The sequence below is a fragment of the Nuphar pumila genome, chromosome 9 (genome assembly GCF_984573655.1).
Source record: "Nuphar pumila chromosome 9, dmNupPumi1.hap1.1, whole genome shotgun sequence".
NCBI classification, from domain to species: Eukaryota; Viridiplantae; Streptophyta; class Magnoliopsida; order Nymphaeales; family Nymphaeaceae; genus Nuphar; species Nuphar pumila.
Genome location: NC_143257.1, coordinates 8,959,767 through 9,031,855, shown reverse-complemented (window position 1 = coordinate 9,031,855; position 72,089 = coordinate 8,959,767). Strand labels below are relative to the sequence as shown.

General features: G+C 36.7%; 1 protein-coding gene across 1 annotated transcript; it reads left to right on the top strand.

The window, feature by feature from the left end:
- Positions 1–31,765: 31,765 nt before the first annotated feature.
- On the top strand, positions 31,766–63,514 carry LOC149828386 (P-loop containing nucleoside triphosphate hydrolases superfamily protein). Its single transcript, XM_090017040.1, has 23 exons — positions 31,766–31,824; positions 31,956–32,085; positions 32,977–33,138; positions 33,298–33,638; positions 33,728–33,866; positions 34,070–34,167; positions 34,247–34,403; positions 35,426–35,495; positions 35,650–35,726; positions 60,118–60,171; positions 60,276–60,356; positions 60,451–60,562; positions 60,649–60,735; positions 60,839–61,014; positions 61,096–61,257; positions 61,339–61,446; positions 61,577–61,735; positions 61,816–61,899; positions 61,969–62,174; positions 62,290–62,391; positions 62,847–62,908; positions 63,023–63,174; positions 63,269–63,514. The coding sequence occupies exons 1-23, from the start codon at positions 31,766–31,768 to the stop codon at positions 63,512–63,514; spliced, it is 3,024 nt and encodes a 1,007-aa protein (XP_089873166.1).
- Positions 63,515–72,089: the final 8,575 nt, after the last annotated feature.

Below are 72,089 nucleotides of genomic sequence, written 5' to 3'. Positions count from 1 at the left end.
ATAGCGAGTAAACAACGCATGGTGGTGAGTTTGGCCACTGGTGCAAGCGTCTCATGATAATCAAATCATTCCACTTGGATATAGCCTTTGGCGACTAAACGGGCCTTATAGCGCTTGATTAATCCATCAGATACGTTGCTTGACCTTATAAACCCATTTGCATCCAATGGGTCTTTTTCTCAGTGAGAGGAACACTATGGTTCAAGTATTATTTGCTTCTAAAGCTTGGATCTCCTTAGCCATAACTTCTTGTCAATGTGGATACTTAGTGGCTTCACTATAATTATTATGTTCAACATTATTAAAAACAGATGAAAGAAAAGCCTTGTGGAAAGAAGAAAATTTAGAGAGAGCAATGAAGTTTTGGATGGGATATGATTGACTCAAAGAGGCGTGATCAAGAGAGCATGATGAAGCTCGCTTGGGTACCATGGTCGAAGAGAAAATATAATCAAGCAGGTATGAAGGACGGGTATGGGTTCTCGTGGAGCATCGAGTAATGGATGTTGGTTGATTTTCTGGATTTGGATCCAGATCTGGTTCTTGGGGGGGGGGGGGGTAACATTTGGTTCATGGTATGAATCTGGAGATGCGGGCTCATCAATGTTTTTTGTGATCGACAAATCTAGATCTAGATCTAAAGTATTCTTAGTGAATGTATCCTCAATAGGATTAGGTATGACGAGTGTCATATTGGAAATCTAATGTTGAGGTTTTGTGATTAAAGAAAATTCATTTTCATAAAATAAAACATCTCAACTAAAAAAATTATGAGTTTCAAATCATAAAGATAATATCTGCGTTGATTACATGGATATTCGATAAAAATGCACTTTCGAGATCTTAAAGAAAACTTGTCTCGGATTGGAACTAGATATAGAGCATAGCATAAACATCCAAATACTCACAAGTGGTTTTGAAAAGAACTTCATGTGGAGATTTATTTTGCAAAATGGGAGTGAAAATGAGATTGATCAAGTGTGTGGCAGCAAGGATGCAGGATTAGCTTGGAAACACACAACACGTGCAACCTTAAAGAGGTGTCGAAGTTTGTGTTCTACCCATCCATTTTGTTGAGATGTTCTCATGCAAGACCATTGATGATTAATCCCATTTTGATAGAAAAAAACTGCATATTATGAGATAAAAGTTCATCATTGTTGTCAATACTAATACTTCACACTTGGCTTTTATATTGAGTTTTGAAAATGGTGCAGAATTTTATAAAAAAAAAAAAAGTAAGTTTCTGACTTATATCTAAAAAATTTTCCAAGTGTAGTAAGAATAATCATCCAAAATAGTGAGAAAGAAATGTGTGCCCGTGTGAGATTGAGTTTTGTAGGGACCCCATATGTCACAATGCACAAGAGAGAAAAACTTCAGCACTCCTATTGAAACTTATTTGAAATGGAAGTCAAGTTTGCTTAGCTTGATGACGCACCTCACACAAACAATTAAAACAATTAGATAATTTACCAATTTCTTTAGATAAAGAAACAATGTGATCATAGGATAGATGGTTCATTCGCATGTACCAAACTTAGGTGTTTGGTGATTGAGTTGCATGAAGTGCACGGTTGGGATGAAAAAGAGGATCATAATGATAAAGTTCGTTGCGAAGCTTTCTCTCCCTAATTAGCCTCTTTGTTAAATGGTTCTGAAAAATACAAAATATGAGAAAAAACAAAGCAACACAATCTAGAGATTCAGTTAGCTTTTCTGCTGATAATAGATTATAATGGAAGTGGGGAATATGAAGTACATTGGTGAGAATCAAATTAGGCGATAAACGAGTTTTTTGAAAATGGAATACCCATATAGTATGACCATTTGGTAGCTTAATGAGTTTTTTCTTTGGAAATGGTTGAATATCAAACAAAGAACTCAAATGAGGAGTCTATGTGGTCTGACGCCCTTGTATCTATAATCCAAGGAAGAGTAGATGAAGAAGAATGAGAATATGATGTATTACCTGCAAGATTAATAGAAGCCAACTTAGAATATGGATTAAGTCATTCAACTATTTGTATAAGTTGACCCTCACTTAGTTGCGACAAGAACGATGCTAATTTGAGTTGATTGTTGTTGGTTCATGGCTACATTGGCTGATTTGCTTATGTCTCCCATATCGCTAACATTGGTTGCTTTATTGCCCACTTTTTTAGTGCCACTTTGACTCTTAGGATGGTCGACTGGATAGCCAACTAAGATATAGCAGTGAGCTTTAATATGGCCAAGCATACCGCAATGGTCGCATTGGGGCCATCTTTGACCTCTGCCCATGCCTCAATTATCATTTAAGCGACCAGCGTGTTGTCCATTACCCTTTGCGATCAACACAACTGAGTCAAAAATATCATTCCCAGATGACATCAAGAAGTGCTAAGTTTCTTCTTAACTCACCAAAGATTAAACTTGAGTTATATTCGACAATGGTTTCATGGCCAAGATATTGCTTTGAATCTCAGAAAGAGATTCATTAAGGCCCATTAGGAACTCAAATATATTTTCCTTCTGTTGGCATTCATTATATTCTTTGAATGTATCACATATACAAGTTGGAGGTATGGAATATGAACCCAATTCCTCTTAATATGATTTTAAGGTATTAAAATATGTGGCCAAGGGAGACTGATCTTGGCACAGATCATATATCAATTTTTTTAGTTGGTAGGTGCGAGTGTAGTTACCTCGAGAAAACCTTTCTGCTAAGTCTTTTCATGCTTCACTTGCAAGATTCACATAAATGATACTATTTGCAATATCCTTCGAGACGGCGTTGAGGATCCAAGAAAGCACCATATCATTGCATCGATGCCATAGTCGATAGTCACTCAAGGTGGCTTCTAGTTGTGGCAGCAAGTCATCCATGAAGACCGGCTTGTTCTTTGCATTTAGTGTCATTCTTATTGCCCATTTTCAATTAAAATAATTATCACCCGTGAGTAATGTTGAAACAATAACAACGTTGAGATTATCGGAATAATGAAGATGATATGGTGATGAAGGAGAAGACACATTTCTTTAATTGTTGGGATCCTTAGAGTTGCTAATAGTTTATGATGCCATGATCGATCAGGAGCGATCTTATATGATAATAGGTAGATTAGTGAAAAAGATTATTATTGATGGGTCGATGGATAGTGACCAGCTTTGATACCATATAGAAAGAGATATTCCAGGAAGATTTGATATATTTCATTGATTCATATGAAGGGTACATATATACTCTGAATATTGACATCCCTTGATTATAGGGATATAAAAACAAAAAGGAAAAATTGTTACAAAATTTGTTATAGACAACTAATATACAACAAAAAAAATACTAGAATTTCCAAATGACCACCATGAGATCACGCATGATCGATCATGCATGATTTCATATGTGAACTTGTGCGTCATTCTCATCTCTTTGACACTAGTGATCACATTTTGGATCATATTTTTTTGATGTAATTGATTCATGAAATTTTGGTATGTTGTGGACAATTTATTTTTGAAGCCCTTAAAAAACCAATTTATGTATTCTATAAACATGAACAAAATTTTGTTTCCAAGTAAATAAACAATGTATATCACATGTATAAGATTAGATCTATGAAAATTTAAAAAAAAAGTAAAATTTTTGGTACATTGTGGATCGCATGCCTTAATCCATATATTCATGGATATTTTTAGAAATCCATGGCATTCAAATACACCCATAGGGTGATAATCCAAAAAATGATGGTTTTGAGAACCTCGTATCTAAAAAACCTAGATTTTTAGTGTTAGAAAATGCACTCAAGATCCAAACCCAAAGTTGAAAGAATCTAATCCAAAATCTCAAGATTTAGAGTCTTAAGCCAAGGACAATGGAGCCAAATGTTAGAAGATAATAACTACACGGCTATGCACAACCTTTACCAAAATTACCTCTGATTTGCTTACCTAATTGTGAGCCCTAATTTATGGAAATCAAGTCGTTATTATTGATTAGGATCTTCATATTTTAGTAAATTCCCTTCATTTATATTTATTCAATGGAAGTCTTCACCAAACAATAGTTGAGAGTGACGAGGAAATCATGGATGCAGGTGTTCAACACCAAACCACGTTAAAACCTATTTTTTGTCTTTTCCTTTTATGGTTTTATAATGGTATCAGAGCAAATTTGATCCATTATGGCTTTGTTGTTCCTATTCTTTGAGCAAGAGACATATCTCTTATTAACATCAATCGCCCTATGCATATTAGAGTGTTGTTATCTTCTCTATTACAATAGTTGGCATCTGTACTGCAGTGACATCCACCTATGTTTTTGGTCATTTGCTATAGTGACATCCATCTATGTTTTTGGTCATCTGCTATAATTTTTCTTGGATCTAAGTTTGTTTTCATAACTACAATCATTAGTGATCCTTCCTATCTCTCTCTATATCAAAGTTTGTAGAAAGGCATTATTGTTGTAGATTTTCTACTTTATGGCCATCCTAGAATCATCTTCTCCATCCAATGTGCAGCTAAGTACTTTTATTCTCATGCCTTATGTTCTGCACCCACGAATCTTTAGTATTTTCTCAACACAAAATTGACAGCAAATAACTTTTCATTGTCGAAGTCTCAAATTACTCATATGTTAGTGTCATATGATTTATATGAGTTCATAGATGTCTCTAAGTACTATCCATCACCAATATAGTTTATCCTCTTATGGGAAAACACAAGAAATAAACCTTGATTATTTAACTTGGATAAGGCAAGACTAGCACTCGATCATTTCCGCATTAACTGAGCTTATTTATGCTCACATTGTTGGCCTCAAAACATCATATGAATTATGGACCACATTTAAGAAAAAGTAAATGGCTCATTCGAGATACCACATTATGCAGTTGGAGGAATGATTACAGAGTCCCAAGAAGGACACTCACATGATCGATGGATGTTTACAAAGGGGCATGTTCTATGAGAGATGCCTGCTAAATATTCAATATTCAAAACCACCATAGCCACTTGTAAAAAACGTGTAACTCTTAAGTTACACAGGGTTACTGTTGGACATTTTAGATAGCCTTGCATAGCTTTTGATAAAATCCATGGATATTAAAATATGATCATGATTATATATGTTTATGAATTAGTGTTCTGGTATTGCGTGCAACTATGACTTATGCAAGATCTTATTATGGTTTTACAAGTTTTGGTTGCAGAATGAGCTCATCTAGAAACTTATATAAGTTGTATTAATTTGGATAGGAGAAAAAACTCCCACCTTAGAACTTTGAATACACTACCTTTGATATCTTACAAATGAGGTTAGGAATATAAGACTGAGTGAGTTGAGGTGATGTAGTATATCTTATTTATTTTCTTTAGTAGGGTCTCTTGAAGATAAAGCCTTCAAGAGATAGACCTACTCATAATGCCAATATGAGAAAATCACTAGAGAATCAGGCAAAGATCGTGGAGCATGCAGCATACATGCTTGCAGTAGACCCAACATCATCTCTCTATCAGTTAAGCAATTTGATATATGAGGGGGAGGTAGCCCTATTGAGAGAATGGTTAATAATCACATTCATTAGTAGCCTTCAAGATATGATTGATTGTGTGAACTTTGGTTTTAGACAATCAATGTATCCTATATTGGTACCATATATCTATGTATTAGATAAGCAAAGTTTTTCTTATGCTTGTAATGGTAACTAGCATGTGCACATTATATTAAAGTTATACCTCTAGTATGTCTTTCAATATAGTCTTAAAAAAGCATACTAGTAAATATTGAGTCAAAGTCATGATTTGTCAAATAAGTTTTTTGTAAATCTTGTCTTTTAGACATATTTGTAATTATTGTGTTTGTTAAATTTGGTTTTGGTATCGCTAAAATCTCTACAACTTTTAGAGTCTTATTTTAATTAGAAATATTACTTAATGAAGGATTGCTTTGTCAATTAAGAAAGTATAGTTAGAGGTTGGCATCAACCGACACATTTTCTTAATAGGAGACTTGAGTCTCCATACTCTATAAATAAAGGATCTCACTCTAGCAAGGAGAAAGGGAGAAATTCTTTTGGGTAGCTTTGTACTATGTAGCCAATAGGCAAACCCAGGATTGCCCCATTCAGTGTGTTCTTAAACCTAAGGTGGACACAAAAGCTTAAGTCAGACTCTATTTTGATGGTGATTCAAGTTAAAGTAAGTTAATCCAGCCTTATGCCTTTTTTGTGTTAAATCAGTATGAATTTAGGAGCTTTCATTAGTGAAATGTATGTTTTTCTTTTCTCTTTTTCCTAATAGCATTATTCATGTATGAATATTATTTATTTAAATTTGTTCTTGGATCCTATACATATATTTGGGTCGGATCATACACGAAGTCAGACAACACTTTACATAGTCATCTTGCAGAAACCATAACTTTGTAACCATATATCAAAATTCAGTGATTTTTTATGTGTTGAAAAGCTTATTTATTTATCTAAATTTTATTTTTATAAGCTAAAAAAATTCCTCTTCTATCATGTCCCAAATTACATGACAATCAAAAGATTTTCATCTTTGGCACATTTGGTTGCATATTTAAATAAGTGTGATCTTATTTTTTATATTAATTAAAATCATATTTATGATTATTGATTGTAATTACATATTTGTTTTTTTAATTCAAGTGACTATTATTTGAAATTTGATCTATCTAGATAAGATATATATTTCAATTGATTATTTATTATCATATATACTAATTTAAAACATTGATTTGGTCATGAAAATTTTATTTGTATATTTAAATTGTCATGTCATATGGATCATATATAGAAGTGTATAATCAATCTTATTACTGTAATTATTTTAAATAAATAAATATAAATATGTGTTTGTTTTTCATCAAACAAAGTAATAAAATTATATATTTAATTGCAATTATAAGTGGATATGTGGCGTAAAATCGATGTATGAGTTGATTCACGATCCAAAATCCAAATGGATCTCCACATGCGGAAGCTAAAATTTATAACAAGTGAGTTTGGACAAAGGTGAGTCTGGACAGAACTCAAACACTCTGTGATTCAAATCAGTAGCACTCTATTTTGACAGACGGGCTAAACATCGAAAATATGTGTAACAAGCACGCGTTTCCAATGAATCTAAGTTTGCAGAAATTGGATATGGATTGCCCAATTTGAGAGCAGATCTCTAGACCAGACAGACTGGCCTTCATATGTCTGACCGATATTCAGCTAGTTGTCTTTAGGAGGATTTTTGGACCCTCAGACGATAGAGTTTAGGAAAACTCCAAATAGGTAAGACGTGTAAAAATCTCTTATCTTTTCATAAAACCAAAGTTTGTAATTTTTTTATTAATATTTTGATATTTATGTTCGAATTATATCGCTATAATTTATGTTCTAGTCTATGTGATTTGCAAAACAAAGTTTAGAACATTCAGACAATCAAACAACTATTCGAAGTAGTAGATGGATGATTCAGCAAAACATCAAAACATGAATGATATGCTTCAAGATGTTACTAATTCAGAACTTCAAAAAGATCAATAAACAAAGAAGAAATGAATGAGATATGACAAAAATATGAAACTTTGTCAGAAACTTCAAACAATAGAGGCTAACTCAGGTCACATGCAACAGACTAAACTTTGTTTTGAGATTTTCAACACTTAATAAAAATGAATTAGGTAAACTGTTAAACAACAAACTTGAAAAGACAAATGTTAGCTTTCCAACAAGCTATGATTTACAAATTTTCATGCAACAGATAAGGAAATATGATGAAAATATAGAACACTATTAGATATGCAATGGACAAGACAAAACTCTAGTCTTCTTCAGACGTCTAAAACTTGCTAGGAATTTTCACAGCCTAACATAGATGATTCAGGAAAAATAGTAAATAGTAAATTTATAGGATAGAATCTTAGCTTTCCAACAAGCTAAAGATCACCAATTTGGATCAGTATCTAGAGTGATACGATCAAAACACTGGGACTGTGTCAGATAGACCCAGGTGCAGAAACAAATTCCTTAGCAAAAATATGAGATTCAGCAAAATCCAACCATGCATCAACAAAATGGGTTTCTTGAACAACCAAATTCACAAAAACAAGATCATTAACACTTTAAAAATATTCTCACAATCTTGATCAAGGAGTCGAATAGTCAACGACAACAAAATTCACAAAGAACACAAGCAAGGATAACAAGTTCAGAAATAATGTATCATGTTTGCAGCCAACAAGATTGAAGAAGATGATAGATTCAACAACCTTCCACAAAAGCAAGCAACAACACCTCCACTTGGATGCTCTCCGGTTAGAATCTCAGACTTGTGCACAAGCACTTTCCTCACCCATGAACTCTCACAAGAACCTTCACAAACCTTCTTCCCCAAAATGGTGATTTCTCTATTTTTTTATTCAAAAGCAAGCTTCTTTTAGCCTTTCCCTTCTCACTATTTCCAGAATTTTCAAATTTTTTTCCAAGCAACAACAATGGAGCCTCAAGATCGACCCCCCTAGCATTTATCACATATGGGAAAGTGGTTTCATTAAAGAGAGAGAACCCTTCCCCAAGCTAGGGCTCTCCCAAGGCTTGACTAAGCCAAAAATAGCATGAGTGAATTAACTCCTCTCAACATCTCTATTTGACTTAGAGTCAAAGCTAGAATTCAAACGAAGGCCATGGATGTCCACTTTAAGTGGCACCACCCATAGGGTCCAATAGTAGTTTGGATCTTGAGAAAGATCCAAACAATGTTTAAAGATCTGGACCTGCAAGCAAAATACATTAAAAATTAAAATGCATAAAAAAAAGAAGAAAAAACTACCCTTAAACCCCATACACCCTCTAGTGCCACAAAAGAAATCCTATAGGGCACTAGAACTATACGGATCTGTAGAATCCAGCACCTAAAAAAAATAAAAATAAAAATAAAATGCGAAAAAAGACTTATATGATTCCAAACATGCAAAATAGAATCAAACATCAAAATGGAAATATTTATGGACACAGGTTACACCGAAAACCCAATTGGACCAGAGTAGTCCTGAATGAGTCTGGATTGCCTCAGGTAACGTTTCCCTAATCTGGTCTGGAGAGTTGGATTTGGATCCAACTCATCTTCAGTGCTCTGCTCTGCAGGATGCTCTACATCAATATGTCATACTCAAATGATAATATTCTTTGTAGTATATGAATTTTATAAAGTTTATAGGTTATTTTTTATATTATGCCATGCCATATTTTCTAACAGCTATGTAAAACTCAAAAAAAATCAAAAATTTAAAAAATAAATAAAAGAAAATTTTTCTTCAGAACGAATAGGATAATATAATATTATATTAAATATCTTGAATCTAAATGAATCTTGGATCCTAATAGGGGCATATTGAATCCAATACGTGGATTTGGATGTAACACATGGCATTGTGGTGAGGTGTGTTGCCTCCTTGAGAGGCAACCCGAGTTCAAATCCCACCAAACACACTCACACACACACGGTTTTAGTAAGAAGGCATTACATTTCCTTTTCAACAAAAAAATACTATAATGTTATAACTCTTATATTGATATAAATAAATTAACAAAGACTTAAGTTGCAACAAAATAAGCAATAGTGCAGTGGTGAGGATTGTTGCCTCTTTGGGGAGTGACCCAAGTTTAAATCCCCCTATTCACACGGTTTTTTATTTTTTTTGCACTATGATTTCTTTTTGACAAAAATCTGGAATTAAATGGCAAGAGTACACATTTTTATTTATGAACAATAAAAGCTAGTCAAAAATTCTAAAATAAGAAACTCAATTAGGGTTTTTGAAATTCAAATCTTTATTTCAGAAACATGAATAAAATTCTTCTAATTAACACACATTTTTACTATAAGAGTTAATTTGGAATTTGAAAAGAGAATGGAAGGTCAAACTACAATTTATGAAGGAAAGCCTCCTTCCAAATTCACAATTTTCTTGAAGAGGATTGAAGGGGTTACCATGTGTGCATAATTAGAGAAAAAAGTAAGAGTGGAGAGAATAATGAGAAATAAGGAAAATAAGATATTTAAGGAAAAAAAATGAGTGTGAATGAAGAAAGAGGAGGTGCAGTTTCAAAAAGTTTTGGTTAGGGCAATAAACCAAAAGGAAATAAAATCACTTGAGGTTGCCAAAACATACTACACGATTTTTTTTTATTTGGTCTCTCTTCTCTCTCGTCTCTCTTGATTTTTCAGCTTTTTCCCTCTTATGTTCGTTGTTCATCTTTGTTGTGCAACCACTCGTAGTGGAGGTGCTGGACGAAGGAACAATCGAAGGAAGGAATACAAAACCTTGATTCGGCTATACCTCGAGAGTGGTTTGGTGAATCGACTCGTCAGAAAGAGGTAAGGAGCCGTGTATCTCTATGCATGTGTTTGGTGCCCTTTAGCACACGTATGTTGCACATGCTTCGAATGTATGTATGAAAATGCATACATCTAGCCATGGTTTTAGCCATAGTCAATGTAGGGGCATTCTTTTCCTATATTACTGTTTAGGGACGTGTGATGCACGTATGCATCAATAGTCTGGATATATGAATTTATACATATATGTGGCCGTGAAACTAGATATATGTGTGATATCTAGTGAATCGTTGTTGTACAAAACCTATGCATCATCATATTATTATTATTAGTTGGTTTAATTTAGATCTGTGCAAACCGAAATTAAAAATGCATGATCAGAATTATCATGATTTAACATGTGCATTCTCGTATTATTATTAGTTGATTTAAATTAGATATATGCAAACCAAAATTAAAAATGCATGATCAGATTTATCATGATTTAACCTATGCATTCTCGTATTATTATTAGTTGATTTAATTTAGATCTGTGCAAACTGAAATTAAAAATGCATGATCAGATTTATCATGATTTAACATGTGCATTATCATATTATTATTAGTTGATTTAATTTAGATTTGTGCAAACTGAAAATAAGAATGCAAGATCAGATCTCATCGTGATTTAACATGTGAATTATCATATTATTATTTGATTTAATCTGTGCAAACCAAAAATAAAAATGCATGATCAATCATATTATCTTGTGATTTGTTACAGATTTATACAAACAGAAATAAGTAAACATGTAAGATCGGATCAAACTGTGATTTCATATTAGAGATGTCCAGGAAATTAGGCATAACCATGACATATTTGATTTATTTGGATAGATGGGTTAAACTAGGGTTAAATTTGCAATCTTGGACTAGGTATAGTTTAGAAGAAACATTATTTTTAAGTTGTGCTAATTTCAGCAAATCACAACAACAAAATGTTGTTTTTAAGTTTTGGATTTAATAGGCTTATGAGAGATTAAGCTGGTGAGAGGCTTTGGGAAAAGTGTTTTGATAAATTACATGGTTTAAGGGGAGTGTCGTACAGTTGAGGAAGGGTCTGGTCCATTCGGGGTTAGCTCAAGTTTCACGAACATGGCTGAATCAAGTTTCATCCTCCACTATGTTGGTGTAGTCCACAAACTCTAAGTAGAAATGGTTCTATTTAGCTCTTAGGCAATTCCCGACCTAGGAAGGGTTGATACCACCTTACGTAACTAAGAGATATGCCCATATAGAAAGGGTGAATGAGTCAGAGGTAGGGACTCACAGAGGTGAGGTTAAGAGAGAAAGAGAGACATCCACAAGAGAGAGGAATGACTTTAAAGAGAGTGTGTGTGTTTGTGATGATTTTGAGATAAAGACTTTCAATATTTTCTTTATATCCAACTACACTAAATTCAACCCCTATCATAGGCCAAGGTAGCTCCTACATAATTATAAGAATTAAAGTAAATAAAAACAAATAGCCCACTATTCTAAGCACTAAGCAAATGTATTAATGAGACTCACTAATACATGAGGCTTTTGGGGCTACAAGGCCATAAAAGAGGAAAGCTCAAGGGTCTACATGTTCTTGGAGGGCCTTAAAGACCTCTTCAAGAAGGGAGGCCAACCTCGCTAGTGGGCCCCACAAGGCCAGTCAGCCTTTGGAGTGGATTCGGGTTTGAATTTGTATGATTTCTTGGATTCAGGTCTGATTTGTTGGGCGCTTTATTGGATTTGGGTACCAAATGTAAAATGAGGTGATGCCCCAAACCTGTAACATCTCTAAAAAATCTAACATTTTAAAACTTTCCCAAACCCAAAATTTTGATAAAAATTTAAAACTTTTTTATTTGTTACAAAGTTTCGCATGATCCCCGAAAGTAATATGCCAAGGAGTTCATCTATGGCCACATTCCAACTGTTCCAAATATTGGACAACCCACCTAAGCGCAAGCACGATTGTATATTAGTTTCCCAGTATCAGATTCAGTACAAAACCATCCATAAACACAACTCGATTGAGGTTATTACTTCAAGGATCCTCACACATAAAAAAATATGAAAGACAAAATTCTTTTAAGGTTTAAGACAATTTAGGAGTTACGTAAAGATTTACATTTTAGTCAAAGATGAGGAGATTAAGGAGAGATGAAAAGATTATTTTGATAAGCTATTTAATGATAGTCATGCTCAAGATCTTGGAGACTTCTCCATTCCTTTTCATGAGATAAATCGTGACTTCATGAGCAAGATTCAAAAGAAAAAAATTGCAGAGGCTTTGAAGAAAATGAAATCAAGAAGGGCAGTTGGCCCAGATGGTATACCTATCGAGGCTTGGAAATGCTTGGGAGAGAAAGGTTTAGAATGGTTGACAAATCTTTTTAACTTGATTTGGCGAACAAATAAGATGCCTAATGAGTGGAGGAAGAGTACTTTGGTGCCTTTATATAAGAATAAGAGTGATATACAAGATTGCATAAACTATCGTGGTATAAAACTCATGAGTCATACTATGAAACTTTGGGAGAGGGTGATTGAGTCTGGGTTGAGGAAGGTTGTCATGATATCGGAGAATCAATTTGATTTTATGCCTGGAAGATCAACTATGGAAGCTATACATCTTCTTAGACAACTTATTGAAAGATATAGAGAAAGGAACAAAGATTTGCATATGGTTTTTATTGATTTAGAGAAGCATACAATAGAGTACCTAGGGACGTTCTCTGGTAGACTATGATGAAGAAAGGTGTTTCTCTCAAGTACATTAGTATAATTAAAGATATGTATGAAAGAGTAGTAACCAATGTCCGCACTTGTGGAGGGGTGACAACCAATTTTCTGATAACGGTTGGGTTACATCAAGGATCTGCTTTAAGCCCTTTCCTATTTGCGATAGTGATGGATGAGCTTACGAGATCAATTCAAGAAAATGTACCGTGGTGTATGTTGTTTGTTGATGATATTGTTTTGATTGATGAGTCTAGAGCGGGGGTTAATGCTAAGTTAGAATTATGGAGACAGACATTGGAAGCTAGAGGTTTTAAGTTGAGTAAGAGTAAGACTGAATATATGGAATGTCGGTTTAGTAAGCAACGAAGTAGTGATGGGAGTGTAGTGAAGCTTGGTGAGCAAGAAATACCGGTGAATGATTATTTCAAATATTTGGGATCCATCATTCAAAAGTATGGAGAAATTGATGGAGATGTAAATCATATGATAAAGGTTGGGTGGATGAAATGGAAAAGTGCAACTGGAGTGCTGTGCGATCGTAAAATGCCATTGCGGTTGAAGGGAAAGTTTTATAGGACCACTATTAGACCCGCTTTACTTTATGGTACGGAATGTTGGGCTGCCAAGAGATATCATATTCAAAAAATGAGTGTAGCTGAGATGCGGATGCTTAGATGGATGTGTGGAAATACAATAAAAGATAAGATTCGGAACGAGGAGATACGTAAGAAGGTAGGTGTTGCACCCATTGAAAATAAGATGCAAGAGAATCGTTTACTGTGGTTTGGACATATTCGGCGAAGGCCTAATGATGCTCCAGTTAGAAGGTTGGAGAAATGGGAAAATATATTAATTAAAAGAGGTCGGGGTAGGCCTAGGAAGACTTGGATGGAGATGATAGGAAAGGATATGAATGCTTTGAACCTCACCGAGGACATGGCATTGGATAGAAATGATTGGAGGAAAAGGATTCATGTGGAAGACCCAAAATTCATTTCTTTTTTGGTTCATATCGCTGACCCCAATTGTTTTGGGATGAAGGCGTAGTTGTTGTTGTTGTTGTTATTGTAAAGATTTACATTTTAAAATCATACACACAACCATTGCATAAATGAAAAGACAGAATTCATAAATATTCTTATTCTAAAATATTACAAGTCCTTAAATGTAAAGATCCAGAAATAACACAGTTAAATTGTTACAGGTTTATAACTATCAAAACTATATGGATCCTCCACGGATCGTTATAAGAGTGAAGTCTTCAGCCATGTAGCAACCCGCACTTTGCTTTAGTCTTCTTCAAGGTTATCTGTAATGTTGTAGGGCATCAACCACTTGTCCATAGGAAACCCAAAACTAAACTTGAAGAATACATATCAAGTTTGTAATGACACAATTAGAGTATGATTTCCATCATTTACAAAAAAATGAGGGTCAAAAGAATCCACATTCAAATATGCACATAACATTCAATCACATTTATAATCATTCATTCCATGACATTCATAATCGTGTAAGTTGCATTCATAACATTCATTCTCATTTATAGAATTAAACATTTCATTCATTCATATCCATGGCAGGTATTCGCATAAATGAATGATAATATACAATTCATGTACATTTGCATAAATATAATAGATTAAATCTCATTTGACTGTGTTCAGCATGAAACACACACACATGCTTCACAAACAATTTAGGACGTCAGAGTCTCTCACAAACATATCATATATTTCTAAAAGAACACATATCATCAATAGGTCAAAATCTTATTCAACCATTTTAGCATACTTAATATGTGCATGCTTTCAAGTGCAACAAGATCATCTAAAAAATATACTTTCACATTCTTTCTTCTTCAAAAGAACATATTCATGTCTAACTCATGACTATAATATGTATTATCTAAATTATCAATTTTCATATCCATTCTCAGAATATTAATGCATATTTGCATTCAGATATATAAGGAACAAGCTCTGATTTGACCTTTTCTGTGTGTCACACACACACACACAAGCACTTCATGTGCATCAAACAAGTTTGTGACTTGTATCATCAAGTCAATCGCATGACCATAAACATGTTTTTTTTTATTCATATATGAAAACTTATATGCAATGATATATGAAAACTTTAGTAGTCTCTACATGTTCACATTTATATGTTTATGCATATGATAGCAGTGATTCTAAAACTCTAATTCATTATTTTTCTTGTTTATTCATACTCATATATTACAAAAGAGGATATAGATATCTAGAAACAACCATGTGAATATTTATTATTTTATGTAATTTATTTGCCCTCCTATGGCTTAACTGGTTCTTTCATGAGCGATTCAACCCTGCAATGCAGCGGTTGGGAGAACACACCCATGGTCCTAGGTCTTAGTCTATGCCAAACCAAAATCACTCATGAAAAATTGGGCATGCATCCCTAACTCAGTAGAGTTGTGGTACTACCATGTAGGACTCATTGGTAGACCTGTCTCATAATCTTTGTGGGACGGAGACAAGAGGTGCCTTCAACCTTCAAAAATATAATATGTTCCACGAGACTTATACCGCCTTTCCCTCCCTTAAAAGGATAAAGTGATCGGAACATACCCAGCCATGTCAAAAAGCTCGGCTTCACCGACACTTTAAATAGACCCATGGTCTAGGGTTATTTTTACTATTAAATCATACGTCACATTCAAGTATCATTATCTCACAAGATAACCCTCTCATGCTCTTGTGCATAATATCAATAGTTCATGCCCTCATGCATGATTAAACAGTCTATGCCATATGCATGACTTAAATCTTACATGCTCTCATGCATGCTATATGTTATCTTGTAACTATGCCCTCATGCATACTACAAGACATATTAAAATTTGCCTTCATGCATGATCCTATCATGACACGATTCATTTACACATATTTTCATGTATGATTTAATTACAACATGTCTTATGCATAATTCTACCACGTGTTTTTATACATGAACATGTCATCGATGATTCAATTTCTCATGTTTAATATATGTCACATCATAATTCAACACACAAGCATGGCACATGTTAGAACGTATTCATGTTTCCACACATGATTCATTAATTTCAAAGCATACATTCAGAATTCATACTTTATATACATGACATGCTTTACAAAATTATCATTTCATACAAACATTCATAATAGATACGTCAATCACATCAATCATTCAACATTCATTTCATACAATGTGTATTCAAACGTGTACCTACAACAAACACACTTTATATTCTATTATCTAAAATCATGATGAGCATGATCTCCTAAACTATAACAAAAACTTTTTTATTCTCATATATTCAAATCATACTCAGCATGATCTCCAAACTACAATCACAACAGTTGTAGATATCCACAACTAAGTGGCATGTGTAAACATGAAAGTGTTGCATACAATAAAATAAATGTATTGTGTGATGCATTTGCACCACATAATTACCATAGGTATTTACTCGATTTTCATTCTTATGCATTGCATTCAATGCACATGGTATTTCTAGCCGCAAGCGATACTTAACAATAAGTATCATTTATTTATTTTTTGTACCTACAAATTAATTAGGACAGTGCAATTTATATATAACTCTAAGCATTTATGCTATTACAACTAAACTAATAATTACATCTAAGTACATTCCATTTTCAAACATAAACCATGCACATACATGCACGAAGACCGCATTAGCGCTATACGTGTTAACATGGATAACTATGCACATTCGTGCACACTCAAGTGCATATTCATGACACAAACTACGAAATCAAATGCATATTTACCACATATATAAAATCCACTTCGAAACAAAGTTTCAAACATGCATATTCGACTTTAAAAATATTTTTTTTTGAAATTTTGTTAGAAAATCACATTCAAAACTAGAATTTGGTCTCACATAGGCATTTCACTGAACACTTAGTGTGCGGTAAAATTTTTAAGACATAATCAAAATTCAAAATTATATAATATGCTTAACAGTATACCAAATAGCAAGAATTTATATAGCATGCTTAACACTAATCATACTAATAACAAAATCAACGAAATTGCTAATTTAATTCATGCAGAACCATCAAATTAGACATTTCTAAACTTAATTTGCTAAATATGCACTACGCTATGATTCTTACACAACATAGTACTAAAACACACTAGATTAATACCAAACAACAATAATTTAAATTCTATAAATTTAATTTAGGAATCCTACCGTTTTGATACGATGAAATAGAATAGTGAAACTTGAAAAACCAAGAAGTCCTACGCAAACTACAATGAATTTGCCGCGTATGCAAAACACTGAATACTTGGTGTGCGACACACAACACCAATCGAATCTCAATAACAAGGTCAGTTGGGCATCCTCTCACTGTGGAGAGTGCTATTGTACTGCACACATAACGATAAATTCATCAGAATATGTTTTCGCACATAAGCGACAAAAACTATAATACAAATCAATAACATGATTGGCAAAAAACCACAAAACAATACACTAAAAGTTCAAAAAAGGTTAGACAGCTGTGTGGGACATTTTCATTGGTATGCATACTGTCCAACTCATAGCCACAAAGCTTGCATGAAGATCTAGGCACCCGATTCCAAGGGAAAAATTATATTCCCTTGGAAATTCGATTCAAAATGGGGAAATACAAAGAAAACTATGGCTAAACGAATGAGATCCACCCTGTCATGGCTGACAAGAGTGTCGACATTGGCCAGACATGATTTTCAATGTTGTGAATTGGGCATGCAAAACAAGAAAAATATTCTTGATGAAAGTTTGGCTAGAAAATAAATAAAATAACATAAAATCAACAAATAAAAATGAAAATAACATAAAATACATAGCTCAACACAACAATAGGCATGAGAAAAGACCTCGATCTGCTGGGCACAAATCTCAATGCAAGAAAACATGCATGAAAACATAAAATATGCCTTGATTAGGCAAATCGGCTAATCATAACCTAAAAAAAATATAGAAATATAAAGGAAAATAATGAAATTAAGAAGAAGAAGAAAGAATCATGGTAGAACCTCTCCAAAATGAGCATTGATGGTGGCTGTGGAAATTAGTTTTCAAACTCAGTGTCCATGGTGGTAAGAGGGTAGCATCAATCCCCAAAAGCAGCAAACTAAATTCTGAGATTTTGCTTTAAAATCCCAAAGCGCACTGCTAAGGGTGGGCCATTAGAAATCCTTTAAGAAGACAATGAAAAAAGTGAGGGAGACAGTGTAGAAGGAATGCACTTACCCAGGCATCGTATGGAGGGCGTCAGATAGCTCTCGTCAGACATGGGTGTCGGAAAGAAAGAAAGAAAAAAGAATGGTGCAGAGGTACCTTCTGTTGTGCTGGGGTGATGTCGTCATCATGGAGGAGGGAAAATGAGAGAAGAGGGCAGGCGGCCACGGTGGTGTTCACTGGAGATGGGTGGCGATAGGGGTCGACCACCGCTCTCAAGAAAAACAAAGAGAGTCGAGAGAGCGTTATGGTCGACTTAGGTGAGAAGAGAAAAAAAAGGGAAGTGAGAGGGGTCGGGTGCCCTAGGGGCCCTGCCCATCTCCCTTTTTTGCATGAAACCGAATGGGTCTCATTTGGATCCAAATGACCCAAAACCCCAAAAACAGTACTAAAATATATCTTATCAACATTAAATTTTTTTTTTAAGGATCTATTAGTCCAAAATATTGTCTAAAGCTAAATCTTATAATTAACTAAAATTTATTTACTATTTAAAATCCTTAAAACTCTACGTTTGGGTCAATTCATTTGGATCTAACCCGTATAGAGTTTGGGTCCATTCTAAATTCCATGTTTTTTTCTAAAAGATTTTCTTACATTTTATTCATATTAATTAATTATACTAATTTTAAATAGTTCATGGTTTTGGTACTTTCTAAAATCATAATTTATTGATTAAAATATTTGCCAAAATTTGTTTTATGACCAAAATACTCTTTTTAAGATTTTTTTTTCTGAAAACCATTAAAATGTATCTAGTTAAGTTCAAAACACCTCAAAAATACCTAGATGAGTTTGTGACTCACTAAAACCATTATTTTGCATGATAATTTAAATATTTAACAATATTTTGTCTGATATAGTTCTTAAAATGATCATTTTACCCTTATTTGTTAGAAAAGAATAATTGAGCATGTAAAATACCCATAATTGATGTTTAAAGGATAGAAAAACATTTCTAACTCGCAGATAAAGTTAATCTCTTTATTTATTTATAACATCAAAATTTACATGTTTTATAAAACCAAATGTCGTACTTGGCTGAGGATACTGGAAATGTTGATGTGACACCCTAGGGGGGATTCCACTACAAGATGAAACTTGGATTTAGAAGTGCAGAGAATGGGTCATCATCAATTGTTTAGACCATGGAGCTTGGATTCGGGTCTTCCATTACGAGAACCAGGTCTTCAAAAATTGGTCTGTGGTAATGTTTGGATCCACCCAAATCTCTTGGTATAACAGATTTGGATCTAAGTACTCTATACTTAGATCCATTTGGACCACTGATTGCGGGTCAGGGTCTTCTACACCAGGATATGTTTTGCTTGACTAGGGCAATGAATTTGGAGCAAAGTTCTCAAGAATTTGGACTATATCACCACCTTACATTAGTGGCACTAACGCCTGGGTCATCCATCATTGTGTGTGGTGCAACAGGTTGTTCATCGATTTGATCTTCCTTTTTATCATACACTTGAAAACTATATTTGTGATGCTTGTCAACGTGGAAAAAGCCACATGTTACCATTTTCTTCATCATTGCACAAAGTTTTGGAACCATTAGAGCCCATTTATTCTGATGTATGGGGCCCTATCGATGCATTTACTAAATGCACTTGGGTCTAACATTAAAAGATTTCAAACAGATGGAGCTGGTGAATATTAGGCTATGGACCGCTTTTTCCATATGGCATTAGACATTGTGTCTCGTGTCCGCACACATGAAAAAAATGGATCTACTGAAAGAAAACACTGACACATAATTAAGATTAGTCTTTATCTTATGACCCAAGCCAGTGTTCCCACAAAATATAGGGCATGCTTTTGGGGCAGTTGTCTATTTGATAAATAGACTACCTACATTTGTTAACAAACATAAATCTCCCTTTGAAATCATTTTCAAACAAAATCCATATTATACTTTTCTTTGAGTATTTGGTTGTGTTGTCTATATGTGTCTTATACGTTATAAGGAACACAAACTTGAATTTAAGTATCAATGCCATGTTTTTGTGGGTTATAGTTTTGTACATAAAAGATATCAATGGTTAAACCCTACCATAAGAAAATTTGTTATTTCTCAAAATGTTGTGTTCGATGAGACCGAAATCCCATTTAAACTAAATCCAACACCTCTCTGGATAGTATTGTTGTTGCTGCTGCTGCTGCTACTACTACTACTACTACTACTATAATTCAAAATTCATTACCTTCGTTCCCAAGAAACCTACCTCAACCACCCAATCCTCTTCAAGAAGTTGGTGCACCTCACATACTATGACCTATTGAAGGTCTTGTTCAACCTAATAGTGTCCTCTAGCACCAATAACACTCAAAATCCAAATCCAACTGACACTACATAAACCTCTTCAATTCACGAACCATTGTTATCTCCACCACTACTGTCCAACCCCATCATACTTATCCTATGACAACCAGGTCCTAGCATGAAATCTGAATTCTAAAAATTTACCTATCTACCCTTTACCCAATACCGCATGCCCTTTTCACTTAGTGTTCCCAAGACAGTGAACCAACATCAAATTTTTTATGCTATTCATGTTCCTCACTATCATGATTTTATGAAAAAATATTTTTTCCCCATTTACAAAATGACACTTGGACCTTTGAAACCCACTAAACACATCTCATTGGGTGTAAATAAATTTTTAAAGTTAAGCGTATGGTAGATGGCATTTTTGAATGCTACAAGGATTAGTTTGTTGTAAAAGGCTATGATCAGGAAGAAGGTGCAAACTATTTTAACATATTTAGCCCTATTGTCAAAACTACAATTGTGTGAATTGTCTTGGCTATTGTTGTTTAGTTTAGGTGGCCTATCAGACAATTAGACATTAAGAATGTCTTTTTACATGGGGATTTAAATGAGATTGTTTGCATGGCACAACCAACCAGTTTTCAAAACCCACAACATCCTAATTATGTTTGTTGGTTTAAGAAGGCTATTTATGTTCTAAAACAAGCCCTTAGATAACAATATCAATGTCATAGCAATGCATTATTCTCATTGGGTTTTGTTGGTTTATGCATTGATACTTTATTATTTATTTTAAAAAAGGATACTCTTTTACTTTATGTTATTGTATACGTTGATGTCATTCTAGTAATTGGCAACTCATCTTAGATTTTTTTTTGGCTCATATCCCAACTCAATATCTCAGAAAAATTATGTTATAGATTTTCTTCAGAGAGAAAATATGACTGGAGCCAAACCTATGTTGACTCCATTATCTCCTTTTATGACTTTGGAAGTGTGGCATGCCATGTTTTAGGCATCTTATACCTCATGTCATGACATTTTTTTCCACACCTTCCTATCTAGTGCAAAGATGGAGCTTGGTGGGTTGTTTTGGCTGTGTGACACACAACTTGCCTTAGAGGCGATGAGCTACATAAGTCTGCAAAAGCATATTCAAGGCAATGCATATCCCATGCATGCTTAGCATAGCTAAATTGTCTTAAGCAACAATGTTGAACGGGTTGGTAGAGAGGCAATTCCAAAATCTTTGGCATATAAGTGTCCAAGACAATGAGGGATGGGTGTGTCGCCTTCCTATGATGAGCGCATGAACAATTGAGGGTCGTAGAGCCAGCTATGCATCCGAATAAACATAACGAACATTGGAGTGAGCATCGAGTTCTCAAGACACACCAAACAAAGGGCATATTATGTTTTGGGACCTGCAGGCCTCGCGGAGTGCAGAGTGCACCCCACGGGGAACCCCCCGCTATAATAGAGAAGATCTTTCGACTTTCAGTTGAAGCTAGTTGCTAGTATGACTTAGTAAAACTCCCTAATCAAGAGGAATCACCGTCGTTCAACACACACTGGTTGAGCCCCTCGCAAGAGTGCAAGGTTGGATGGCAAGGCTAGCGACATGAGCAAGCCCTTCATGTACCTAAGATGCTCATAGAGAATATGCAGACTCATGAGCACCCCCCTTGCACTCTAATGTGCTACTCAAGAGACATAAGGGTTGCCCACTCTGAACCGCATAGTGGTACACCAATGTAAATCAAGAAAAAGGTCCCCTATATAGGTGTTATAGCGCCAACCCACGCTAGTAGGAGAAACCTTAATATCCATTGGGAACACAATGCTTTTGTCTCCAATAGTGTTTATCAAAGTAGACTTCATATTTTTTCAAAAGGACTATACCGGAGTCTTCCCCATAAATAAATGTATTAGAGAGATTTCAATCTTGGCTCAATGATTCTCAATGTGCATGGAGATACGTGGCCCCAAAGTTCGGGCGGGCCTGCGTAGGCACCAACAAGGCACCTTTCGATGAAGTGGCTCTTTTTTTCTTCTAATTTCACGGATGTGTTCTCCACATATGACTGTGCAGGAGAATACTTGACCATAGCACATGAAAGGCCTCCGTTTGAGGATATAAAGTTGAGATGAGCTGCGGGTGGTGTATCACCCTTAAAGCATGGCACATAGCCATGGGTGCCTAAAGAGATCCTTGTGGTATAGAGCATGGAGCTGAGCAGGTGCACTTGAGATGTAATGTACACATTAAGGCTTGCTTGCTTTACCTCGTACCACATGCCATAGGCAAGACATGAGCTTTTAACTTAACAATGTGTGTGTCACCATATGCTTCACCACAACACACATACACATGTGCCACTTTCGACCAATGATGAATAAAGTTTAACAGATTCTCTCCCACTAAAATGAACTCGACATTCTCCTCAATACTTCTCCAATTGGGAGGCAACTAAAGTTGAACCACAAAAGATTGTCTAGAGCAAACATCCTTCAAAAGACCCTATGCAAGGCCACAAAGTAATGAAGCCAAGTTCTGAGATGTAGCTCAATGTCATTCTCTGTGTTGGGGGAAACATAGTCCTCAAGAGCATGGCATACAAAAGCCACCAATGAAGCATCAATGTATGAATCTTCATCTACGAAAATATGTAGCGTAGCAAGCCGCTTAGGGAGTTTTGAAGATGGAAGTGGTCCAGTCCTCCTGAGTTGAGCGGGTGTTTGGCACCCGAGGTGGTCCGTTGAGCAGAGCAACACGACCATAACCAGACATAACCCCTGCAACATACCAAAGATGGTCAAGAGAGCATGGTAGTTTTCAATAAATATATTGGTAACCAGATGGTCCTTAAAGAACACAACAATGGGTATCCATGAAGTGTGAATGGTTCACTTGCATGCACCATAAAGTAGCGGGGTGACATCCAAAGGGTATAACACAAAACATCTTGAGTGTTTGATCCGTGAACATAAGAGGAGTGATGGAGTGTCTGAAAACTCGCATCATCTGAGTGAAGGTTTGGCCTTCATAAAGGGGTGAATATCTTCGAGATGGTCGTCAAGGTGTGCCACCAAGTTCCGTTGTAAGGACGAAACACCAAGAGCTAACAATCCTGATGATGCCATTAGTTACCTAGCATAAGGTAGGTGAAGAAATCGGCCAAGTAAAGTCAAACCAAACAGATGATGTTAATGATGGGAAGCCTGCACAAACCAATAATCAACGAGCGTGCGACACCAAGGCAAGGTGTCGAGTAGATTGACCGATAGAGTGGGAGAAGAGAGTCATTTTGACGAGTCAACCTCCACTGAGAAGGTGCATAGAATCAATCAATTGCGGTATAGAGTCCTTGTACTGCATCATCATGCGAGTAAACTCCACCTACGAGACTTGCCCAAGAGACATCAGATTGAAACATAACAGATCCCCTTAATATGCTTTAAGAGGGAAGGGTCACCACAACAAGGTGCCCAACCGATGAGTGAATATCTCATGCGATGGCGAGCAACTATAGTAACAATCATAACCACAAAGCATTATGAAGTGCCCCATAATCACCTCATTAAACTAAATAGTTGCATCCATCGGTAGAAGACGAGCCAAAGTAGCATGCAGAGACACTCTCATGTAACTCCAGACAATAGGGAGTAAAGGAAGTGTAGCAATCACTTCTGTATCTAGGAACTTGATCATGCAACAGTCTCCCTCCAACAATGTTGCAAATATCATCAACATAGATGATGGATTTTCTGAGTGTCAAACTTCACCACAACTCACACTTGCGGTGTGTTGTGTCCCAATTAATTTGCCATGAATTAATTGGTGAGGGATGATACAGAGAACTTGAAGCGTTCACATAAATGATACCAAGAGAGAACAAAACAATAAAGAAATTGTGAACCAATATGGTTGGTGTTCTGATAGCAATCTAAGCAACGATTAAAAACTGGCAAGTAGACTCTGGCAACTTGTGGCAGCTCTGAGACTAGTTTGGTAAGCTTTTATACTAATTATAATATGCTCTGATATTAGTTGTTGTGACCTTTTTTATGCATCTTCCTATCTCAAGTGGAGAGGGAGCTTGGCATGTTATTTCAACTGTATGACACACAACTTGCTTTAGAAGTGATGAGCTACGTAAGCCTAGCGAAAGCGGATTTGAGGCAGTACATATCTCATGCAGGATTAGCACAACAAAATTGTCTTAAGCAAAAGTATCGAACAGGTCGGTAGCGAGGCGATGCCAAAGTCTTTGGCGTATGAGTCTTCAAGCTAATGAAAGATAGATGTGTTGCCTTCTTATGACGAGTGCATGATCAATTAAGGGTTGTAGAGCTAGCCACACATCTGAATAAGCATCACAGACATTGGAGTGAGCATCGAGTTTTTGAGACACACTGAATATGGGGTATATTGTATTTTGGGACTTGCGGGCATTGCAGAGTACAGAGCATGCCCCACGGGGAACCCTCCACTAGGATAGAGAAGGTCTTTAGACCTTTAGCCGAAGCTAGTTGCTAGTATGACGTAATGAAACTCCCTAACCAAGAGGAATCACCATCGCTCATCAAGTCGCTTGCAAGGATGCAAGGTTGGGTGGCAAGGCGGGTGACAAGAATGGCTTACGCATGTGCCTAAGATGCTTATGTGAAATTTGCATACTTGTGAGCACCTCTACGCAGTCTGATATGTTACTCACGATATATAGAGGTTGCCCACTCCGGACTGCACGGTGGTGCAACAATGCAAGTCAAGAGAAAGGTCCCCTATATATTTGTTATGGGCGCTAGCCCCCCTCTCGCCAGTAGGAGGAATCCTAATATCCTTTGGGAGCACAATGCTTTTGTCCCCAATAGTGTTTTTAAATGTAGACTTTGTATTTTGCCGAAATGATCACACCAGGGTCATTTCTACATATGAATGTGTCGGCGAGATTTCAATCTTGGCTCGGGGATTCTCAATGTGTATGGAGATACGTGGCCCTAAAGTTTGGGCGTGCCTGCGTAGGCACCTGCATGACACCTCCGAATAAAGTAACTTTTCCCTGTATTCTGACTTCACAGATACATTTCCCACATATGATTGTGCGGAAGAATACTCGACTGTGGCACATGGAATCCACATGAAAGGCCTATGTTTGGTAACACAATGTTGAAACGGGTCGCGGGTGGTGTAGCACCCCCGAAGCATGGCACATGGTCACAGGTCGCTAGATAGACCCCCATGGCATGGAGCGTCGAGCTGAGCATATGCACTTGAGATATAATGCACACACTAAGACTTGTTTGTTGATTTGCTAACGAGCAATGTTGTGTTACCTCGTGTTGCCGCCAGATGCCATAGGCAAGACATGGGTTTTTCACTTGGAAACAAGTGTGTCACCATAGGACCCACCGCAATGCACACACATGTGCACCACTTTCAATCGGAGACAAATAAAGTTTGGCACAATCCACTGTTCGCATCAGGTGCATGAGACACTATAGTTGTTGTCCTTGCAGTCAAATACCTTCTAAATGTAATAACTAAGGCATTAAGCAGCTTTGTGTAAATAGCACATAAGTCCGGTAGTTTTCTTTTTTTAATTTGTTGGACCACTAAAGATATATAAGCAAAACAAGTATACCAAGGTAACAAATACAAAATATATACTTGTACATTATTAAAGTGATAGATGTGTTTCTTTAGCATCATTTGACGCTAGATAGGCCAAACTGTATGCATGAAAGGAAGTCCTTTGTTTAATCAAAATAAGACTAAAATCAACTTATTCTTCAGTTTTTGGATTATCTATGCAACATATGCACCTAATAATCAACTCTTTCATCTCTTGGATCACCTGCACAGTACAATTGTGCATTCCATTATCAACAAACTTACATTGATAATCAGTAGAATTATCAAGAACATCTACTATTAATTTTCAATGCATCCAGCTGACCAACTGACAAATTACCATCACAAAGTTTAACCAATGGCAGTTTCCCTACCATGGATCAAACCAAAAGCTGGTTCTACCTTCTTATCCATGTCCTGGGTTTTACACACATTCCCTGCTTATGAAATGCCCCTTTTTATCGTTATCATGGTTGTTTCAAAGGAAATTTCGAATCTGTCCCTCTATTTTTTCAATTACCTGCTTAGGCATTGAGAAACTCATCATCCAATAAACAAGGAATGATGACAATATAGAATTGATAAGAACAATACGACCAGCCATTGCTAGAAGTTTGCCCCGCCACCTTTTTTTAATAAGGACCTACACATCAGAAACGGGAGATGACCTATTTGCCATCTACACATCCATTTCACATAAATGACTGTTGCCAATGGGAGATTCAATGAGATGAACATTGATATATATATATATATATATATATATATATATATATATATATATATATATATATTGATATATTTGCTTATTAGAAGCCCAAAACCTTTTCAAACTCCTGTCACTGAATTAAAATTATAAATAAAACTTCCCACATCCTTCGCATATAAACTGCACCTCCAATGCGAAGACTATCTGGGCTGATATAATTTTTTTTCGTTTTTCTGCTAGTAAGAGTTCTCGTTAGTCTCTCCATAACAATAAGAAAAAGAGATGGTGAAAAGGGTTTCCTTGACGAATCCCTTAGTTGCTCCAATATGCTTTGCTCGGTTAATCAGGACTGCAGAACTGAGTTTGAACACAACATAATTCTCTCAATCCACAAATGGTTAAATCCAAAAAAAATCATAGAGCTTCCTAGAAAATTCCTGTCGATTCTATCATATGCCTTTGATACAACGATTTTAAGAAGCGAGTACTTCTTTTTACTCCCTTTTAATGTAGTGCATCATTTCAGGATGCTTACTTGAATCAAGAGTCCCCTTAGAAAGACTAATTTTCAAATTTAATTTTCTGAAGCACAATCTGCATTCTATTCATCACAATCATAAATATGATTTTGCATATCACATTACACAAACTAAGGCCTTGTTTGGATGATAAGGGAAAAATCTGGTTTTTGGCAAACCAGGTATGGCCTAAAAACCAAGTTTCTAGCAAACCTGGTTTGCCAAAAACCAACCTTTTAAAGGCTATTTGGGTGACAAAAAACATGCTTTATAGGTTTTTGGTCACTCAGAAAAAAAAAAAGACAACAAGGCCGGCCATTTTGTGCCCAACTACTGGCAGAAAAATGGTTGGGCTAGTGCTGGCTTTGTTGGGTGGCAACTGTGTAGAAATTTCCCAGCTGATGGCTAGCCGCAAAATGGTTAACTAGCCCAAAAACCTGAAAACAGTTAAAAAACAAGAAAAATATGGTCAGCTATTTTCGGACGTGAAATGGCCGGCCACCCAAAAATACGAAAAAATGCATGGCCAGCCACCGGCCAAAAAATGTCATGGCTAGCTGAAAAGCGGCAGGCTAGTCGTGAAAACTTGAAAAACAAAACACAAGTTTGAAAGGGAAAGATGTTGAAAATGTTTATTTGGCCATGTACAACTTTTGATGAAATCCATGGATATTCAAATATATGATCATGATTATGTTCATGAATTGTTGTTTTGATATAACATACAATAATAACTTATGCAAAATCTTATAATAGTTTTACCAATTTTGATTGCATGATGAGCTCATCTTGACACTTGTATAAGTAGTGTTATTTTGCACACAGAAAGAAAATCCTAGTCTCAGAACTTTGGATACAATGCCTTTGATGTATCATAAATCTGGTTAGGGGTATAAGCCTGAGTGAGTTTGGGTGATGCAATGTATCTTATTTTCTTTCTGCAGTAAAGTCTCTTGAAGATGAGGCTTTAAAGAGGTAGACATACTTACGATGCCACTATAAAAAAATTACCCAAGAATTCGACAAAATTTGTGGATTATGCATCACACATGCTTACAATAGACCCAATATAATCTCTTCGTCAGTTAGGCAATTTGATATGCTCAAGGGCAGGTAGCCCTATTGAAAGACAATAGTTAAAAACCATACTTGTTAGTAGCCTTCGAGATAAGATTAACTATGTGAACTTTGGTCTTACACAATCAACGTGTCCTATATTGGTGTGGTATATCCATGCACTGGGTCAACAAAGTTTTTCTAATGCTCATAATGGTAATTTATATTAAGCACATCATATTAAGGTCAAACCACTTGTATGTCTTTCAATATGGTCCCTGGAAGTATGCTAGTAAATATAGATATATTGTATAAAAGTTATGATTTGCTTAACAAGTTTTTTTTGTAAATCTTGTTTTTAAGATATATTTATAATTATTATTTTTGTTAATTATTTTTTGTATTCCTAAAATCTTTATAATTTATAGAATCATGTTTTAATTAAAAATATTACTTAATGAGGGATGAGCTTGTCAATTAGAAAAATATAGTTGAAGGTTGACATCAAGTGAAACTCTTTTTTTTAATGAGAGACTGTAGTATCCATACTCTATAAATAAAGGGTCTCACCAACTCTCTAACAAATATCATGAGATTTATGAAAATCTTGTGATAATATCGCGAGAAATTACTTGAAAATTTAAAACAATAATTTCTTGAGAGATTTTTAAAATATTGCAAGATTTATAAAAAAACATAAATACCATGATTTAAACATGATATTTATGTTTCAAATGGCTATTTGTCATGAAAAATCATGTATTTTTATTAATATTTTTTTTATAATTTTTTATAAATTTTTTTGTATTTTTTAATTTATTTTTTTATTGACAAATTTTTGCCAAAAAAATATGAGATTTAAGAAATTTTTTCAATTTCTCACGAGTTTTTGACAAACAAGATTTTGCCAAAAAAAATGTTTGTCACTATGCTCACCAATAGTGACAAAAGTTAAAAACAACAAAATCTTGACTGACAAAAAACTTGGGACATTTTGAAAATTTTCATAAATCTCATGTTTTTTGGTAAAATCTTAGGAAGAAAGAATAAATTAAAAAATAAATTTATAAGTCAATATAAATAAAACACATTTAAAAATAAAAATCTCAGAGGTTTTCACTATAAATATCTTTTAAAAATATAAATATCATGATATTTGTCACAGTTTGAAAATCTCATGAGAAATTGCCGTTTTAAACTTTCTGGCAATTTCTCAAAATATATCGTCCATATTTTTATAAATATCGCAATATTTATCACAAAGGTCTCACCTTAGGGAGGATCAATGGAAAAATCCTTTTGGGTAGCCTTGACATTATTGATTTATGTATATTATTTATTCAAATTCATGTTTGGATTCTATACAAATATTAAGGTTGAACCATAAATTGAAATTAGATAGCACTTGACATAGTCAACTTGCGAAGCCATAACTTTGCAACCGTATTCAACGATTTTTGATTTGTTCAAAAACATACTCAATTATCTAAATTTTTTCTTTTTAAGCCAAAAATAAATTTGTATTGTTTCATCTCTAAAATTGCATAACAACCAAACATTTTATGTTTTGGTAGATTCAGTTGATTATTTGTTTTATATTTAAATAAGCTTGATCTTATTTTTAATCTTAACTAAAATCATATTTATGATTGTTGATTATAATTATATATTTATTTTTAATTGTAAGTGTCTATTATTTAAAATTCGATCAATCTATATACCCTTAGATATTTCAATTGATTATTTATTTTATAAGTGATAATTTTGGGGATTGATTTGGTCATGAAGGTTTTATTTACATATTTAAATTGACATATCATATGGATCATGTATAGAAGTGTATATGTTATCTCATACCATGATTGTTTCACATAAATAAAAACAAAAAGACACATTTTTTATTGTTAAAATATAAAAAAGTAATTTGTATTGATTAACACATAAAAAAAATTCATATCCTCGTGTCCTATTTTTTGAAAAATTTTGAACTTGCGAGTCAAACTGGTGTTACATGCTTTCATGTCGACCAATCATTACCACAAATTTTCATCCATGCAACAATTTCCAAGGTGCATTTTCATCACAAAACACATTCAAAGATTGAGCTAATAAGTAGTGTTCTACCCGCCATTGATTGATACAAGACTTCCACTCTAGGATTCAAGACTCGGGTGAGGCCTTAGAAACCAGAGCCACATAAATAATGTGTGGGTCAAATTTGATCAAATAAAGCTTTAATATATTTTCTCTCATTTCATCCACACTTTTGAATGCAAGCTTTTTTAATCATGTAGCCAAAGAACGATCGCCTAAGTGTGAAAAATCTCGGGTAGGATCTAGGGGTGGCAAAACCTGACACGACCCGCCAACCCGCCTCTTAGGCGGGTTCAGGTTGGGCTTAAGCCAACCCGTTAAATAAACGGGTCGACCCGCCTAACCCGTTTATTAATGGGTCAGGTTCGGGTTGGGGGTATGCCAACCCGCCAACCCGGCTGACCCGTTTAATAAACGGGTTAGGCGGGCGGGTCAACCCGCCGACCCGTCCCCCAACCCACCAACCCGACCCGCCAACCCGTCCGCCAACCCGCCAACCAACCCGACCCGCCAACCTGCCCGCTACCCGCCAACCCGTTTTCCCGACCCAACCCATTTATTAAACGGGTTGGCGGGTCATGTCGGGTTACCCGTTTATTAAATGGGTGGGGTTAGTGTTTGCCACAACCGACCAATTTAATAAACGGGTCGGGTTGAGGTATGCTGACACGCCAACCCGACCCGATTGCCACCCCTAGTAGGATCCCGTGACCACCCTGCCTTACGTAGCCTACCTCTGAAAGCTCCGGACACTCGTGAGCCAACGGGATTTGATCCGGTGTTTCATTTCAACACCCTCACAACCATCACGCTGGCCAGTGGTTTGATATTGTTGTGAGCCATCTGGCACATTGGCTTTGTCCCCATCGCAATAAACAAGTTAAAAAGTGAGATGGATATTAGCGCACCCGATTTCGAATTGAGGGATGGCATTTCGCGTTATTTCCAGAAAAAGTAAGCCCGGATAGTAATCACTCAAAATTTTTCAAAACCATCCGTCTCCCGCTCCTTGGACAAAAAGAGTCCGATCGCCCAAAACCCTCCTCCTCCTCCTCCTCCTCCTCTCTCTCTCTCTCTCTCTCTCCGAGCAATGGCAGGTCGCCACGAGAAGGAGAAGGGAGTGAACGTGCAGGTCCTCCTCCGTTGCAGGTAAGTCCATGGCGTCTCTCCTCTCAAATCTGGAGCTTTCCCCTCTTGTTTTCATTGTTTGTGATCGAGATCGGCTCTCTCTCTTCGTTTCTTGTCTCACTTCTGTTCTGATCACCGATCGCATTTTTCAGGCCGTTTAACGACGACGAGTTGAGATGCAACGCCCCTCAGGTCATCACCTGTAATGATTACCAACGCGAGGTCTCCGTCTCTCAGAGCATCGCCGGCAAGCAGATCGATCGCGTTTTCACATTCGACAAGGTCTACTTTTTCCCCTTTCCTTCCTTTCCCCCCGCTCTTACATGAGCTTGGCTTAGTTTAATTTCTGAATAAGGGTATAGCGTCTGACACACTTTCTTTCATTGCATTGTTGTGCCGTGATCTGTAATTGCCGCCTTAGGAGCTTATTCTGTGTTTTTTCTCTTTATTGTAGCCATTTTAATGATTGATGTGACCATCGATGAATTTTTTCATTTTAGCCTAAGTAATGGGTGCTTAAAAAAATAGGGATTTAGGTGGAATTTGGTTTGAAGTTTCCATGGTTCGCGAATCAAAGGCTTGTTCGAGAGATGGTGTGTTTGGTTTTCCACATCCAGCTCAATGTTTTCCTCCTTGTGATGACACAAAATGATTAAAAAATTCTACATCTTCAGGGTTTGCGTTGTCTGCATCCTTGTGTAGTTCGACCTGCTGCAGTGCTTTAAGTTAGTTCAGTGCTTGGGGCATTAGAGTCGATGTGGTTGTTGGGGTTTGAGTGGCACGATACTGAATCTCAAACAGTTCTGAGTTGCGTGGGATCTACTTGAATACTCTATTTTAGACCTTGCCTTCCTTCTTCCGATCTTTTCTGGCTGCTAGTTTGGCAACTATGGTTCAGAAACAGGGGATATCTGAGGAAGGGAGATGAATTTCTAGATGTTTGTATTTTGGTAGATGTTGCTCCATGGGGACCAAGGCATGCCCATAGAGATTTAGTTATTATCAATTTATATTGTATTTCGATTTGCTATTGCTTTGCAGAAAATTTGCGTATTGATCTATTTAGGCCTCCCCTTTCAAAAAGTGCATTGATTCTGTTCATATCTTATATCGTATGTGCAAGTGGAATTGATCATAGAGTGGGAATCCCTGTCTATATTTTTTGTTCTGTAGGTTTTTGGTCCTGGTGCTCAACAAAAAGACTTGTACGAACAAGCAGTTGTGCCTATAGTGAATGAAGTGTTAGAGGGGTTCAATTGCACAATATTTGCTTATGGCCAAACTGGAACTGGAAAGACTTACACAATGGAAGGCGATTCTAAGAAGTCAAAGGTAGTTTTTTGGTCAGGTCTAGTTGTCTTCAATTGTCATCATTTATTTCCCTCTTAGCTCTTTGATTCCATTGTTTGAATGTTTGGAGGTCAATTACATGGTTAATTTTGCTCTGACTGAATCTACACATGTATGCTGCTTTCCTTGTTTCTGGTTGCTCAGGGTGGAGAGCTGCCTCTTGATGCTGGGGTCATACCTAGAGCTGTGAAGCAGATTTTTGACACCTTGGAGGGACAAAGAGCTGAGTACAGTGTTAAGGTCACTTTCCTAGAGTTGTACAACGAAGAAATTACTGATTTACTAGCTCCAGAAGAAATATCAAAGATTTCATTGGAGGAGAAACAAAAAAAGCCATTGCTCCTTATGGAGGACGGGAAGGGTGGAGTCCTAGTTAGAGGTCTTGAGGAGGAAATCGTGACAAGTGCCAGTGAAATATTTTCCTTGTTAGAAAGGGGATCTGCCAAGCGGCGTACTGCTGAAACTCTTCTGAACAAACAGTCTAGGTGCATATGTTGATCTGGTTTTTATGCACCTATTTTTATGACGATGCCTATTTTTACTAATTTCCATGTTGTATAAATGTTTCTTTCAGTCGCTCGCATTCATTGTTTTCTATAACTATCCACATCAAAGAAGCAACCCCAGAAGGTGAAGAGCTTATCAAATGTGGGAAATTGAATTTAGTTGATCTTGCTGGATCTGAAAACATATCAAGATCTGGAGCTAGAGAGGTAAGCTTATGGGGCTGTACTGCATGTTTTTGATGTGTTCATAATGAAATTCAGAGTTACTATGGTGGAATATGGCTTGCACCCTAGCTGCCTTGGAATTGTGGTGTACGTGTTGATTGCTGCTGCCATTTTCTATTTTCATCCCAAATTGCTTGGCCATGTAAAATGGTTTTGTGTTTTTTTTCTCGGACTTTTAAATTTAGGGGCGTGCAAGAGAGGCTGGGGAGATCAACAAAAGCTTACTTACTCTTGGTCGTGTTATTACTGCACTAGTGGAGCACCTCGGTCATATCCCTTACAGGTGCACTTGCATTCTTGTGTTCACATGTGCACGTGTTGCATTATAATCTGCTTACTGATATTGATATTTAATCTATCAGGGATAGTAAGCTTACCAGGTTATTACGGGATTCTCTTGGTGGACGGACTAAAACTTGCATCATTGCTACGGTTTCACCGTCTGTTCATTGTTTGGAGGAGACACTCAGTACTCTAGACTATGCTCACAGGGCAAAGAACATTAAAAATAGGCCAGAGGTTGGAATACATATTGCTGTTGGCTTTGTTAAATGCTATTGCATGTATGAGGTCTCTTTGTGCCAACATTTGGATTTTTTTTTTCATTATAGATTTAGTGCTCCAATCTAAGTTGCATAGGTCAACCTGCTTCTAGGTGACTAGGTTGAGTCAACTGCCCCAATTGATCATTGTCTAGTGCTTCTGGGTTAGTTTGGTTGTTGAGTTTGCTTGTGGTATCTGGTGTCACTCAAATCTCATCTAATATGTGAACCAAACAATGGAGTGACAAAGCCCAAAAATCTTGTATCAACTCCTTGGTTCTTTACTGGATCTTCATTAATCTTGATCAGGTTGCTTTATCACTTAGTCTTGTTCCACAGTTTAACCTCCTGTTGCGGATGAATGTTGGTTGGACCTCTTTTATGTGGCATTCATCCTTGATTCACATCTCTTTCCCTGCTCTCTTAATTTTCTTTTCTAGTTAAAAATTGTGGATTGATTGTCTCCCCTTCTACGTGTTGTTCTGGTCTTTGCTTGACATTATGTTATCCATTCGTAGAGGCAGTGTAAGTAAGCCATGCCATGCTTCTTTTGATTGCTGATAACTGCCTTCTTCTGCTAGGTTGCATTTATTGTCTATATAACATGTTTAGTTGAACCACAAACAATTATTTTCACCGAGTAGCAGGATGATATTTGGGACTGCATAAGATTGCATATAAATTGCTCAGATTTGGACACACACACACATATGTATATTTAATTAATTTTCTAAACACACGACAATTTGGGGTTGCAAAAGATTGCAGATAAGTTGCTCAGATTTAGATATGTATATATATTTTTTCCATTCAATAACTTTTCTAAGCACCACCAGAGTGATATATGGAACAAGTGACTTTTATTAAACTTCAATCAGACACATTCTTCTTGATGGTATTATATTATATTTTAACTGCTATTAGTCCCTCTCAACCCTCTTTTGCTGCTCTGGGTTTTGCATCCTTTGTTAACTGTAGAAGCTTTTTGAAAATTTCCAGGTAAATCAGAAGATGATGAAATCTACCCTGATTAAAGATCTCTATGGGGAAATTGATCGCCTTAAAGCTGGTACTTTTGCCACTTAATAGCTCATTTGTGCTTTTTGGGTATGACTTCTTGGCTTTGTGCTGCATGTGCATAGATTGTTCTTGTCATGCGATTGTTGCTAAACAGTCTTTAAACTCTCTAATTTCTACCAAAATCATGTATCTGTTTCTGCTAGAGGTTTATGCTGCTCGGGAGAAAAATGGAGTCTACATTCCTAAGGAGCGCTATTTCCAAGAGGAAAGCGAAAAAAAAGTATGTGGTCTTTCTTTTCTTTGTAGTCAATAATCATTTACTTCTGTGATTTTTGTTCAGTATATGGACCTGTATCATACTTTAATATTTTAGTCGATTGTATGTAACTTGGAGAGGAACTGTATGTACATGCTTGTGTATGCATGCATGTTGCTTTATCCTTTGTATTATGTCACCATTGTAAGCTGATTCAAAGTGCATGTGCTATTCATGATTCTGTTTCAGGCATCTCCAAGTGGCTATGAGACTAGTTTGGTTATGCTGTTCATTAATCTTCAATTATCTGGCATGGATCTGTAAGAAGCAGTGTTATTAAAAGTGCGCCTTGAGGCGAGGCTCTCTGCGCCTCAAGGTGCCTGAGGTGTGAGGAGGAAGAAGAAGAACAAGAAGAAGTCCTGTGTTATGTTACTTTTACATATTAATCTCATATTTTTAGTATTTATTTGATATTTTTTAGTTACTTTTTTATAGTTTTTTTAATCCTTTTTTATGCTGTGTATTTTTTTCCTGTTTTTTTAATCCTGTTATGCTGTGTAATTTTTTTCACAGCTATTATATAATCAGTTTCTCAGTTACTTTTACATATTAATCTCATATCTTTTAGTATTTATTTGAGATTTTCTATTTCTTATTGGTTGTTGCTTCATCAATAAAGCATTTTTTATTAATTTATATTTTTAGGTATTTTTTATATTTTTTTTTAAGTTTTCAAATTTTTTTTGAAGCTTACACTTTGCACCTCGAGGCTTACGCCTCACCTCAGTTTTTGGTGGAGCGCCTTGCTATGCCTCAACGCTCTTCACAACATTGGTAAAAAGTTTATGGAAAAAAAGAAAAAAATGTAAAAAGCTATGAAAGAACTCAAATAAAGGAATACAGAGCTAGCAATGAACTTGAAAGCAAAGCCCTGTGTGTTGATGTATTGCTAAATGCTAACGTCCCTGTGTGTTGATGTATTGCTAAATGCTAACGTCCCTGTGTGTTGATGTATTGCTAAATTCTAACGTCCATTTCTGTTTATTTAAAATGACTTGCAATTTGTTTGGATGTCATATTTTTTCATTAAAAATTCTATTGAAAATAAATGAAAACATCCTTTTTGAAAACTAATGGGGGCTATCTTATTTTTTGTTTCTATTTATTTCTTTATTGAGCCCCTGTTCTTTTCTCTCTCTCTCTTCCTTCTTTGCTACTCCACCCTCTAGAAGTATTTTTTCAACAGGTTGAGAAAGTAGGTTAGGATGAGGAGGGGAAAGTGGGAGAAGGTGAAGGTGGGGATATTGCATAGAGGGGAGGGAGAGGGGGAAGGGGAAAGGAAAAGGGCAGGTCTCCAGCAGTGGAGGAGGAATCATAGGAGTAGTGGGAGAGGCAGCATAGCAGAAATTTAGATTGTGGGGAGTTTGCGGAGAGACTTGGTGGACATTTCACCTCATTGTTGCTTATTATTGAACATCCAAACAAGGAGTTTTATTTATAGATTCTTTATATGGCATTTCTATTTATTGTTGACAGAAATACATATAATAGGGCCAAAGAAACATTCAAGATCATGTAAGACCATTTTAGCTTGTGGTACCCAATCAAAATTATATAGTCCATTGGATTTTGGTATAACAAAAAGAATAATCTGTGTAGGTCACCAAAATATGTTGCTATACCCTTAGGCCTTGTTTGGATGACAAGGGCAAAACCTGGCTTTTGGCAAAGCAAGTTTTGCCTAAACGCCAGGTTTTTGGCAATCCTAGTTTGCCCAAAACCAGCATTTTTAAGGCTGTGTGGGCCAGGTTTTTGGTCACCAAAAAATAAAAGAAAGAACAAAAATAGGAAAAAACAAAGCCAGCTATTTTTCAGCCAGCCACCGTTTGGGAAATGGCTAGCTAGCCCAAAAACTTAAGAAAGAAAATCTTAAAAAAGAAGAAAAATATAGCCAGCCACTGGTCGGCTCGATGTAGCCGTTGCCAAGCGACACTGGCCTGATCATCTCAGCACTAGTTTTTTGGGTGACAGCCTGATCCTCGACCACCCAAAAATCTAAAAAACACAAAAAAGAACGTACGGCCTACCATTTTCCTGCTGGCAAATGGTTAGGTGCCGCACCCGCGTCGATGCGACTCGACGTGGGTGCGGGTGCAGTCAAACCGATCTTGGGTGCGTTGACCGCACCCAGGATCATTTAGGTCCATTTTTTTTTTTTGGATTTTTTTTTAAAAAAATTTGCCCTATGAAATGGGCTGCGGATTTTTTTAAAAAAATAATTCTGCTGACAGCTGCTGCTGCTTCTGACTTTTCAATCTAGATCCTTCTTTTTCGTAAAGGATTTTCTCTCTCCATAATAAATGATAATGATGGTGGTAGCCTTGCTGATCCTTCTTTTTCGTAAAGGATTTTCTCTCTCCATAATAAATGATAATGATGGTGGTAGCCTTGCTAATCCTTCTTTTTCGTAAAGGATTTTCTCTCTCCATAATAAATGATAATGATGGTGGTAGCCTTGCTGGCTATTAGTATTCACTGTTCTCCTTACGAGATGGGTGCGCTGTCGTGCAACTGTATATAAAATGAAATTTGAAGAATCCTATGGCGTGGCAGTGGAGTCGTGGGCCTCATGAAGACTATCTCTCCAACAAACCACATCAAACCTTGCACTTATATTTTTTTTCGTGAAGACCAGGGAGTTTCAGACATGATTGAATCATGACAGTCAGCAGAACGCAGCAGGCTGCTGCTGGGTCGATAAGATTGCCAATCCTTTCGTTTCATCAATTTTGTCCCGTTGCCTCAAAGTACACAAGCAGAACGTGGGTAACAAGTCTTCAAACAAACACACCAGCAAAAAAATTGGACCCCCAACCCGCGTCGGGGGAACCCCCGGACCCCTTATATATATATTTTACATTTTTGCCCCTGCCACACCCCACACCCGGGTTTTTTGGGAGTGCCAAATCCCCGCACCCGCACCCATGTGACATATGTTAGGAGGGTGCTGGCTGGATGAAAAGTGTTCTACAAGCAATAAAAAAGAAAAAAAATGTAAAAAGAATAATTTCAAGCAAGAAAATCACTGGGTCGTACTGCCCTCACTGGGCAATACCAATTCAACCATTTTTTTGGCGAGTAGTCAATGATGGGTTGGAAATAGTCGGACACAAGATAGGGGTGGATGAGCAATATATGGTGGAGGGGTAAAAGAGAAAAGGGGGGGGGGGTGGGTAATAAAGCACCCCCCTCCCTTAATAAACCAGGTTGAAAAAAATGAAAAAAACTGGGGGGAGTCGGTTGGTGGGGTGTGTGCTCTTTTGCAAAAATGGGTTGAAAACCCAATTTTGCTTCAAACCAAATTTGCCCAAAACTTGGTTCTGGTGTCCTCCAAATAAGCACCAAACCGGGTTTTGTAGTTAAAACATGGGTTGACACCGAAAAACTGGTCTTGTGTGTCATCCTACCTTAGAAATGCATTGAAAGATTATTAAGAAAATGACAAAACCTACTAGAAAAATTACCTGAAGTCATCTTTAATTAAAGACTTTAAAGTTTATGCAAGGTTAATAGAATCTTCAAATCTGTAGACTTAGAAGCCCCAAGAAAGATCGAAGCTGAAATCGAAAGCATTGTCTAAACCTCAAAGAAAAGGTACCATTCTCTCATTTAATAACTCGTGACCCCACAAGAGGTTGCAATGGGCTCTTGAAGTATTTACAGAACTCTCTGTGACTTGAAACACCAAAGCAGTCTCACATGGAACTTCGAAGGGAAGAGTTTCTATGCTTGTTCTTTTTCTTTCTTCATGCTACTTTTCTAAAGCTGATATGCAGCCCTTTCCACCTTTGATTGATGAAAACCCTTGTAGGCATTTTTTAGGTTCTCAACAGAGTGAGACATGATACCACAGTCTGCAGCTTGCCAATAATGCTTTGGTCATAATGTTCTGAACGTTCATCTTCAACAGTCACAGAAAGTTGTGTGCCATCTTAATTTTTTTGGTATAGCTAGTTTCATGTTTAGGACATAGTAACAAATGTCATTCTAAAAAATGGAACATCTCGGAAGATTTTGAAAGTTCGTGTTTTTGTCAGAAAGATCTTGGAAAGATATCTGTTTCTAAAAAATATTATAAATAAATTAGTGTAAATTTATGAATAAATGAATATATAATGATATGGGTAGGTTATAATAAAATACTATAGCATAAAGGCACTGATAAAAATAGTCCCATATTGAGGAGGGCCCCTCGAATAGGTGGACTATAAGATATTAATGTAGGGACACAAGAATGTAAAGAGAAAAGAGCCTTCATGCACGAACAAATGTCCACCAATAATCCAAAGTGGATGCGTACAAAGGGCCACTATGAGCACTCACAAATGCCACTAAGGGCACACACCAAAAGAAAGCTCACAAAATAAAAAAATAATATTTTATTAATGGATCAAGTATGCAAGAAACATACTTACAATGATGGGAGAATCCCCTATTTATACACAAGAGAGAGAGGTAAAGGCGAGAGTAAAGAGAGAGTAGAGAGGAGACTGCTAGTTAGACTGGCTAGTCTAGTCAACTCTAGTTGAATAAAAACAATGAAATAAAATTAAAAATATTACAAGTAAAGAATAAAAAAGTATATTTAATATATATACATTATATTTTAATATTTAATTTATACATATGTATGCACACATAAGCACACACATACATACACATATATAGAGCTATGTCACATGGGTGCGGGTGCGGGGATTCAGCACTTCCAAAAAACCCGGGTGCGGGGGTGCGGCAAGGGAAAAAATGTAATATATATATATATATATATATATATATATATATATATATATAGAGTCTATATGTATGAATGCATGGTAGCTGTTAAGGTCCATGACATTTATGCCCAACTTACTTTTTACCATTTTTTTATCTTATATGCTTGTCCCCAAAAATGAAAGTGATGAGTTGTGGAGCCTGATTCATTGTTTTTGCCCTTACAGGAAGGGGGGTCCGGGGGCTCCCCCCGGCGCGGGTCCAGGTGGGGGTTGCCCCTGGCGGGGGGTTATAGGGGGGCAGCCCCCCCCCCCCCCCCCCCAAGTTTTTTTTTTAAATTCCACGACCCATCTCATAGGGCAAAAATTTTTTTAAAAAAAAATCCAAAAAAATTGGACAAAAATGACCCTGGGTGCAGTCAACGCACCCAGGGTCGGGTTGACCGCACCCGCGTCGACGCGGGTCCGGCACCCTGCTAGCCGAATCCCTGTGACATAGATATAGAGTAATGGTTATGTGCTAAATGAAACATGCTAAGTTTTTCAGGTTTTTTTTTTCATTTTTTTTAAATTCTGACCGTGCATATGTGATCTATGTACTTGATTTTATGGGGATCAGCTCCTGAAGTGTTCGATTTTGATACATGGGTGGTTTTTATAATGTTCGAAAAATCAACGGTCCAAAATCTTTGTAAAATTTTGAGGCTCCAAATATCATTTTTTGCATCCAAAACACATGATCCAGGTGTGAATTCCTTGTAAATCGATTATGCCCAACAAATCCATTTAGCACATTTCATTTAGCACGTACCCATATATATATATATATACACACACACATAGATACAAAGTATACATATTTTGACACTCCTTCTCAAACTTACAATATAATGACTTAAAGTTTGCCAAGAAGGAGGTAAAACCTAGGAACTGAGAGAGGTTTGATGAGGGTCTGCCAATTGATACTATGATGTGACATAGGACAATTTAATGTTGCTGCGAAGATACTCCTCATCTCAATATGTTTTGTGCATTCATGAAACTTATGGTTGTTGGTAATGTAGATCATACTTTTGTTGTCACGGAATATTTTTAAAGCTCCTGTTATTTGAGTTATCATGTCTTCCAACAATCTTCTTAGCCAGACCACCTCCATCGTAGTTGTGGCTATGTGTGGGCAACGGGTTGGCCTAACCCGTTAATGGACCAGGCTGACCTGGTCAAAGCCCAGATTGTAAATGGATTGGCCGAACAAACAACCTGGTTTTTTAAATGAAATGGGGATCTTCGAAACACGAGCTTTGATTAACAAGAGCAAGTGTCAAGAATGACACTAAAGCATAACCCTTAAAAAGGGTATAACTGGAAACAAAATAAAAATAAAAATGTATTCTTTATTGATATGAAAAACCAATTGCTTAAGAAGCATTGGAGTGAAATACAAGAGGGGCTGCACCCCTTTATATACACAGCTGAAAGAGGACTCAATAGAGCTGTTGGGCACAGTCCAACAGCTCTATTTAGAGCTGTTGGAATGTGTCAGTCCAACAGCTCTATTAAGAGCTGTTGGACTGTGTCAGTCCAACAGCTCTATTGCTAGTCAAGTCTGGACAGTCATTCTAGTTCAAACTGAACTAGATGACATAAAGACAAAAAATAAAAATAAAGGAAAAAAATACAGAAAAGAAAGAAATTAAAAATGTATTTATATATATATATAATAATATAATATTATTATATATACATATATGTACAGTTTTACATTTTAACACTCCCCCTCAAACTTACGGTACAATGAGCGAAAGTTTGTCTAAGAGAAAGTGAAATCGGGGAGCAGCGAGAGGCTTTGTAAAGAGGTCTGCTAACTGATATTCTGAAGTGACATATGGCAGATCAATTATCTCGTGTAGATATTCCTCTCTGACGTAGTGACAATCCATTTCGATGTGTTTGGTGCGTTCATGGAATGTTCTGTTACTGGCAATGTAGATCGCACTTTTGTTGTCATAACACATTTGTGAAGCCTTTGTTGCTTCAACTCCCATGTCAGCAAGCAGTCGTCGGAGCCAAACTACTTCCATGGTCGTGGTTGCCATGGCTCTGTATTCAGCTTCGGTGGATGAGAGAGATACCTTCTGCTGCTTTTTACACCTCCACGAGATTAATGATTCCCCTAAAAAGACAAAAGCCAGTGGTTGAGTGTCTGTTATTGGGATCACCTCCCCAATCAGCATCAATATATGCAATTAAATCAAGAGAAGAGGAGGAAGATAAGAAAAGTCCTCGTGAAAGAGAGGACTTGATGTATCTGATAATACACATGACTGCTCCCATATGAACAGAAGTAGGAGCATGTTGAAATTGACTTGCTGTATGAACAACATGTGCTATATCTGGTCTGGTAATGGATAGATAGGAAAGTGCCCCGACAAGCTGTCTGTAAGGAGTAGGGTCTGCAAGAAGTTCTCCATCATCAATCTTCATTTTAACATTAACAACTTCTGGAGTGTCACCTTTCTTATCATCAGTAATACCAGACCTGAAAACAATATCAAAAGCAAATTTAGTCTGAGATAATAAATATCCTCTAGGAGAATAAGCAACTTCAATGCCTAAAAAATATCTCAACAAGCCCAAATCAGTCATTTCAAAATGAGATTTAAGAAGTGTTTTGATTGTTTCAACTCCCTGTTTATCGCTTCCGGTGATAATCATATCATCCACATAAAGAAGAAGCACAATGATTCCTGCATCAGAATTCTTAATAAACAAAGCAGTGTCAGTTAAACAGAATTGAAAACCAATATCAATCATAACACGACTAAACCTATCATACCAAGCTTTTGGTGCTTGTTTAAGTCCATAAAGAGCTTTTTCTAAGCGAAGGAGTTTACCCTTAGGAATACTTAGACCAGGAGGGGGTTCCATATATACTTCTTCAACTAGCTTTCCATTTAAAAAAGCATTTTTGACATCCATTTGAAAAATAGACCATTTTTTGATAGAAGCTAAGGCAATTAAGGTTCGGACAGTAGTCATACGAGCCACCGGAGCAAAGGTTTCTTCATAATCAATCCCATATTCTTGGGCATAACCTTTGGCTACTAAACGGGCTTTATATCTTTCAAGAGTACCATCACTCTTGGTTTTAATTTTATAAACCCATCGACATCCTATAGTTTTCTTCCCTGGAGGAAGATCTTGAATATTCCATGTAGAAGCCTTTTCAAGTGCATCTAATTCAACTTTCATGGCTTCTATCCATTTGATATCATTTTTTGCTTGAAAATATGTGGATGGTTCTTCATATGAGTGAATTAATGCAATAACTGCCCTATATGTGGGTGAGAAAGACTCGTATGATACAAACTTTTCTGGAGGCCTCGAGATTCGGGATGATTGTCTAGTTGGAATGTTAGAATATTTCTCAAGTGCACATGGAGTATTAGACTCTTGTCGCCTGGAATATTGAATACTAGTATCTCTATGAACTTCTTCATTTTCAACATTAAGATCAATAATTCTTGGATCATCATCAAAGTTACAATCAAGGTCATATTCATCAGATGTTGATGTTAGATCTAGCAAAAAGGAGTACTCAGTGACGTCTTTTAATTTTCTAAAATCAAAGAAGCTCTCCTTTTCAAGAAAGGAAACATTTCTAGACACATATAGTTTATTATTTTTGAAGTCAAAACATCTATAACCTTTCTGGTTTTCAGCATATCCTAAAAAGGCACAGGGAATCGCACGAGGGGAAAGTTTATCATTTTTGTCAGTAAATATGAAACATTTGCACCCAAATATTCTTAATCTAGAGTAGTCTGGAGAAATGTTCATAAGTTTTTCAATGGGAGTGATATTTTGTAACGAAGAAGATGGCATCCTATTAATGAGATAGGTGGCAGTTAAGGCAGCTTCTGCCCAAAAGTCTTTAGGGACTTGATTTGCTATTAATAAAGTTCTAGTGGTTTCTATAATATGGCGATGTTTTCGTTCTACCAGTCCATTTTGTTGAGGTGTATAAGGACAAGATCTTTGATGTGTGATGCCATGCAATTTAAGATAATTTTGAAAATCTGTGGATAAAAACTCTCCCCCTGAATCTGTGCGAAAAATAGTAATATCATTTTGAAATTTGTTTTTAACCATATTATGAAAAGTTTGAAAGTATGAAAATACTTCAGACTTATGTTTGAGAAAGTACATCCACGTATGTCGGGAGAAATCATCGACAAAAATAACATAATAAACAAATCCTCCTTTAGAAATTACTGGTGCAGGACCCCAAACATCCGAGTGTATTAATTCAAGTGGTCTTGAAGAGAAAAAGGTTCTGTTCTGAAATGGTAATCTTTTCATTTTGCCGAGAATACAATCTTTACAATCAAATGATTCAGAGTTAAAAAATTTCCCTAGATTTGGAAAATGTTGGATTTTGGCTATATGTGGGTGACCAAGTCTCTTATGCCACAGTTCCAACTCTATTTTTTGAATATTATAACAAAAAGCTTTCTTCGGCATTTCCAAAAAATCCATGTAATAGAGTCCTCCTTCTCTATGGCCTTCCCCAATCAGCTTGCCTGACTGGCGATCCTGTACCCAACAACCATGAGAAGAAAAAGAAATATTGCACCCATAATCAGAAATTTGAGATACAGATAAAAGATTTAAATTTAATTTGGGAACATGTCTAATTTCTGGAATAAAAAAATTTTTTGTTTTATAAATTTTTTCAAAATCTCCTATTCCTTCTATTTCAAGAGAAGTCCCATCAGCAGTAAAGACCTTTGACACACTTGTTTTATTTTTAACACATTTGGATAGACTTTGATTATTTGGGGTCATATGAAAAGATGCACCAGAGTCAAGAAGCCAAGAAATTTGACCTAAATCAGAAAAAGATGAGGCTGCTGCGCCGGTTGAAGCTTCAGATGAGGAAGAGGCACCTTTGATGAGAGGCTGAAGGATCTCCATTAGTTGGGCCAGGGAAACTGGTGCATCCTGATCTTTAGGCTCCGATCCAGCAATTGCAGCTCTTTTTTCTCTCAGCTCCTTAAGTTTGGGACATTGTGGCCTGTAGTGTCCCGGTTCATGACAGTGATGACAAATAACTTTCTTCTTATCATAGTCACCATTTTGTCGGTTAAAGTGAGGAGGCCTATATGATCGAACATGATTTCCTGGTCTAGACACGGCTAAAACGGAATCATCTTCAATTTTTAAAGAACCTTTCCGGAGACGATTTTCTTCCATTGTTAACTCTTCAATAGTTTCAACAATAGAAGGAATTTTTCCCCGGTGAAGTAGGGCCGATTTAGTGGTTTCAAATTCCGGCCTTAATCCAGTGATAAACTGGTAAAAATGTTCAACATCGAGTTGTTTCTGACGAAGCTCGATGTCTTCGGCACAATGCCACTTTGGTTCTAAAAGGGAAAGTTCTTCCCAAAGTTCGGACAACCCATTGTAATATTCACGAATAGTTTTGTCTCCTTGTGTCATCATTTGAACTTTTTCTTGGAGGTTGCACACGTGCGCAATATCTTTAAGGGAATACATATTCTTAAGGTATTCCCATGCCTTATCGGCATGATCAAATTTGGCAAGACTTGAGCATTTTTTAATGTCAACGCTATTGATAAGCCATGACATTATCTTCGCATGAGATATTCTCCATTCTTTCCATTTCTTCTCGTATGTGGCAATAGCCTTGATTTTCTCTTCTTCCGATAGAGGGACGTCTTTATCTCCCTCCTTTTTAGTAAGAGATAGCTTAGGTTCCGAATCAGAACCATCCACAATCCCCCATAAGCCTTTTCCCCATATATGGTGCTTCATGATTGAAGCCCATGTTACATAGTTCGTATCGCTTAGTTTCATAGGCATGATGGTGACTTTATCATTGTCATCCATCGATTACAAGGAGAGAAAGAATAGGGATAGAAGAGAAACAAGAAGGAAAATGAGAAAGAAAGAAAAAAAAAACAATACAACAAGATGTGAAATCTTTTCCAATGAAGTGATAAAACACTTCTCTTCAAGTGGCGAACACTTTTGCAAACGGGCACGGAAATCGAGGCAGCTTTTCCTCAAGATTTAGTACTTCCGCGGCTCTGATACCATGAAATGAAATGGGGATCTTCGAAACACGAGCTTTGATTAACAAGAGCAAGTGTCAAGAATGACACTAAAGCATAACCCTTAAAAAGGGTATAACTGGAAACAACAACAACAACAACAACAACTACGCCTTCATCCCAAAACAATTGGGGTCGGCGATATGAACCAACAAAGAAAATCATTCTGGGTCTTCCACATGAATCCTTCTCCTCCATTCATTTCTATCCAATGCCATGTCCTCGGTGAGGTTCAAAGCATTCATATCATTTCCTATCACCTCCATCCATGTCTTCCTAGGCCTACCCCGACCTCTTTTAACTAATATATTTTCCCATTTCTCCATCCTTCTAACTGGAGCATCATTAGGCCTTCGTCGAATATGTCCAAACCACCGTAAACGATTCTCTCTCATCTTATTTTCAATGGGTGCAACGCCTACCTTCTTATGTATCTCCTCGTTCCGAATCTTATCTTTTATTGTATTTCCACACATCCATCTCAGCATACGCATCTGAGCTACACTCATTTTTTGAATATGATGTCTCTTGGCAGCCCAACATTCCGTACCATATAGTAAAGCGAGCCTAATAGTTGTCCTATAAAACTTTCCCTTCAACCTCAATGGCATTCTACGATCGCACAACACTCTAGTTGCACTCTTCCATTTCATCCACCCAACCTTTATCCTATGATTTACATCTCTATCAATTTCTCCATACTTTTGAATGATAGATCCCAAATATTTGAAAGAATCATCCACCGGTATGTCTTGCTCACCAAGCTTCACTACACTCCCATCTCTATTTCGTTGCTTACTAAATCGACATTCCATGTATTCTGTCTTACTCTTACTCAACTTAAAACCTCTTGCTTCCAATGTCTACAACAACAACAACAACAACAACAACAACAACTACGCCTTCATCCCAAAACAATTGGGGTCAGCGATATGAACCAAAAAAGAAATTCATTTTGGGTCTTCCACATGAATCCTTTTCCTCCAATCATTTCTATCCAACGCCATGTCCTCGGTGAGGTTCAAAGCATTCATATCCTTTCCTATCATCTCCATCCAAGTCTTCCTAGGCCTACCCCTACCTCTTTTAACTAATATATTTTCCCATTTCTCCAACCTTCTAACTGGAGCATCATTAGGCCTTCGCCGAATATGTCCAAACCACCGTAAACGATTCTCTCGCATCTTATTTTCAATGGGTGCAACACCTACCTTCTTACGTATCTCTTCGTTCCGAATCTTATCTTTTATTGTATTTCCACACATCCATCTAAGCATCCGCATCTCAGCTACACTCATTTTTTGAATATGATGTCTCTTGGCAGCCCAACATTCCGTACCATATAGTAAAGCGGGTCTAATAGTCGTCCTATAAAACTTTCCCTTCAACCGCAATGGCATTCTACGATCGCACAGCACTCCAGTAGCACTTTTCCATTTCATCCACCCAACCTTTATCCTATGATTTACATCTCCATCAATTTCTCCATACTTTTGAATGATGGATCCCAAATATTTGAAATAATCATTCACCGGTATATCTTGCTCACCAAGCTTCACTACACTCCCATCACTACTTCGTTGCTTACTAAACCGACATTCCATATATTCAGTCTTACTCTTACTCAACTTAAAACCTCTAGCTTCCAATGTCTGTCTCCATAATTCTAACTTAGCATTAACCCCAGCTCTAGACTCATCAATCAAAACAATATCATCAGCAAACAACATACACCACGGTACATTTTCTTGAATTGTTCTCGTAAGCTCATCCATCACTATCGCAAATAGGAAAGGGCTTAAAGCAGATCCTTGATGTAACCCAACCGTTATCGGAAAATTGGTTGTCACCCCTCCACAAGTGCGGACATTGGTTACTACTCCTTCATACATATCTTTAATTATACTGATGTACTTGAGAGAAACACCTTTCTTCATCATTGTCCACCAGAGAACGTCCCTAGGTACTCTATCGTATGCCTTCTCTAAATCAATAAAAACCATATGCAAATCTTTGTTCCTCTCTCTATATCTTTCAATAAGTTGTCTAAGAAGATGTATAGCTTCCATAGTTGATCTTCCAGGCATAAAACCAAATTGATTCTCCGATATCATGACAACCTTCCTCAACCTAGACTCAATCACCCTCTCCCAAAGTTTCATAGTATGACTCATGAGTTTTATACCACGATAGTTTGTGCAATCTTGTATATCACCCTTATTCTTATATAAAGGCACCAAAGTACTCTTCCTCCACTCATTAGGCATCTTATTTGTTCGCCAAATCAAGTTAAAAAGATTTGTCAACCATTCTAAACCTTTCTCTCCCAAGCATTTCCAAGCCTCGATAGGTATACCATCTGGGCCAACTGCCCTTCTTGATTTCATTTTCTTCAAAGCCTCTGCAATTTCTTTCTTTTGAATCTTGCGCATGAAGTCACGATTTATCTCATGAAAAGGAATGGAGAAGTCTCCAAGATCTTGAGCATGACTATCATTAAATAGCTTATCAAAATAATCTTTCCATCTCTCCTTAATCTCCTCATCTTTGACTAAAACCCTTTGCGTTTCATCTTTGATACATCTAACCATACCCAAATCCTTCGATTTCCTATCTCTCATCTTTGCAAGCCTATAAATATCCTTCTCGCCTTCTTTGGTATCCAACTTGTCATAAACCTCCTTATATACCTTAGCCCTCGCGTTTCGAACAACTTTTTTAGCTTCCTTCTTTGCTATCATATACTTCTCCAAATTCTCATTATCACGACTCTTACTTAGATTTCTATAACACTCTCTTTTAACCTTAATAGCTAATTTGACATCCTCGTTCCACCATGATGTATCCTTACCTAGTGGTGCACCGCCTTTAGACTCACCCAATACCTCCTTAGCTACTTTTCTCATACCACCCGCTATCTTATTCCACATTGATTCTGAATCCTCCTCGAGACACCAATCAACTTCCTTAACTACCTGCTCTACAAACATTCCTTGTTTAGCTCCTTTCAGTGCCCACCACTTAATTCTAGGATCTATCCTATGTCTATCCCTTTTGCGGCATTGTCTAATTCTAAGATCTAAAATTAAGACTCTATGTTGTGTAGCTACACTTTCTCCTGGTATAACCTTACAATCGATGCAACAACCCCTATCTCTCTTTCTAAGTAGGAAAAAATCTATCTGACTCGTATTAACCCCACTTTTAAATGTTACTAGGTGAGACTCCCTCTTCCTAAACCAAGTGTTTGCTAAGATCATATCATAGGACAAACAAAAATCTAAAATCCTTTCTCCACTTTCATTTCTTTCTCCTATACCATAGCCTCCATGGATATTCTCAAATCCATCCCTACTAATGCCTACATGTCCATTAAGGTCACCGCCGATGAAAAGCTTTTCTCCATAAGATGTCTCTTGTACTACTCCATCTAAATCTTCCCAAAATTGATGCTTAATGGAATCATCTAAACCTACTTGAGGTGCATAAACACTAATAATATTAATAATATCCGTACCTAATACTAATTTAATAAGTAAAATTCTATCACCCTTCCTACGGACCTCAACTACATTATCTATAAACTGACGACTCATAACAATCCCTACTCCATTCCTATTCCTATTTATTCGTGTATACCAAATCTTATATCCCCAAGGTTCTATCACTTTAGCTTTCTCACCTACCCATTTGGTCTCTTGAAGACATAAAATATCAATATTTCTCCTACACATAACATCTACTAACTCTACCAACTTACCAGTTAAAGACCCTATATTCCAAGTGGCTAACCTAATTTTATGGTCTTGGACTAATTTCTTTACCCCCACCCGTCCAACAAAGTGAGGGAACCCTTGCCTATTTGACACCACACCCGGGCGCCGGTGTGACGCGTCGCTTCTGGGCGACGACCTAGCAACCCTTGCACATTTATCACTGCCTCCGGGCCTAGAGAGTACAACGCGTCGCTCAGTAGGGAACGCCCCAACGAAATTCTCATATTGGTTCATTTTCATAGGATATGACAAAGTTTTTATGCTGGCTGTCACAGGCCTACCGCAACCCTCCTCCTTTATCCGGGCTTGGGACCGGCAGTGTATAACTACACAGGCGGAGTTGGTATAACTGGAAACAAAATAAAAATAAAAATGTATTCTTTATTGATATGAAAAACCAATTGCTTAAGAAGCATTGGAGTGAAATACAAGAGGGGCTGCACCCCTTTATATACACAGCTGAAAGAGGACTCAATAGAGCTGTTGGGCACAGTCCAACAGCTCTATTTAGAGCTGTTGGAATGTGTCAGTCCAACAGCTCTATTAAGAGCTGTTGGACTGTGTCAGTCCAACAGCTCTATTGCTAGTCAAGTCTGGACAGGACTTGACTAGCAACAGTCATTCTAGTTCAAACTGAACTAGATGACATAAAGACAAAAAATAAAAATAAAGGAAAAAAAATACAGAAAAGAAAGAAATTAAAAATGTATTTATATATATATAATAATATAATATTATTATATATATATGTACAGTTTTACATTTTAACAGTTTTGGCTGGGCCCATTAGCAAAGGCTCCACTCATGGCCCGCCTATTGGAGCATGGGCTTATTGGGTGGGCTGGGCCGGGTCAAGTTGAACTTTTTTCCCCCCAATTCACATCCGTAATGGCGGCTAATTTTTCGGCATATGTTGAGATAGATGAGGACAAAACGAATGCAAGAAAACATCTATACGAGTTATGTAATGATGAACAATGTTAGATTAGCTAGGATAGACTACGTAGATCTCTGGTCGATGGTTGATGATCATTGATCTTTGTTCACCGATCGCGGATGGGAGTGGAAGGGAGCTGTGCCTGTGATATTGTAAAACCTGAAACCCTACGTACGTGAAAAGTTAAACACAATAAAAAAAAGAAATAACGGGCTGGATCGGGCTGATCGATTTGGCCTGCGATCCCGCCCATGTCGGCTTGTTTTGGGCCAGACGACCGATTGGGGCCAAGCCAGAGCCAAATATATTGGCCCAGGCTTGGGCTGCCCAACCCAGTGCTCACCTCTAGTTGTGGCCATGGCCCGATATTCGACTTCTATCGATGAAAGCGAGATCTTGTATTGTTTCTTGCGCCTCCATGAGATTAAATATTCACATAGAAAAACACAAAAACCCTTGGTTTAGTGCTCATTATTGAGATAACCTCCCCAATCAATGCCAATATATACAATTAAATCTAATGTAGATGAAGAAGACATAAAAAGGCCTCTAGAAATAAAATTTTAATGTATTTAATGATTCTTAAGACTCCCTGAACAATCCTATAATGAGTATTTATAGGGGATAAATAGATGTAGGAGCATGCTGAAATTGGCTAGCTGTATTAACAACATGGGCTATGTCAGGTCTGATGATTGATAAGTATGAGAGTGTTATAATCAATTGCCGATAAGGTATTGGGTCTTTCAGAGGTTTTCCATCATCAATTTTCATCTTAACATTAGTGATCTCAGGAGTATAAACTTTCTTATCATTTGTAATGCCATACCTAAAAACAACATCAAAAGCAAATAATATAGACTGAGATAATAAAAACCTTCTAAGAAAATAAACAACTTCAATTCTTAGAAAATATATTAAAAACCCTAAGTTAGTCATTTCAAAATTGTTTTTAAGAAGTTTTTTGATATTTTCAACTCCCTGTTTGTCTCCCCCAGTGATGATCATATTGTCTACATATAAGAGTAGAATGACAATACTTGCATTGGATTCTTTAACAAACAAAGGTGTGTTAGTCAAGGAAGTTCTAAAACCAATATCAAGTATAACTTTACTAAATCTATCATACCATGCTTTTGTTGCTTGCTTTAACCCATAAAGGACTTTAATCAAATGATGTGACTTCTCTTCAGGAATGCTCATACTTGATGGTGCCTCCATGTACACTTCTTCAACTAATTCCCTATTAAGAAAGGCATTCTTAAGATCAATTTGGTATATGAGCCAATTTCTAATGGAAGCAATTGCTATAAGGGTCCTACATTCGGGCAATAGGTGTAAAGGTTTCTTTATAATCTATATCATATTCTTGAAAATATCCTTTGACAACTAATCTGACTTTATACTTCTTACGTATCCCATGACTCTTGGTTTTTACTTTATATACCCAACTACATCCTATAGGCTTCTTTCCATGTAAAAGTTCTTGAATTGTCAAAGTTTTGACTTTCTCTAAGGCTTCTAATTTTACTCATGCTTCTGTGCATTTAGATTGTTCTGCAGCTTGGGCATAGGATGATGACTCTATATAGGAATGAATTAACGCAATACATGCCTTGTATTTAGATGAAAAAGACTCATAAGATACAAACTTTCCAGGGGGCTTTGATGCTCTACATGATCTCCTATACAACTCATTTTCATTCTCAATAGTTAAATATTTCTAAAGTGCACATGAAGTTTTTTGAGCCCTACGTCTACTGTATTGCAAATAGTTTTTATCACCATGGAGTTGTTCTTGACAAATCACTTCATCTCTTCATACATTTCTATCATCAACATTAAACTCACAAACATAATCATCAAATATCATTCTTTAAAATAAAGTCAAATAAAAAAAAATACTCAGATACTTAAATTTTTCACAATTGAAGAAATTTTCATTTTTCAAAAAGGACACATTTCTTTAAACATACAATTTTTTATTTTTAGAATAAAAAACTCAAAACCTTTTTGGTTATTTGCATAACCAAAAAATGCACCATGAAGAAAGTTTGTCATTTTTGTTGGTTAAACAAAGCGCTTGCATCCAAAGACTCTCAATTTGGAGTAATTCGGTGCAAGTTTGAAATGATGAAGTTGGCATTTTGTTTATAAGATATACAACAATTAAAGTATCCCAAAAAACTTTAGGTACATGTCTTGCAATAAGTAAAGTTCTCAAGGTTTCAACAATATGTCTATGTTTCTTTTTAGCTAAACTATTTTGTTGTGGTATGTGTAGGCAAGATCTTTGATGTGTAATGCCATGCAAATTAAGATAATCTTTATACTCTTTTAACAAAAATTCTCCCCCTGAATCCATGCGAAAGATAGAAATATCATTTTCAAACCTATTCTTGACAAGGTTATGAAAGATTTGGAAATGTAAAAAGACTTCAAACTTTCTTCATGGTGCATAACCAAAAAATGCACCATGAAGAAAGTTTGTCATTGTTGTTGGTTAAACAAAGCACTTGCATCCAAAGACTCTCAGTTTGGAGTAATTAGGTGCATGTTTGAAAAGATGAAGTTAGCATTTTGTTTATAAGATATACAACAATTAAAGTATCCCAAAAAACTTTAGGTACATGTCTTGCAATAAGTAACGTTCTCAAGGTTTCAACAATATGTCTATGTTTCTTTTAGGCTAAACTATTTTGTTGTGGTATGTGTAGGCAAGATCTTTGATGTGTAATGCCATGCACATTAAGATAATCTTTATACTCTTTTAACAAAAATTCTCACCCTGAATCCATGCGAAAGATAGAAATATCATTTTCAAACCTATTTTTGACAAGGTTATGAAAGATTTGGAAATGTAAAACGATTTCAAACTTATGTCTAATAAAGTAAATCCAAGTATATCTAGAAAAATTATCGACAAATATTATATAATATGCATATCCACCTTTCGATGTAATTGGTGCCAGATTCCAAACATCCAAATGTACTAACTCAAGTGGTTTAGTAGAAACAAAAGTCCCTTCATGAAATGACAATTTCTTCATTTTACCAAGAATACAGTTATTACAAGTAAAATTGTGAATATTATGTATATTTTTCAAATTTGGAAAATACAAAATTTTGGATACATTTGGATGTTCTAATCTTTTGTGCCACAAATTCAAATCTACTTTTTGAACATTACAACAAAATGCATTCTTGGTATTTGTAAAGTCCATGCAGAAGATGCTTTCTTCTCTATGACCTTCCCCAACCGGCGATCCTATACCCAACAACCATTTGATGAGAATGAGACACTACATCTATGGTTAGATATTTGAGAAAATGATTATTTCAAAATTTTCTATTCCTTTAAGTTCATGAAATGTACCATCGACAATGAAGACATCAAACATACTTGAGTTAGTGTGACATTCGGATAAAATATTAATGTTGGGGGTCATATTAAATGATACACCAAAATGAAGAAGCCAAGAAGACTTACCAGGATGAGAGTAGGATGAGACTGCAACTTTGGTTGAGGAAGATGAACCTCTAAGGAGAGGTTGAACCATTAAAGTGCTTTCACCAATTAAGAAAGGGGCATGCTTCCAACGAATGTGTCTTAATTGCTCATGTGTTTAGTCTTTTGAGGTGGACCAACCAAAGACACCTTCTTTTTCTCTCTTTTTTGCATCTTGGGACATAAAGGTTTCATATGTCCCAATTCATGGCAACAACGACATGATTTTCCTCTTATTGTACTCATTGCTTTGTCTTCCAAAGTGAGGTGACTTGTAGGTACGAGTATAAGTTCCGACCTAGATACTGTCAAGATGGAGTCATCATCATTCTTATGTGTATGTCTCTTCAACCTATTTTCTTCTATTCTTAGTTCTTCAATTGTATCAACAATAGAAGAAACTTTTCTTCTATGGTGAAGAGCCAATTTTATGGTTTCAAATTTGGATCGCAACCCATTTATGAATTGGTAGAAGTGCTTCGCATCAACTTGCTTTTGACGAGGTTCGATGTCCAAGGGACAACAATGCCACTTGGGTTCAAGAAAGGCCAATTCCTCCTAAAGTTCGGATAGAGCATTGTAGTATTCCCTAATGCTCATATCCCATTGTGTCATAGTTCTAATTTTATCTTGAAGATTGCACACATGTGCATTATCTTTGAGGGAATACATTTTTTTGAGCTATTCCCACACATCATTGGCATGCTCAAATTTAGCTAGACTAGAACACTTCTTAATGTCTATGCTATTAATGAGCCAAGACATAATCTTCGCGTGACCCATTCTCCATTTATTCTATGTTTTCTTATATTCGGTTATGACTTTGATTCTCTCATGATCTTGTAGTGCAACGTCTTTCTCATTCTCTATTTTGGTGAGAAGTAGCTTGGGTTTTGAATCGGGCACATCCACTAAACCCCACAAACCCTTGCCCCCAAAATAGTGCTTCATGATTGAAGACCATATTATATAATTAGTGTCATTTAGCTAGATGGGGACGACGACAACTCTTCTGTGTCCTCCATGTTTTTATATATATATATCTATATATACACACACAGAGAGAGAGAGAGAGAGAGAGAGAGAGAGAGAGAGAGAGAGAGAGAGAGAGAGAGAGAGAGAGAGAGAGAGAGAGAGAGAGAGAGAGACCCACTTGAGTCACCACACCACGAGCGCACAAACACTTTGAAGAGTTTTTCATGAACACGTGATTGCCAACCTTGAAAAGTCAAGAGCACTATGACTCTGATACCGTGTAGAGAAAAGATCATTCAAGCACCAACAAATGTCCATCATTAATTGCATCAATAATCCAAAGTGGACGAGTACAAAGGGTCACTATGGGCACACTCACAAATGCCACTAAGGGCGTACACTGAAAGAGGGCACCCAAAGTAAAAAATAATATTTTATTAATGGATCAAGTATGCAAGAAGCATACTTACAATGAAGGGAAAATCCCTTATTTATACACGAGAGAGAAGGGAGAGTAGAGAGGAGACTAACTAGCCCCGTTAGACCAGCTCTAATCGCTAGTCCAGTCAACTCTAGTTGACTAAAACAATAAATTTTAAAAAAAAATATTATATATATATATATATATATATGTATACAAAATGTACATATTTTAAAAAAGAATAGTCCCATATCAATGAAGAACAAGGCCCCCCTCCCACCTCAAATTAAAGTGTTTACTCCACATGAGCAGCATTTTGAATTCTTTTAGGAAGTGGACTTAGTTATAAATACGCTCTTTTCAAAATCTTTTTGAAAGTGGGCATACTTACTATTATGTCCTTTTTGAAATCTTTTAGAAAGTAATCTTATTTACAAATATGCCATTCCTTTTATAAATATACACATTGTCGTAGTTGGTATTTTAGAAGTGATAAAATCATGATCTTTATGATAAAACTGTGATAATATTGTTATATATTCTAAATGGACGATATTTTAAAAATCTCATCAAATTCTGGAATTATCACAGTTTGTGAATATATTGTGATAACATTGCAAGATTTTCAACATCTTGGTGATATTTGTGACCATTTAACACTGACAGATACTTGCTCTTGTTTGCCTTTTATGTAAGCATTCTTTCTGTTGCTTTGTTCTTCAAATGGGATTTATCAGGTTATGCTGCTGTTGCACTAACCATGGTGCTCGTGTAGCAGCACCTATTTACATTAAGTTTTTTCTAGTGGACATTTTTAATGAACCATATGCTCATAAATGTATTTACTCCCTCTATTAAGGTTGCATCTTTCTTGAACTAGGCCATATGTGGCCTGCTCGAATCTCCATGGGACACATTCAGGACTAGCATCAATCATATTATACTTGTTTTGATATTGATGGCAATATTATGAAAACTGTATTGTTTCATATGATATGATATTGTTTGTTGCAATATTGAGCATATATGTCACATGATGCACTCTTTGGATGATAATTCTGACATCTCACATTTTTTTGCTGACTTTTAAAGCCCATTTTTTTGGACATTTCTCTATTTTTTTAATATTGTTTTGCAAATAGGACTCTATTAAGGTTCTAGTTTGAGATGTAAAATAAAAGATCCCCCCTAGAAATGGTAGTAAATATGTGCAAGGCATGAAAAAGGAAGTGGGGGAGGAAAAAAATGATTCTAGTGAAGTAGACCCACTATGCCTTTCCTCTTTCATCAGGTTTGGAGAAAGTGATCAATTAGAGACATCTTAAACGCATTATGATCAAATTTCTAATTAAAAAGATCTTAAGGTGGGATACAAAAAATGTGTACCATAGACCATCTGATCAATGTTTTGATCGAGGTTGCCAGGAAGGGAAATAAAAATGGGAAATGCTTTGGGAAACAGAAACATGGCTTTCTAAAGTTCACTTGAAATGTGATATATATATATATATATATATATATATATATATATATATATATATATATATCATAGTCACCTATATTGTTAAAGGTAATTTCTCGGAGATATTTTTCAAAGTTGATAAATCTCAGGAATATCTCGGGAGTTTAAAAAAGTGAAAAAATATAAATAACAACAAAAAAGCTAAGAAACTAATAAGTTTTGCATTATTTTTCTTTCAAAAATATAAAGAAATATGTTTTAAGGATTTTAAAATATAAAAGAAACAAAAAACAGGAAATGCAAACTTAAAATAAAAAAAAAGTTTTTTTCTAAAAAGTATCGTGATATTTTGTTTCTAGCAATATTGAAAATATCGTGATATGTTCCCGATATTATCGTCTACCTTGAAATAGCCGATGATATAGCAATATTTTCAAAATATCGGCGATATCGGTGACAGTTATATATATATATATATATATTTGTGTGTGTGTGTGTGTGTGTTTGTGGAGCAAAAGCGCAAATGTCGACAATGTGTACGAAGAATATTATAAGCTTATGCAAACTTTATTTTTTTTTAATATCATGATAAATAGTAAGGATTAATATTTTTTTATAAAATATATGAGTACATTGGTTACAACTTACAACTAAAATAAGTAATTAAAATTTTGAATAACACAAATATCTAAACTTTTCATTGAAAAACTTGCAACATGGAAACATGTTTCCCAAATAAGGGAAAACTAGTTTCCAATAAAAAATAAGTAGGTTTCCCATGTGATGTGAAATAATTTTCTCACTTGATGGGAAACGGGTTTTCCATGCTTTTTAGAAGTTTCCCACAAGTTTCGGAAATGCATGGTTTCCAGTTTCCAAATCAGTTTCCCAAGAAACAAGTTTCCCACATGTAACTGGAGTTTCCAGTAGCCCTGGAATGCTCCATAGAAGAAGAGTGCTAACTGATGGCTGGCATGGCATATATAGACTCCATAGAAGAAGAGTGTTCACTCCATGCCTTATGCTTGGCTTTGTGCTAGGCTTGGTGCATTTAATAAATATTTTGGTGTTAGTGTATTGCTTGGAAGTGCTGTCTACAAATTATTTTATAGATCAGGAGTTGTACATTCTAAATTCATTTACAGCAGGTCTTGAATTCATGAACTATTTAGATTTAAGATTGAACACCCAACTTGTAATATAGTTTTCCATATGCGTAGCCAAAAGATATATAGTGCTTTCTAATTTAGACCTGTTAAATCTTGCTATTCTTTCCAATGTTGATCGATTTACTATCGAGCAAGTCTTGCAGATTGCCTCAACTGATAATCCTTTTCTTGCCCCACATTGCTCCTATTATGTTCTGCCTTCTTTAATGTGAGTTTTATTGTATTGATGATGGAATTTGGTCACGTGATGGCTGGGTCTGTTTTTCCTTGTGATACACATTATACTTGAAAATAACAAACCCATGAAAATAATAATTTTGTAAGAATGCTGTTCTTAACTAATATGTCCTTGTTAATAGAGCTGCAAATTATAATGCCAATTGAAGTTGGCATTTTTGTGATCCAAGTTGATACAATGTTAGTTGCAGTGAAGAAAGTTGATTTCTCTTGAAGGTAAAGGGGCTTTGAGCATTCGCAGGTTGACTACTATTTCAAATATTGACTGATCTTGGTGGATTGACCTGTGAAGTTTTTTAAAGTTGTTACTCATGATTGGGCCCCACGTCTTCCATCTCCGTATTTATTTGTGGAATCTGTATGATCTGTGGTTTGATGCCAGTTTGGATTGTGGATGTTTTTGTTGCTATCCTTTGAATCTTGGATTTCATACTCTTTAGTTGTTCCAATCTCATGTCATCCATCTCCATGTTTTTTTGTGGAATCCATATGGTCCATGACTTGGTGTCACTTAGTTTGGAGTGCAGATGTGCTTTTGTTGTCTATGATTTGAAACTTCGATTTCATACAGTTTAGATATTCCTATCTTTGACTTGGATTGCTAGTGCATTATCGAGGTTTACTTGTTCCAGAGGCTGGTTCCTTAGATTAATCACTGTTTTGTCTGTGGTAATCAATCTGATTAGTTGCATCTTTTCTTTTTCTTTATTTTCATTTTGCGTTTATATAGTAGAAAATCTTCAGTTGCTAGGAATACTTGGGATTATCCTCTATCAGGCGTAGAATTAAATGGTGATTATAGTTATGTAAACCTTTTTTGATTTTATTTTGATTCCTAGTAAATTTGCTAAGCCAATTTTGTAAACATGTGCATCATATACTTGAGAATATGCTTTGGTGAAATAGCTTTGTGTTGCTTACTTTTTACTTTGACTTGATGCACTGTACTTTCTTGAGTTTGTTTCAGTCAAAATTTGTATAGAATCCTGTTCTTCATTATGATTTTTTTTCCTTTTAGGCTATGTCTGAGCGCATTGAGCAAATGGAGTGTGTGCTAGATTCGAATCAAAAGGTATGCTACACCTTTATGCCAGCGATTTCTTATGACTTGGTATCTGTCAGATGTCTTTTTCCTTCAATGCTAGTGGCTTCATACCTTGTTTATCTTGGCTATAGCAAATTGAAGACTTACAAGGGAAATTTGGTGCTCAAGCTCAACAAACTCTAGATTTACAGGCAAAACTTGATTCAACACAGGTTATTACGACCCATTTATTTAATCTATTACGTTGGTGCATGTAATATGCTTGATTTGGTTTAAATGACTGAATTTGTACCCATGTAATCATAGAAAACTCTAGAAGAAACGAGGAAGTTTCTTTCAATGGCTAAGGATGGGTTGAAGAGGTATCAATATACTATCCAGGAGAGAGAGTATGTTATATCTCGACAACAAAAATCAGGTCTTGGTTTTTGTATTTATTGTGTCATTGAAGCTTTTAATTTGGAACCCTTGAAATTGGAAATGAAGAGATAAGTTTTTGTGCAGAAAAAGCTCTAGCTGATCAGGCATTCAACTTGCACTCTGATTTGGAGAAATCAATACGAGATGTATCTGCATTATTTTCAAAAATAGGTATGTTTCTTTTTTCCAATCAAATTGATGGTCTCTTGTACTTGCATTGTTATACCATGGTGTGTGCAAGTAACTTATTGTTGTGCTTGTGTCATTCTGTCAGAGAGAAAAGAGAAACTGAATGCTGGAAATAGATCAGTGGTTAATGAATTTAAAACAGAGCTCTGTGAAAAGCTTAATGCACTCTCGAGCATTGTGGGTGGATCTTTGTCTCAGCAAATTGAGTATCTCAAAACTGTTGAAAAGCAGTGTAATTCTTGCCTAGACTTCCATGATAAGGTTTCTCTTTCTTCCCTAAAGTGTAAACCCTCTGCAAATTCATTGTGATGTTTTGATACCTATGACATTAATCCATGGCAGTCTGAAATGGAATTCAAGAAGAAAATGATGGCATTGAAAGGTTTGTATTCCTCTCATCTGGAAGCATTGCAAAATGTCGTCCGTTTGCATAAAGCAAATGCAAATGCAAACTTAGAAGAGGTTGCATCATTGTGTACAAGTGACTTCTCTTCTATTGAAGAGGTAAGCAGTTTTGTGCTGTGGATTGTCTGCTGTTATCTAAGTGCCTTTTCCCAATGAATCTTGTGATATTGTTTGCTTCAGATGCTTAAAGCTGAGGCTGGAGAAGCAGACAAGATGTTCAAGGATATCCTGGCTACATTCTCTGATCAGCAGGGTGAAATAGCTAATTTTGCTCGAGAGCTGAAGGAGGTCCGTCTGATCATGTTGCCTTTGCCTCATCTTGTTCACATTGTGCAGTGGGATTGTTGCAAGATATGGGTCTGTATGGTCAAGTTTGCTATGTTTTTGACATTTTATTCTTTTGTGTATTTCTCTGCAGAGATCTCATATGAGGCTTGAGTTTATGGAAGAAGTCTCTATAACTACTTCTGGATTTTTTGAGAAGCTGGGTGAAGAATCACAGAAGCTTCAAGCCCATCTGTGCCAAACACATGAGGCACGCCTGCAAAATATTGCTGATTTTCAAAAAGCATTTGAGGTATAAACTTCTCCTGCAAACATTTCACTTGTTACTGTTATTGTATTGTCTGCTTGAGCAGAGTCTTTATTGGTGTGCAGGACCAATCAAGATTGGACGAAGAGAAGCTTTTACAAGAAATTGGTGCTCTGGTCTCTTCAGCCATGCACAGTAAAAAGGAATTGGTATGAAATAATTTGAAATAATTCCTGTGCAGGGGTATGCACATAGTATTGACTATTTTACTGTTTCAGGTAAACACAAGACTTTTGAGTTTAAAGGATGCTGTTTCTGAGGAACAATTATCATCTCAACAACATGTGTCTGTAATCGAAGGTGTTACACATGATGCAAAAAGAAAATGGGAAGAATTCTCAGCAAAGGCTGACAGCGATGCTAGGGACACTGCGGATTTTTCTGCAGCCAAGCATTGTCGTCTGGAGGATTATCTTCAGCGATGGTTAGTGAGACGAGGATTGCCTTGTAGAGTTTTTCCTATTTCATTTCATTTCATTTCACACTTTAGGTAAGATATATTTTCAAGTTTATTTGGTTCTTGGATTTGGTCTCTGCAGTGTTAGGATGACGGATGCAGTTTCTGGGCACTGCATGAGAACTTACGACACTGTTAATGAGATGGGAAGAAAGCATATTTTGGCAATGGAGTCTCTTGTAAGGTTGGTACTATGTTTTCATCAAGAAATTTTTCGATCTTATTCTTTCTTTCGCCATTCATGTGTTGTGTTCAAGTCATTAACAAGATTAGATGCTTAAATGGTAGATTCCATTAGAATTTATTAGGAATTACAAGAACCATCTTTTGTGCGATTCACAATGCTTAATATTCTTTGTGTCATTAGCAAATGATTGCTTGGACGTCAAGGAAAAACAACATTCACAGCTTGTCTGGGTGCTTCCTCAGAACATGAACTTGCATAATGTTTGTGCTTCTTAATATAGTGGCAACAAACATTGCCGAAGACAGCAAGCAGTATTTCCCATTTGCTGAAACTTTTGAAAGTTTCAAAATATTTTCCTTTCAAACTATCCCTTCTTTATGTTTTGTAAGTTTTGACATGGTTCTTTGTTGATGTCCAACTCGATGTTTGTCAACTTTTGCATTGTTGAACAGGGACGCAATGAACTGCAATGAAATACATGACGTGGAAGTAGATGCCAGCCGGAGTGTTGCCTGTAAAGATATGGCACAAGAAACTGAGAACCTTATCCAACGCATAGAGGGTATATGCTTGTGCTCATCATGTGCTTGTTTTATAGGATTTTCCAACAATAATGTTACCTGAACAGGTTTATCCGGGAATGAGCATGCGAGATGTGGTGACATGTTGTCAACTGTGGCTGCTCATTCAAGTGCTCTCATGAAGCTTAGTGGTGATCATACGGTCCATATTCAAGACATTGAACAACACTCAGAGAGATGCTTTTACGAGAAATACACGGTTTGTCTTCATAATCGATATCCAGATATCCGTGTAGGCATGAATAACCACTGTAAAAACTATCGGGCTTTGATCACTTGTCATTTCATTGTAGGATTACGAACCAACTACTACGACACCCGGAAAGAAGGATATAAGTTTGCCCAGCAAAGAAGTGATAGAAGACATGCGGACGCTGCCACTTGATATGCTAATCAAAGAGTTCAGACAAAAACATCCCTATGAGTTGGATGGGAAAGACGTTGCTATTGATGGTCTGCTCAAGGAGGCAAAATTTGTTGGTGTTGAGGATTTTTTGAGTGTTCTTGACTCTCGAGCACCACTGAAGGAACTAAACTGAGTCTCATCAGTTGCTTGTTCATGTTTGGCTTGAAATTGCATCTGCGGTGGCATCAGCTTTGCGATTAATATGGGTTTCATGAGTTCATGACACAACCGCCAGTGTAGAATTATTATGTATCCTCAAAGAAACTTGTAACATATATTTCATCATAAAAAAGGTTCGAAACATGATTCCTGAAGTACCCATCTGCGGAAGGATTATTGCTGTTGGTGTAGGCTGGATGAGACCAAGAGACAACCTGTTGACATTCTTGTAGGATTCGTAAACATCAGGATTTCTGATGTTTCATCAATGCTTATGAAATGATTGTTGGGGCATTCTCCTTGATATCAGCTCCCTCAGAAAAAAATTTCACGATCTTAGAACATTGCATTTGAGGAAGCATTCAACGACCACTAGGTTTTATCTACAAGAACTAAAAATGATTTTCTTTTAGCATGAGCTGATGAAGGAATCTTCAGATGCTAATGATATTCTGGGGTCTGCGATCCCCCAAGATTTGGGATGGCAGTGGACCGGGGTCGGGGCGGGGGACAAGGTCTCCCCACCTCCGCCCCGTTTCAAAATCTGAACCTTCATCCCCGCCTCCATCCCTGCACGGGGATGGATTTTAGCCTCCACCCCCCGCCTCCGTCCCCGTTTCATGTCCTCCATCCCCGGTCCAAACGGGGGCGAGGCAGGGCGGGGAAAAGCTTAAGTCCATTCTCGCATGGGGATAGATTTTAACCTCCATCCCTGCCTCCATCCCAGTTTCATGGCCTTCATCCCCGGTCCAAACCGGGCGAGGCGGAGTCCTAGTTGTTTCAATGCACATCTAGTTTCATAAGTTGGCACAATGTCTTCAGTTTGTTTTGTTGTAGTATCTTGACCTACGGCTCTCGACACAAATTCAGTTTGGCCCATCCTCCACCTCAGTTTTCAAAACGAGAGGTTACAAAGACACTACTGGGGGCTCCGCGTGTCTGGCAGGAGCAGTTAGTGCACGTCACCTTCTATTGGGTCGTTGCAAGTTCAAACCCCAAATGGTATGGTTGTATAACTGGTAGGGGTCTGTTTAACCCCATCTTTCTCTGTTAAAAAAAAAAGTTACAAAGACGGTAAGGGAGCACATTAGAGAAGACAAGTGGCTGATGAGCCTCAGAAGTTTTCCTCGCCAATCCAGAATAACTTCAATTATTTGTGTATACACTCCTTTTTTTTATATCTTTAAAAGAAAAAAAAAAGAAAGACAAATTAACAAAGCAAGCTTTAATTTTGATCTAATTACAAAAGCACGGCCAAGTTTTGAAGTTTTATAAATACCCGCTTGGGTTAGGAAAATAAATCTCAAATGCACACCTTCTTCAAAGAAATCCCGTCTCTCTCTCTCATCTGTGAGGAAGATTCAAAGAAAAACCGTAGCTCTAGTATTTCAGTTTATTTTTTCACTCATTTTTACCGTATCTTTAAATTAGTTCTGAACCTTGAAAGCAAGGACTTGTATGCATCATTTCCCTTCCATCGCCTTTTTTGAACCTTAAAATCTAAACTGAAGCAATAAATGAAATCGTGGCATCAACATTTTAGTGTGTTCCTTCGTCGAGGTAGAATGAATCGATGTCAACCACCTCTGGCTTTCAACATCTAAACGGTATGTAATAACTCATATCCATTCGTTACCCTTTCCTTTCTGATAACGTTATGCATGTAACCAACGATGAGGCATATCGTTCGACCATAACGCATATCATATTTTTTTCCTTTCTGTTGTTTGTAATCTGTAAATTATAAATATCCTCGTGAAGGGCCAATATTATCAATGAATTTTGGTTTTGTTCATCGAGTTTCTCGGATTTTCTCTTTTCTTATGGTATGAGAGCAATACCAGGGTGCCACCATTTATTGAGCCTTCCATTGCTGATTTTGCCTTTGCTAGTCCTGTGTGAGCAGTGCTGTGCTGCAGGTTGAAGTGGTTATCGGTACCTGCAAATCATCTTGTGTTGTTGGTTTTGCTGGTTGCAGCCATCACAGCGCATGTTTGGCAGTTGGTTGGCTGCCATAGGTTTTATCAACTTTCATGGTCGTTTTATTCAGTTTTACCCACATAAAATCGATGGTCTCTACCGAAGCACAACATAATAATGATAGATCCAGAGCCTCAGATATTTCAGAGATGCAATTTTATTTGCACCACTCTAATAATCCAAGTGCAATTCTAGTCTCCTCTCTCTTGAATGACGATAATTATTCAACATGAAAGAGAGCTATGAAAATGGCTCTTAGCACAAAAAATAAATTTTGATTCGTTGATAGATCCTTATCGTGACCCATTTTTCCTTTGTCGAATTCTCAAGCATGAAACCAATATCATATGGTATTGTCATGGCTTTTAAACGTCCTAACTAAGGAATTGGCGAAAAGTGTCATTTATGCTGACATCGCCAGAGAGGTATGGGTCGATCTAGAGGAACAATTTTTTCAAAGTAATGCTACCAGAAGAAATTAATTTCAAATCATAGACAAAATCAATTCTCTTGCTTCTTATTATCCCATTCTTAAGTCTCTGTGGGATGAATTGAATTCACATTTACTTATTCCGGATTGCACATATGGAGCTTTCAAAGAGTTGAATGAATGTCAACAATAGAAAAATGTATATCAATTTTTTATGGGTTTAAGTAACTCGTTCAGTACCGTGAGGAGTCAGATCTTAACCATGAAACCCTTACCAAGCATTAATAATTGTATGCAATTGTAATGCAAGAAGAAGACCAGAAGATGTTGCAAGCCAATCTCGCAGTCATAAGTGAATCAACTGCTTTCGCTATTAATACAAATCTGCATAATTGAGGTAATACCTTTTCTCATTTCTCGGGACAAGGTCAAGGACACCCAAAACGGTCGGTCACATCAAGCCACAATATTATGCCTTACATGGTTATCCGATTGACCATCCTAAACATAAGGCCGACAACGTGTCTACATCCAAGCCTCACTCTCCGATTGTCGCCAACACAACAATTGAACAACCGACACCACTTGCCATGCAAAATGACATTTTTTCTTTTTTGATGCAACTCACTGATGACCAAAAGAATCAACTTATGTCTTGGCTCAATACTGATGCTCAAGTCTCCTTGGTTAATCTTGAAGGTGGTACCTTTCCAAATGTTTCTTCCTGAATCATAGATACGGGTGCTTCGAATTATATAACTCCACACATGTCTTTGTTAACTGATTATTTTCCTATCACTAATATTAAACTTGTTAAATTATCCAATGACCAAAGCATGAATGTTATGCATGTAGGTATCGTCAAAATATCTCTAGATATTTGCCTCAAGCATGTTATTTGTGTTCTATTTTTTTTTCAATTTAATTTATTATCGGTTGAAAAATTATCTCAATCTTCTAATATTGTTGCCACCTTCTTTCCTTATTTTTGTATATTTTAGAACTGTTTGACAAAGAGGCCGATTTGAAAATGTGAAGTTTGAAATGGGCTCTACCACTATCCACCAACCAACCCACATCATCATGCTATAGCTTCGACAAACATTACTACCTCATAAATATGACATTTACGACTAGGCCATCCCTCTAAGGAATAAATTTCTCAGTTATTCAAAGAGTATCTTGACATTTTTCATTTTTCAAAATTTTTATGTAATGTTTGTCATCGTTCTAAGTAAACAAGGTCTCAATTTTCTCTTAGTACTAATAAAGCTTTTATTCTTTCTGAACTTATACATTGTGATATTTGGGGTTCATATTATAAGTCTGCACATATCGGGGGTCACTATTTTCTCACTATTGTTGATAATTTTTTTAAATGTACTTTGGTTTATCTCATAAGATAAAAAAATGAAACCTTTTATTTCCTTACAAAATTCTGCACTATAGTCAAAATTCAATATAATTATTATGTGCAACATGTTTGCATAGACAACCGTACAAGATTTATGTCACTCATGATACATGATTTTTTTACCCAAAATGGAATAGACCATTAACATTCTTGTGTTCATTCACCCCAACAAAATGGGTAAGTGAAGCAAAAATGTCGCCATCTTCTCGAAGTAGCCTGCGCCTTTCGTTTTCAAGCTAATATGCCATTAACGTTTTGAGGAGAATGTATTTTAACCGCTACTTACCTCATTAAGTGAATCCTCACACCAATCTTTCAAGAAAAAATTTCATATGAGAATGTTACTCCATGTCAAACCCTCCTATACCCACCTATGTGTCTTTGGTTGCTTATGTTATTTAAGAAATTTGGAACCTCACAATAAATTTTCTCCTCATTCCAAACGTCGTGTCTTTGTTGGATACTCTTTCGGTAAAAAAGGTGATCATCTATATGATTTGGATAAATAAGTTTTCTTTATTAGTCGTGAGGTCATATTTTATGAGATAATTTTTTCCTTTCAAAATAAAAAATTTTCTCACCCAGATCTATATGTTCTACCCCATCGGTGCTTGATTCAGAACCTTTACCACAAATTCCTTGGCCTCCCACACCACCCACTGATCACACTCATACCACATCTGATCTTTTGTTGTTTCGATGAGCACAACACAATTCTGGTGAGGGGAGTTTGGGCAAGGAGACGGGAGATGTCTGGGTTGGGTGTTTTTTGTTAAGATGGGAAGATATTTTCAAAAGCTAAGGGTTAATTTCTAAACTTGAGCACCTATTTGTAAATTTGTAAAAGTTGAGTAGGTATTTGTAAATACCTCAAAAGTTGAGCAGGTATTTGTAAATACCTCAAAAGTTGAGCAGGTATTTATAGTTTTTTTCAAAAACAAAATGTACACTGGGCTATACTCTTAAATAAGAGAGCTGATCAGGTCCAAGGAGCCAAGGATAAAAAAACTGTCCAAAGTACCTTAGATGCTGTTTGCGATCAAAACCAATGGTAGCCACAAACCAACAAAAGGCTTCTTGTTTTGGACAAATGTTAGCTGTTCATATTTTTACCATTGATCGTGCTCATCTAATAAGCCCACAATATTGAGAATTTTTGTAGGGCCTATTTAGGTGGTGACCATCCCTTTGGCAACTTTGGGTGCTATTGATCTCGATGATGGATGGTATCTAAGGCACCTTGAACAGTTTTCTGTCCAAGGTAGGGGTGGCCCCTTTTTTATAAGGGGGCAGCCACCACGTGGCTCCCCCTAGTTGGGCAGTGAACACTAGATGTGCATCCTTCATATTCACCATGTAGGTAATTGCATTCCATTTCTATAATCAAAGACATCCATTTTCTGACCTTGGTTTTTTTGAAAATATGGAAAAGATTATAGTTCAAGAGCTTTGTCAGCTTGTGTCATCTTGATATGGACATGACTCGATGGGCACTGGCAAAGATTATAAATGTAGATCCATTTCTTATTAGATCTTGATATGGGCATGACTCGATGGGCACTGGCATGATGAATGACTAACTCGGATCTTACTCGTTTGTTGTTGCCTCATTGATGTCAAAATTACATGGATATGCCAAAAAAGAGAGTTCAACTTTTTTTTCCCCTTTCGATCCAACTCTTCGGAACCAAACCATTGATCTAGTTTTCCTAACTTCACAACCTCGAAACTGAGACAACCAAAGGAAAAACCCTAGTTTTCGTCCCACACTGGTTTTGCTTGGATGAAGTATCGGCATTTTCTTCCTCCTCTGGTGCTCCTCCATCGATGATGCCCAACTGCAGAGAGAGAGAGAGAGAGAGAGAGAGAGAGAGCTTCGTTTTTGCATTGAGGGTAAAAGCATGTTATGATATGTTGAAGGTTCAGGAAGGGTAGATTCTTCTTTTACCATCATCTAACCATGGCCTGACTATAGTTAAAGCTCTTGGGTTGAGCCATGCGGGTATTTGAGAGTTATTTTTCTAACTGGGTCACTATTCGCAAAATCTCAAACGTAGGGATGGCAGTGGACCGGGGCAGGGGCGGGGGACAAGGTCTCCACCCCTGCCCCGTTTCAAAATCCGAACCTCCATCCCTGCACGGGGATGAATTTTAACCTCCACCCCCCGTTTCATGTCCTCCATCCCAGGTTTAAACGGGGGCGAGGCAGGGCGGGCCCCCGTTTACCCTTAGTTTATACTCATCCCTTAAAGGATTGGGGATGGGGCGGGGCTAGGTGGGGATTGGGACGGGGCGGGAAAAAGGGTAAGTCCATCCCGGCCTCCATCCCCACACGGTGATAGATTTTAACCTTCATCCCCATTTCATGCCCTTTATCCCTGGTCCAAACGGGGCGAGGCGGGGCGGAGCCCCGTTGTCCCTCGGTCCAGTGCCATCTCTACTCAAATATTAGGCGTGCTTTTGTAATTAGATATATTTGTAAATTTTTATAAAAATAAATAAATAAATAAATAAATAGGGGAATCAAAACCTATCCATTAGAAAACCTAGAACTTACTCAAGATTGAATTTTTGGTACTTTTTCGAAATTCTGACCTTTCAAATGTGATCTGTATGCTTGTTTTTATAAGAATCAGTTCTTGAAGTATTTGATTCCCATGCATAGATAAGTTTTTATAAGGTTTCAAAAAATCAACAGCCTACAACTTTCAAATTTTTTTTGAGTTTTCAAATACCATTTTTTTTCCATCCAAAATGCATGATCCAAGTGTCAATTTCTGGTAAGTCAATCAATCATGGTGAATACATCTCTGGTCAGAATTTCGAGTAGGTTTGATAGGTTTTGATGGTCCACTTTGGTCATGGATTCAGATCCAATATCCAAAGGAGGCGGCCAAGTAATTTCAAAGGAGAAGGCTGGGTATCTCCAGGGTTTCAGTGAGAAATTAAAAGGGTGAAAGAAAAAGCAGATGTACGTCATAGCATATGAGCACATCATGGAAAATTGACCGGGTCGGTATGGTACGGGACATGGTGGAAGTAAGCCCCTACCAAATTACTAAGAAATCGAAGCGTTGAAGGCCGTCCATCTCCCATTACCACATTTCTATAAATAATAAGACCTCAAATCCTTTTAGACTCCACTCATCATTCAACTCCTTTTTTAGTCCGTCTACGTGCATGGTTTTCTTTCTTTTCCCATGTCACCTTTTTACCTTTTTGAATAACTTTAGAGAAAGGTTCACAACTTGACGCAGACGAGACGAGTGAAAATTGGCTCTTTAATCTTTTGATATTGCCAACTTAAACACTTGGCGAACTGAGCCCAGCTGGGTTCTGCTCGTACCAACCTGGTTTGGTTTCATCCAACTCGACTAGTTGAGTCATAGGCAGCTCGTTTAGCACAAATAGAGGGTGCTTGGCTTGGTTCGGTTCATCTAAGCTCATGTATGCATATAATTAAATTGTTGCGTATGTCATAGAAACAGCCCCCCCCCCCCCCCCCCCGAACACGTGACCCGCGTGTTCGGGGTCCAAATGAGCGCCACGTTGGCGTTCATTCGGCTTTCGTGTATGGAGGAATATCTTGGGACCCATGATATTCCTCCGTACACACCCGAATGAGCGCCAACGTGGCACTCAATCGGACCCCAAACACGCGGGTCGTGTGTTCCGGGGGAACACACATCGTGCTCTCTAGAAAACAACATAGGAGGGTTTGGGTGAGTTTGACTGTGAGGATAAAGTTATCAGTGAAAATAACTTTAACTGGGAAAAAGATGTTATTGGGTAATCCCAGCTATTTTTTCTCTTCAAAAGATGGGAACAAAAACCAACAGACAAGTTTGATACTGCGTGTTGGCCCTAGGGGTGTCAATGGGTCGGGTTTGGTTCAGATCCAGGTATAACCAAACCCATACCTAATTTATCAATCAGATTCACCAAAAAAGAAATCATACCTGGATCCTATAAGGATTATATAAACCAGACCCGAATCATACCCGGTAAAATAATAATTTTTATTTATTTTACATTACAAAATTACATACCTTAGTCGGAAACTCGGGTCGAGCCTGGACCTGGTATGAAATTTCACAAACCATACCCGGCTCTATATATTAACCAGACCCTTCAGGTCCGACCCAGATTATAATATCAGACCTTCTTATTTATCGCCAAACCCTGACACCATAAGGTTTGGAACGGATTGGGTCTGGGTCAAATCAGACCCTAGCTAGTTGGCCCTATGCAAAGCAGGAGAGTTTCTCCTTTGTAGAGAAATTTTGGGTGCTATTCATAGCCCTCTCTGTTACATGGCTTGCAAAGAGGAGGTTCAGTGTTTGGCTCCCATTTTTCAAGTTTTTATACCTCTTATATGCCTTTCTGCAAGAGCCAGCCCAGCTCAGCTCGGCTCACCATGAGCCCGAGGCTGAGCTTGATCCAAACCTAAACGAGTCGAGTCCAAACAGACTGGGCTCGGCCCATTTTTACCAAGCCAGCCGATTTGGAATAATTGAGGAGAGTTTCGTCATTCTTCCCTCTCTGAGGAAATACCAACAATTATTCGTAGAATTTCGTGCTGACGGAAAAAAGATAAGTTTTTTTTTTCTTTTCAAAAGACTGACACAAACCCCCGGCTTGGTTGCCGTAGGAGCTTGCTGACTGAGGGCACAGTGATGTACGGTTGAGAATTGACGCCTGGATCATCCATGCATTCAGGTAATG

Excerpts from the sequence above, each read along its gene's own strand:
- LOC149828386 (XM_090017040.1), top strand. The coding sequence starts at position 31,766 with ATGGCAGGTCGCCACGAGAAGGAGAAGGGAGTGAACGTGCAGGTCCTC. Across the intron at positions 32,086-32,976 it reads GCGTTTTCACATTCGACAAG|GTTTTTGGTCCTGGTGCTCA; the intron begins GTCTACTTTTTC and ends TTTGTTCTGTAG. Across the intron at positions 62,175-62,289 it reads GAGGATTATCTTCAGCGATG|TGTTAGGATGACGGATGCAG; the intron begins GTTAGTGAGACG and ends TGGTCTCTGCAG.